The following is a 60,948-nucleotide window of genomic DNA, read 5'->3' as shown; positions in this document are numbered from 1 at the left end:
TATTATCCCAACCATGACTGATGCAACAAAAATAGGGGGTTCATTAAATTACAATTTAAAATATTGTTTGTTAGCAAAAACAGATTACACATTTGGCCCTAAAGTAAAACAAACAGTAAAATAGATTTAAAAAGACTAATCTGGCCTTACAAGGTAAATTAATTGTACAAAGCATAAACAATATACAGTACACACAAATTGTAAAGCTTTCAGGGTTTTTTTTGGGTGATACATTTTTAGGTCTTAGAATAGGTTGGTTGTGTTGCCAGACTTGGTTTCTTTTTACAAACCATTGACATACTTTACAGATCATTTAAATCTGCTCCTTGTCACACTTCAAACCACTTCCATGTAACAGAATTCGTGCCACCTTTTTTTTGTCAGTAACTTCCTCATCTTTGGATATGAACTCAAGGTTAGTTTACTTTCGTCACTGCTTCCACTCATTATTTCTTTATTTTTGTCATCTTGTCGAGTTTGTTAGCAATGTGTGGTTGGAAATGGTTTTTTGACGTTATGCTGATTGGTTATTGTTGTCGCAGATTGCTGCTGTGTGATTGGCTCTAAAAATGGCCAGAGCTTCTCATCGTAATCAAAATAAATTTTATCGCAATTCTATATGAAATCTTTTATTGACCTAACCCTATAATGAAACCTTAAGTCAAACCCATGGAACCATTTCATTTTTAAAAGCACAATATAAGCTTCTTTTTCATTAAAAACACTGTTATATTTTTCTCCTGACTCGTACTTTTTATCCCAAATGATTCAAATAATGTTCAGAGAAATAAGCTATTTTAGCTAGTGACATACACCATGTCCTGTGTTGCAATGCTTATGACCTCATACACTCTCAATTACCCACTTGTCTTTATAGAAATCATTAAAGACGCTTTAACTAAAATGGATTCTTCAATGGATTTCAGACTTACTCTGCTTCTTACTGTACTAGCATGATGATAATTATTTACTATCATACTCCCATGACAATAAGTTTTGAATACTTTAGCTCATCTTTGAACATGATTTCTGCACAAAGCCTGTAGGATATTATGAAGATGACAGCTCCCATGATTTCACACTTCATCATCAAACTATACATTTGTTTGTTGTGAACATGCGCCCTCTAGTGGCAAAAATGACATATTTTGCCTTCAAAGGTTTCTTCAGGAAGAATAGTTGTGTAAGGAACCTTTAAAAGGTCTAATTTTATTCATTATTATCATTATTATTATTATTATTTTATTTGTAGAGATGCTTGTGTGTGAAAATTCTAGTAGATCAGTAGTTTTTGAAGTACTCAGACTTGCCCATCTGCATTAACACCCATGCAAAGTTCAATCACTCTTTTTCCCCATTCTGATGATCGAACTGAACTTCAGCAGATCATCTTGACCAATTTTACGTGTCTAAATGCTTTTAACTTTATTCCTAACAGCTTTGTGAAGCAACCAGAACATTTTTCAAACAGTACGTTTAAGAATTTTGCATAAAAAAAATCTTAACAGCAAAAAATCAGGCAAACTAAAAGGAATAAAAGAACACAATAAACATGTTTACCTAAGACACATCTGTAACATAAAATAGCCAAGATTCTGTCCTTTCATCAAAAAAACTCCACCCTTAAATAAAAAGTCTCCGAATATTTATAAGAAATAAACATTTATTGCTTAAAAAGACATAGGCAGCGTATAAAAATGTAATGGTTTTGAATACAGTGCCAGCATTCATTTATGAAACACACATTTAGATTATAATGAGACTAACAAACAGTTCACAGAGCTCTAGACGCCTTTGCTTGTGTTTAAACTTTGTAACTTTTAATAAAACAGTGCAATGGAGAGAAATGTTCTGAAACATAGGCACCACTTCTGATGAAGTCTGCATGGAAGCGCTTGCAGTTTTGTCCATACGATGAAAGTCAGTGGCATGCAGGACTACCCTGGATCCCAATTGCTGTATTTTTATAGAGTGGACAAAATGCATACAGTAACAGAATTTTCATTTTTGTGTGAACTATCCATTTAACCGTACCAAGAACATGATCTGCTGAATTGTAAGAGATGTGGTGAGATGATGGGCAGTGAGGCGTTTGTTAGAGAGCCACTAACCAATGTTTACTCCATGTGTAGTGTACTCCACTAGCATTGGCACCCTTGGTAAATATCAGTGAAGAAGGTTGAGGGGGGGAAAAGTATTGTTTTAACTTGTTTTAAGATTTCTTGCTCAAAATATAAACAAAGAAAAAATGAAGATGATTGAGTTATTTTGGGGGGATGAAAGTACTTTTTATTTTTTGAAACTCCTTTGTGGTCACCTCAAAATCAATTTGTGGTGATGTATTATATGTAGGCGATTGTAGTTTTGAAGACTTTTTGACCTCAAGACCCAACTAATGTCTGCAATTCTCTAGCTGCAGTCTCTATTCTTGGATTTTTATCACCCTGGGAGTGTGTTTGGACAAGATAAACACATAATTTTTCAGCATGATTCATAAGACTTCCAGTTGATTGGTATTTCTTAATGATTGCCCTGATGGTAGAAGGGGGCATTTTAAATGTTTGAGTAACACAAGATTTCTTTACAATCATGACATGACACGCCATGAATATGAAGGAGAATTTATGCTGTCATTAAGTGCTATTTAGTTTAGTTATGTCATTTTAAATGCAAAGATGACGTTGTTTGAGATGTTTTCACGACAACTTGACATAACCAAGACAACATAACTTGTCATAAATCTTTCATAAACATGACTTTCATTAAGCTATTATAATTGCATCATGAATATTTTTCTGATCACTTTTTAGTGGAACATCTGAATTTGTCATTAAAAGTGCCATTCAAATCAAATTCTATTTGTACCACTGTAGCTGAGTCCACAAAAAATATTAATGACACTGTTATACAATTCCAACACAATTTTAATGGCATCACATAATGGCTGTTATGTTTATGACAGATTTATGACAAGCTATATTGTCTTGATAATGTCACTTTGTCATGAAAAAGACATTAAAGGGCACATAGTTTACCTATTTTTTATGATTTAATAATAATATTATGGTTCTTCTGAGTGTGCCAGTTTAGGTTCAGTTTAGGTTCAGTTCAGCCGAGCTTGTACACAGAAACTAATAACCACGCACACTGAGTAACTTTGACTGAGGCACCGGATGCGCCGCTCGAAGCCGCGACACGGCACACCAGACACTCTCTGTGGCGCGGCAGAGACATGAAGTGTCCCGAATCGTCGCACGCATTTTTGAATTCTAAACATAGGTTTCTGCAGCGGTCTAAAACGCATGCTAGTTAAGATCACAGAGAGCTTCTGTGATCGCGAGAAATGAAAACGGCTGAAGTATAAGGTAGACTCAATGAGAAGTACGCATGTTTGCAAACCTACCTAAAGATACAACCAATAATTCCAATTAGAGCGATAATGTGGAGAATATTGCTCTTGTGTTGAGACCAATGAGCCTTGCATCTAAAAATAGAGCAAGGGTGTTCCTTTAATGATATCGCTTCGACTCACGCTGAAAATGGCGGACGTGAATCAACAAACTGAGGATATGATGACGTGCCTGTCAATTAATATTGGTGGGCGGGGGGACCGCTCTCCTACGTAAAGTTGCGGTCGGTTTGAAAACAGCTCCAATTGGTCCACCATTTTTTATGTTGTTAAATTGAAAAAAAAGCACTGGGTGTGTTTATATCACCCTAATATGACGGTCTATACACCATACATGCACATATGTCTGTCTAAACAGCTTGAAAAGTAGATTTTTTACCATAGGTGCCCTTTAAAACAACATCATCATTGTATTTAAAATTACATAATTATGTGTTTGACACTTGTCATAAAAATGCATAAAAGCTCATTCATATTCATGCCATATCATGATTATAAAGACCCCATTAAATGATCGTAACACCCCATTTAGTGTTATTTAATGTCATCTTCATAGTCACTAAAGTGTACTAAAAATGTAAAATATAAATGAAAATCTACTATAATAAATATTTACAAAAATATTTTGCTCATATTAATTTTTAGGGGTGCCAATAATTGTTATTAACTCTATTTGTTACCTTTACATCATTTGCAATTTGTTTTGTTTTCATCTAAAAAGACGAAAAGGTCAACCATTAAGATTTTCTTACGGCCTTCTTTGCCCTTATTACCAAGGGTGTCAATATTAACGTAGGACACTTTATAATGCCAGCATGAAAACAAGTGTAATGATAAACTTGAATTAGGTGGGTATGAGTGAATCACACGTTACTCTGCAGTGTCTACAAGGTGTAAATCTTGAGCTTTCACGGTTGCTGGGGAGCACCAGGCCTGATGGGAATTTGTTGTTTGCATGTTTATGAGTGTGGGATGAGCTGCCAGCAGACATTAGAGGTGTAAACAGGTCTGTAGTATGAGCAAGAGACACGCGGTGAGCAGAAGAGCGAGGGAATGTTCACATTGAATGGCTGAATCTTTCCTACATGCCACGACAGCAGCGGACGGTTGTTCTGACCTCAGCTCTGGAGGAGACACGATCATCCCTTGAATCTAACAGACACACAGAGAACAACTTGAATCAAACTGTCAAAAAACAAACACACATTCTGATATAGATAAGTTACATTAATCTACGACTTCAGACATTTGTGGTTAGTAAGTTTTATTTTTGTCTCTTCTGTTCACCAAGGATTAATTTATTAATGCTGACAAGTTACATTTTAGGGGATTAACCAAGTGTGATGACTAAACAGAGGGTTTTTATTAGAGTTTCTATTCCATGCTGTTTTTATAAGCAATATTTTTTCTTTACACAGTTGAAACACTTTGAAATGATTAAAAAAATAAGCATTTCAGAAAGTTATTTTATATATTTCAGCATATATTTAATCAAATTTATTTTGTGCTTCAACTAGTAGTAAAGAAAGAGGCAGAGATGATCAGATTTTGTATGCTTGCTCAGTGTCGCTCCTTTAACTGATGCAGCTATGAATTACATTTTAGTAAGATTAACACTTACTAAATTTGATGAAATCTGATAAACATCACCAAATTTTTAAAGCTGACACTTCAGTTTCATATTATAAGTAACAAAGCACAAATCTTATTGGAGTTATTAATTGATTTATTTGGCTTTTTAGAACACATTTGGCCTGAAAACTTAATGATCTCCTCCTTATCAGACAATTTTACTCGCACAATAAATCCCCACTGACTGCAAACTGTATGTTCAACATGCCTTCAGTATCTAAAAAAATTACTTATTTTGTATTACGCTTCATCCACGTCAGAAGATGTCAGTACTCAGTCCAAGATGCCTCATCATAGCCCGCATATACAGTAGTATACAAAGCAAGTGGTAACACTTTAGTTTAACTAACAATTCACACCATTAATTACAGGCTTATTACCCACATATTATTAAGAAATTAACTGTTTATTAGCACTTACATGTATGATCTTATTTTACATATCTAATCCTACCCAATACCTGAACCCGAATATTATCTCAAAGCCTATTGAAGGCAAGCCTGAAATCATTAACCTAAAAAGTATGGCAGTGTGCAGAAAAAAGCCGTCATTTGTTTAGCTAAGACATACTTCACATGACCAAGTAAGCATTACGGATTTTCCAATGTTAAGTACTGTAATACAGACGTTTGCATCTCCGCCATAGTAAAAAAATACTATTACTGAATTACTGACTATTAATAATAGCTAATTAGTAGTTTATTGAGCTAAAAGTTTAAGTTAATAGTTTGTTAATCGCGTGAACAAAAAATTTAAGAAAAAGTGTGAGGTTGAGGCATAAATCAAAATCACTCACCGACCACTCATCATGTCCAATCTTAGAGCAGCGGACGTTCATAGGGAGTTTCCGTACAATGTCATTGAATGACTTTCCTTTCTTCCTTGTCCACTTGTATTTGTCCATGGCCTCCGTGAAGGACAGGTTGCTGTATTTCTTTGGACTCTTAATCACAAATGGCCAGGTTCTTCAAAAAGCAAAAGAGAAGGTTTAGTACATTTGCTTGTAAATCACAACCTTGCATACAAAGTAATAATAATAGAAATGCACCAATGTATCAGCTGATAATCAATAGGTCAAAACCAACCCAGGCTCATTCTGAAAGTGTACCTCTATATACATTTCTGGAGAGCGCCAAATACATCCCAGCAGCTACGTTTCTTTTCTTTTTTGCCATTTTTGTTTTGCGAATCCACCAGAGGCTGCTGTGTACGCTTTTTCAATCTCAAATTTCTTTTGTGAGGGCCATTCGCGCCTTCTATTCTCATGTAAATCCACCAGAGGCCACTGTCGACTGCGTGTTTAACTGACTGACTGACTGACTGACCGATCGACTGACCCACCCTTCTCCTTCCCTAAACCCAACCAATAGTGTTTTCAAAAGCACAGATTGACCCGCCCACCCACTTCCCTAAACCCAACCGACAGTTTTAAAAGGCAGTCCTGAAAAAGAAAAGCCCTCACCCAATTTTTATCACGTTTTTAGATTTTACCAGGTTCTCACCCTGTTATTCTGCTTTTGCTTACCTGCTTTCTGGAATCGTTTTTCACCTGGCTCAAACCCCATCGTCATGTTCAACTCCTCTCTGTGCCAGAAATTCCGCCGACGTACAAAGTGAGCTAACTGGAAAAACTGGTAACAGTGGGAAAGCTATCCATATGGAGGTAAGCGGTCAGCTGGTAAGCGCAAAAAGTAACAGCGTCATACTATTCTGTCTACATAAGTCACGATCTCCAAAAATATGTATATAGGGCTACGTTTTCAGAATGAGCCTATGTTGGTCAAAACAGCTGATGGTCAGGAGCGACTGTTATTGGCTGAGATATTTACTATTAGTGCATCTCAATCTAAATTTGCCAGATTTAATTCAGTCATTTGTTCACCACTAGTGTCACACGAGTTTCCACATGATATTACATGGAATCATAATTTATGTATTTTCAGAAAATTAGCCAAGTTGTACAAAAACGTGATTTTTAAAAGGAGTCATGCCCCCAAATCCCACCCCTAAACCCAACAGTCATTGAGGGGTAATCAAATTTTACTAAAATCTACTGTATGAATGAAATTGTACCAATTCATACTGTAGAAATTAGCCATTAAAATATAAAGTTACAAATTGCAGTGAGATTGTGTTAGTCTCTCTGATACAGTTTTCCACACAGTAACAAGAAACGCCATTAAGGCTTCATAAAGGACAGAAAAGCACCTTTAAAGTATTACAAAATATCACGCCATTCCACATCGGCATCATTTCCTAAAAAAACAAACAACATTTTTAATAATTTTACTGGATGTTTGAGGTCACGTCCTTTTAAATTAATACAGATGTACAAGCTAAGTAGCATCTGTGAAAGGTTCAGTTTAAGAAAGTTCTATTCTCTTATAAAATAAATGTGTCTTGGTCTGACATTTTGCTTTTATTAACTAAGTTATTAAATCTATGCATATAAAAGAAATAAATTTTCTTTTAATTATACATATTCCAATTCATATCAGTACATTTTAAAACTGACTAAATTAATTTCCGGGATTTTGTTTCTGTATTCTTTGCTATTTACTAGACAAGAACGTAATTTGTTAATTTGAAGGTAATTTGAAATAATTTTATACGTGATATAATTACAATACTGTTATACCCCATATGACATACAGTATTTATTTAATATATATTCTCTCCCTGATTTGCGATACTCCTGCAGGACGCTTTATAGATGTGTGTGCGATCGAAAGACAGAGGGCGCTTGGGGCAGAGCTTTGAAAAGAAATCTGCTTAGAGTTGCCAGGTCTATCCCCTTTCAATCCCCCCTAATTCTAGCATCTGAGCACAATACTGCTCCGAGCCTCAGGGGGTTGAATAAACACACTACACCAGCAGGGTCCTTCAGATGTTCCTCATTCTAGACACACACATACATACACACGCACCCAGGTCCATCCAAAACACACATTCACTCGCTCACACGCGAAATCACAAACAAACATGTGCGGACATAACAAACCACACAGCTCTCGTTCTCTATACAAACCAGTGAAAGGAATTTATACAAATCATCAGTGCCCACATAATCTAAAGTCGAGAACAAGCAGCTGCTTTTGAGACGTACAACTCTTTTTAAAAAGTCTATCACTGCTGTGATAATATCTTGAAAAGCTACTTCCACTTAAAGCTAGCCAATAGGTTTTGTTGGAGAAAGGAATAATAAAAAAAAAAATGTTGTGTTATTTCTTTTCATTAGATAATTGTATTTATATTACTTAAAGGTGATATATATTAACCAAACTTCTTCTCGAGTGTGATATGCCTTGCATCGATGGATTTGCTCTTCAGTGTTTCAGTGAAATTAAACCACACTAAACTAACTGAACTTGAACTCTGAAAACTGGACTGATACTGTTTCAATTTGTTATAATCTTCTATGTTGTCCTCCTAGGGCTTGAGTGTCCACATACATGGACAGCACATTTTAGCTCTTAAGTGGCTATTTAAAATACTTTGAATGTTTTATATTTTGTTACAGACATACAGTGTCATCCTGCAACTGTTTTTCAGCATATGAAATGTCCTAAACCCTATTTTTAACTGTCCAAAATGGAGAAAAAATGTTTTTACTCTCTGATAGTCAAAGCAAGTAAAAAAAAATCTATGTTAAATATGCAATAAAAAAAAACAGGCAAAAGTGTTTTATGTTAATTCGGAGCACGATTCCACATATATGGACATCATTTTTCTCTAAAAGAACATCATATCAAAAGATGATACTTAGGTTTTTATTCTAATTAGATTTTAATAAGCCCAATAGCAAAGAGAATAAAAAATGCATGTAAAAAACACCTTGGGCCTTAAGAGGTTATGCTGCTTTGACACAATCTACATTGTAAAAGTGCTATAGAAATAAAAATTTATTGAATTGCATACTAGTGAAGAATTTTTGCAAAAGTAGATGAAACTGATAGAAATGCAAAGGCCTGATTGTCTAAAATTAACTAGAGCTCTGCAGCGAAACTTCCTGTTAGCAGAGATGGGTTGAAACTAAACACAGAATATATGCAGTTGAGAAAGTCTTATGCTTTTAATGTTGTGTAGAGAATTTGTAGAAAAAGAGGACGTATGTATGGGTGCGGCCAATGGAGAGCTGGTGAATGATTGACAAGTGATGAAATTTCACTAAACTCCACCTGTTAATATCAGCTGCGTATAAAAGCTTGAATCAGGAAATGAAAGTTGTTGCGCACCTCCTGAATGCTTCCTCCAGGTGCTCCGGTTTCCCTCGCAGTCCAAAGACATGCGCTATAGGTGAATTGAATAAGCTTAATTGGCCGTAGTGTATGTATGTGAATGCAAGAGTGTGTAAAGATGCTTTCTAGTGCTGGGTTGCGGTTGGAAGGGCATCTGCTGCATAAAACATATGTTGGATAAGTTGGTGGTTCATTAATAAAGGGACAAATAAATAATAACGTGATAATAAAGGAACTAAGCCGAAGAAAAATGAATGATTGTAAATTTTAGTTTGTTTCATTAATGGTTTTGTCAGTTTTAGTTTACTTTTGATTTTGTGAACACATTTCTTTTTAGCTTTTATGAATTGTTTCAGTTTTCGTAATTAAAGAGTTAACAGAACACATCAAGTATCCACCAAAGCAAAGTGTAGTGTTTGCACAGCTTAAAATAAAATAATTGTTAGAACAAACACTGAACCCAAAACTATACAAGGAATGCAAGTGAAATTCACTGTATGAAGAATTATGACCAACTTCTTCACGTCAAAGATAATTGATGTAGTTAAACATGCCTAGCGTACATTTTTTGGCAAATGAGAAAAAGTTAGAACACATGTTTTGGTTTAAAAAGAAGTTTAATCTTGTGCTTTACTGATGTCTTTGGCTGTGAAAGAGTCATCTACTGTTATTTCTCTAAACAATCATGGGGAAGATTTTCCACTACAGAACGAGTGCTTATGAATATTTTGCATATTATTATTATATTCAGTTAGTTTCAGTTTGTTTTAGTTTTCATTTATTGTGAATTATTTATCTTATCTCAGGTAATTAAAATGTTATTTAACCAGTAGTTTTAATCTTAGTTTTAATTTACTAAAATAACCTTGTTAGAAAGCCACCATGTTTGAACACGTCACTAAATCAAAGAGTGATGCTATGATGCCCATAAATGATGTTTACACCCATAAGCTTTAGCATGATTAAAATCCCTGAAACTGGATTCACTGGATATGATAGCATCTGTTAGACTTCCTCGTGGCTTGATGTTTCAGAGTGTCAGCGTTTCATTTTTTAGCTCTCTCTCTCTTTTTCAGCTCTGAACTGAGACAAACAATTTTTACAATGACCATTCCAGATGTTCTAGTGGATCGGACAAACAATTTGTACTCTGTGATGGAAGCAAGATGGCGTGTCTTCTTGTAAAGTGCTTGTGGTAACATGACAGCCAGAACATTTGGATGTGAAATGTGTTGCTCACACTTTATTTTGAGGTACAATTCTTGCTATTAAGAAACCATTAACTATGAATTTTGCCTCAAACTCCTAATTTGCTGCTTATTATTAGTTATTTATGGTAGTAGTTGGGTTCAGGTATTAGGTAGGATTAGGGATGTAGATTAAGATCATGGAAAATATGTATTAATAAGTACTAATATAGAATTAATATCTTAATAATATGTAGGTAATAATAAACCACTAGTTAACAGTGAAAATTGGTACTTAAACAATACCAAACATTTATCCTCATTTGATCATGTAATCATGAGGCAGGCCATCAGTCAATTGCTGTTAAGTTATTATGGGTCTGTTAAAGTGACGCCAGTCTTACTGAACTAAGAAGGTCTCTTTTTTATACTGTATGTCTCCTATTTCAAAGTTGTTCAGTTTAAATGGACTTTTTGCCCTTGAGCTTTCTTACATTGTTTCCCTCTCTATTATCTGGTTCTGCTTTTTAAACTACTGTAATGTACGTCTTAATTTTTTATTTTATATATGAGTTGCCTTTTGCTTATAACCTGACGTTTTACAGCTCAAACATTTACTTTTACTCACAATTTTTTTAAAACCTATTATACATTTTATTCTTGACCTGAACACTGACCTGTGCCATTTGCTTTGATACTCCATAAGTTATGAAAAATACCTTTGAGCTCTAAAGTATAATGTGTAAAATATGTACAGTTTTAATTAGCCCTCCTGTGACTTTTAACTATTTTTTAAAATATTTCCCAAGTAATATTTAACAGAGCAAGGACATTTGCACTGTATGTCCTCTAGTATTTGTACTTCCGCAGAAGGTTTTTATTATTTTTTATTATTATTATTATTTTATTGCATATTCATTGATTTTGATTGGATACAGAACATGTTAAACTAATTAACCTGGTTAAACATTTAAATTGTAATTTGAGCTAATCATTTACTCATCGTCCACTTGCTCCAAAACAGTTTCTTTCTTCTGTTATACACTAACCAGCCACTTTTTTTTAGGTACACCAGTCCAACTGCTTGTTAATGCAAATGTCTAATCAGCCAATTCCATGGCAGCAACTCAATGCTGAGACGATCAAGACGATCTGCTGCAGTTCAAACCTAGCATCAGAATGGGGAAGAAAGGGGATTGAAGTGACTTTGAATGTGGTATGGAGTATTTCAGAAACTGCTGATCTACTGGGGTTTGCACACACAACCATCTCTAGGGTCTACAGAGAATGGTCTGAAAAAGAGGAAATATCCAGTGAGTGGGAGTTCTGTGGGCGCAAATGCTTTGTTGATGTCAGAAGAAAATGGAGAATTTGTGCCGCAACAAGCCAGATCCGGATCCAGCACCTCTGAAATCTGATCCGGCACCTCAACGCCACAGCATACCTGAGTATTGTTGCTGACCATGTCCATCCCTTTATTACCACAGTTTACCTATCCTCTGATGGTTACTTCCAGCAGGATAATGCGCCATGTCATAACATGTTTCTTAAACATGACAATGAGCTCGCTGCACTCAAATGGCCTCACCAGATCTCAATCCAATAGAGCACCTTTGGGATGTGGTGAAATGGGAGATTCGCATCATGGATGTGCAACCCAAAAATCTGCAGCAACTGCGTGACGCTATCATGTCAATATGGAGCAAAATCTCTGTGGAATGTTTACAGTACCTTGTTGAATCTATGCCACGAAGGATTAAGGCAGCTCTGAAGGCAAAAGGGGGCCCAACCTGGTACTAATAAGGTGTACCTAATAAAGTGGCCGGTTTGAAAGCCATTAACTTCCATAGTATATTTTTGTTCCTACTATGAATATCAATGGCTGCTTTCCCCCCCCATCACTCATCAAAATATCTTCTCTTGTGTTCAACAGAAGAAAGAAAGTCTTAGAGTATTTTAGAGAGTATTTTTAGAATGGGTAAATTATCCCTTTGGGTGAACTATCTCTTTAAGAAAGTGAACTTTTTTTGGGGTCAAAGACATGCACAATGACAGACAGAAAAGCAGATCAAACTTTCAGGCTTTCACTCAGATGTATAACATTTCAGGATGTTTACTGTAGGTGACTGCATTATTGCATCATAAATCACTTCAAGTTGCAGCTCGTTTCAGATGAATAAAAAACACACAACTTTGTATCCAATATGGCAAGCATTAAGTCATGCTTCAGTGCCATTTTTGATAAATGTACTTCTTCATCATTATGAGGTTAATATGTGTATAAAAGCCACTAACAAAGCAGCTGAACTAGTTTTTCAGACTTACGTAACAGGCTCCTGGATCTCTTTAACCCCAATGAATTTGAGCTGGCCGGTGATTTCTGGTAAACTCTCGCACCTGGCGAGGTTAACCCTGGGATAGTACAGCAGATACGACAAACACATCTCATCCCGTGTACTGAGACCTCCCTGTAGAAACATTACTTGGGTCAAGACCTTGAAATACTACACTGACATAATCCATCCAAAGCACCATTACAGCCAGAGGCATGTGACAAATTATGCCCAATAGTGAGCAAAGCTGGGCTGACACGACACGCACGGAGCAGCAAATATATCTTGATCTCTTTAATATGAATCCAAAACACCAGTGAATTGGCCTCGATGTTTATGGATTGTGGACGGTCTACAGAGAAAAAAGGCAGCCTATCAGCTCACTGGCTGCATGTGTACAGGCAAACGTCAGCAGCTGGATCCTTCTTCATAGACCTGCAGCTGTTTGCAGACACATTGTTTAGCCAAGAGCACACAGACTTTCACAGACTGGCTGGAAAAAAAAAACTGTTGTTCAGATTTAAAGCAGAGTATCTAATAGAGATGTTAAATTTATAGTCCTAAATCCAGTGCTGTTGTCTAGTTTTAGAAATTTGGTCCAAGTGAAGATCCAATTAGATACATTAGGACTATAATTGTGTGATTTATCAAGTATGTAAATGCACATGCTTGTGGCAGTCCTTACTCATAAAACATACATTTTTGTGGTAACACTTTATTTTGATGGTCCATTTGAGTATTAGTAGACTGTCTGCTTAATATCTGTTGATACTGCTCCTTCAACAGACATTTAACTGACTATAAGAAACTTTGCAAGTATATGTCACTAACCCTAATCGTAACCCCAACCTAACAGTCTACTTAAAATCTAATGAGAATTAGTTGACATGTAACTTAAATTCAGTGTTGGGCAAGCTACTTGAAAAATGTAGTGAGCTAAGCTATTAGCTACACTACTTAAAATGTAGCTTAACTACACTTAAAACTCCTCTCCCTCAGTTATCTTTCCATCAAGCAAGTTTCTCGTGTCAGCCCAATGATTGATTTGCGACGTCACCGACCAGAGCGAGAGGTGGCAGTAATGCACCAAAAAGTTTGTTGTCAACCATCGTAAAACGGGTAGAAGAAGAAATCGTTATTCTCGCCATACTATGGATTTACCTTCATCGGCTAGACACCGGCCTCACAGCTCCATGAATGTTGGTGCTGTCACTTATTGATCTGCGATCGGTAAATGTAGCTTGTGTGGACGCTACTGCGCTACTTAACTAAAAAAATAGCTTCGCCCAACACTGCTTAAATTCATCAAACGGACCATCAAAATAAAGTCTGACTATTTTTTAAAACACAGCAAACAGTTTCAAACATACATAGTTAATAGTAAGAGTGTTGTGGAATAGTTTTGATCAATCAATCAATCAATCAATCAATCAATCAATCAATCAATCAAAATTATTTGACTGCTCTAAAATGTAAATTCAATCAATCAACCAATCAATTAATCAATCAATCAATCTAAATTATTTGACTGCTCTAAAATGTAAATTCAATCAATCAACCAATCAATTAATCAGTCAACCTTTTATATAGCGTTAAAGCACTGTAAAAAGTAAGAATATAATCAAAACAAGAATGTCAATAAAACATTAAAACAATGCAGTCCTTTCTCAGACAAAACATTTTCAAACAGTTTAAACATACTTGTTTAAGATGCTTTGTCATTTAGATTAGATTAGATTAGATTAGATTCAACTTTATTGTCATTACACATGTACAAGTACAAGGCAACGAAATGCAGTTTCGGTCTAACCAGCAGTGCAATAGCAGCAAGTGCAGGATACAGGTATAAGTTATAAATACAGGTATAAGTTATTTATAAGGACTGTTTACAGAAAAATTAATTCTGTCTTTATATTCTCACCCTCATCCAGCTATTTTCTATTTAATAATTAATTATATTTGTAAAATTTATTTCACTAACATAAAATAGAAATATCCTCGAACTGTTTTTCTGGCAATTGAAATGTTTGCGATTAATTTTATACTGTGAAATTTAATGGAATTTTTGCCTTTAGGAATAAGAGAGAATATTGCAATTTCAATGTTTCATTGCATGTTTTTTGAAAGCAGTTTGGTTTTAGTACAGTATGTAGGTCATCAAACTGTGAATTTGCAAAAACATTACAATAATTACATAACATTATATAGCAATATGATAATATAACATAATAAGCACATGGGAGATCAAGACTTACGAAAGCCTACAAATCATGATTGAACAGCTCTATAACATTTAACTAAACATTTGGCAACGCCAGGATTTGTCATCACTATTTTGTCAATTTTATTTTGACAATTTAATTTATCATGAGGTTAAACCAACAAGCAGTTTGTTGGTTTAATCTCATGATAAAATAAATTGTCAGAATAAAATTAAGGCGAAAAAGGCAAAAAAGAAGAAAATAAATAAAATAAATAAAATAGTTATCTTACCCAAGTCATGTTCATTCTGCCTTTAGTGTTGTATTTACATTCAGTGATTAAGGAATCCCCCTGGTGACAGAAAAACATATCTGTTATTAAGATTTATATAAAAAAAGACTTGTCTATTATGTTTACTGTTGGCAGGCCAAACAAAATAAGCCATTGACAATCACTTGAGTATAAACCGTTAAAACCCCACTGATTGTTATCAGAGAACAGAACAGGAAAACAAGTCAGAACTCACACGAGGCACACCTCTCGCCTCTGGGCCTTGTTAAATAGACACCAGTCTCACACATACACAATATTGTGCTTCTCAATGTTGAATTTATTACACCACTCTTAGGTGGAGAAAGACAAATCAATAAACATTATTTGTTTGCTTCAAATGAATTAGATTTTGATCATGAATTTATGATTTTGGTTAGCTTAAAAAACTGCTTCACAATATATCTAAATATTGAATTAATTTGAATCTATGAAAAAAATGCTTGAATTACTTATTTATTGACCCATAAAGACTTTAGGCTACTAAAATATTTGTTCTTGTGTTTGTTGACTGTGGTTGTCACTCATGTGAATAACTGAACTGTGTTTACAGATCATCATTAAGCACTAAAAGGACAATTAAAAGATGAAACCAAATTAAGCTGCATTGTCAACAAGGCTTATCTAAATCATTTGGTGATTTGCTCTACCATAAAGATCACTGTTTAAATTTGATCCCATCACTTCTGGTGGAATATTTTGGTTGAAAAACTAAAAACTAAATCCATTTCATAACTATACATCAGCTGCTCTTACTGGATCAAAAACAGATTTGAATATACTGCTGCAATCGTACATGCCAAAGATTTAAAAGACATGGCTGAATCGTTTTCATTTAGGAATGAGACTGAGTGGGTGTTTGAATCGAGATGGCAATCTTTTAACGGTTAATCATGCAGCTCTACCCTCAGGTAATGCAAAGTGCTCTTATATGGCTGAGACACTGGAGCAGATAATGATAATTGCTCTATTATTTACTCCTAAAACACTACCAATCCCTCAGCTATAAACTCTGAGCCAGTGTAACAGTTTAAATACTTTAGTTGAAGTAAACGGCATATTTAATTTGACCCAAATGGGATAAAAGCACAGTCTGTTCAATATATTGCGCTGTCATGTCTAAAAGCAATAATCCATGTTTTCATTGATTGGAAATTTGTAGCAACACATTTTGTTTAACCACAACTGACACCCAGGTACAAGCCATAGAACAGCCTGTACTTCATCCCTCAGTTTCATTCCACTTCCTTGATTTTTCCATGAAGTTTCCAGACCTGGAATTGAATTTCCCTGGTATTCACACTGGTTTGCTTGAATCACTCTATCATCTTGTATCTGATGATTAATGCAACACATCAATTTCACCCTCAGATGGAGCAACGCAGACTGAAATGGACACTGACAGGCAAGATGAGTCTCTCCTGGCTGAGCGGCTGGAACTCCTGGAAGTTGAAATCAAACTGATCATCTGAGGCCAGTGGCTGGAGCTCGAGCTGCTGCCGGAAGTGTCTGGCTCTGATAGCCCGTCCTGCCAGGTGAGCATGGAGTAGAACTGCAAACACATGAACTCCGCTGGGCATCTCGCTGTCTAATGACTTACGGGAAGAGAGATACACATGCTTTTTTTATAAGTTGAGAAAACTTGCACAATCTTTTCAATGTTGGCAAAAATTTTATATTTCTGAAAAAGAAAACCATAACCTTTAAAAAGGATATATTTTAGGAAATTAATACTAATTTAGGATGCATTAAACCCTTCACTTTATGGTACAATAAATCTGTTAATTTACTGTTTGCCTTATTTGTGATTTGTTAATTACACTTTTAAATGCATGATGGAACATTGATTTCTACTCTGTCAACTTGAAGTCCTTGAAATCAACTGTTACCCTTTTAGAGCAAAAGCAGGGGTGTCCAAACTCAGTCCTGGAGGGCCGGTGTCCTGCATAATTTAGTTCCTACCCCAATTAAACACACCTGAACCAGCCAATCAAGCCCTTTTTAGGTATACCAGAAAATTCCAGGCAGGTGTGTTGAAGGATGTTGGAGCTAAACTATGCAGGACACCGGCCCTCCAGGACCGAGTTTGGACACCCCTACTCTAAAGCATAGGCAAAATAATTTGTTGTATGTGTAGCAGAGGCCAGCTAGTGAAGTGATGTGCAGGTAAACTTCACTCCTCTGACCTCTAAAATGTGTTCTAGTGACAGATGCTAGAGTACATGGTCTTTAGCCTCCTTGTTAAATATTTGTACACTGATCTGTGCTATAAATGCAATTTCTGTATGATCCAAATGATTTCAATCATTTTTATGATCAAAAGCGCTGCACTTTGCTTATCTCCTGTTCAATTTCAACGTAGGAAGCGAGCTGAGGCAGTACCGAGCTGTGCTTCACATCAGATTGCGCAATCCCTTGCAAACTGGCTTGAGCCCGGCCCTTTTGCTCACTCAGTGTATGCTACCAATGTAATGCTTTATTAAAATGTTTTAAACATTCTAGACATTTTTATTATATGTTTTAACTTTCTATATGATAGGTATTTCACAATTATATATCTCTTATTAAGGCCCAATCCCAATTCTACCCCTTACCCCTACCCCTCGTTTTGCGCGTGCACACAAGGGGTAGGGGTGTCCCAATTCTCATTAGCTTGAAGGCGTAAATCATTTTCGATTAAAAATGTGTGAAGGTCATGTGACCAGCATCTCATTTCTCACAGGACGCGTTCTCGTTGTCTCCCGAGTTCGTTCTTCCTAGGTAACTTTGCAAGACCGGTCTCCAAAAGGACGCAAGTCCATTCTCAGCGTTCTTTGAATTGAGAAACAGGCTTTGTTTTGCTCTGACTGATTGCAAAAATTGCAGATATTAGCTAAAAGAATTCTCAAAATTGGACTTTGAATCAAAGTGTGAATAAATAATAAACGACCAATGCCAGAGCTAAAGGACTTGCTTCAAAGGACGGGACAGAAGATAACTCGATTAAGGCTTTATTTACAAGTACTGCAAAGGTAAGACCAGTGTGCAAATGCTGTGTGTGTGTGTGTGTGTGTGAATGAGAGAGAGTGCATCCGCCGTGGTGCTGTGAGTTGCTTGTTATAGTTGTCTGTAGCAATAAGCTTGGTGTTTTTGAGAGGCATATTTAATCTTCCTTGCCACGTGTATAGAAAAAATCCTGATATGATATATGAAACACAATCAGTAGTTGGCAAATATATCGGGTGGCCACTCGCCATGACCCGGATAGGAGTGAGGTTTAGATAGGTGAGTGTAGCGGAGGCCAGCTAGTGAAGTGCTGTGCAGGTAAACCTCACTCCTCTGACCTCTAAAATGTGCTCTAGCGACAGATACTAGAGGCCATGGTCTTTAGTCCCTTGCTAGAGCAACCAATTTCCATGCGGGAGAGTCACCGGTTCAATCCCAGCTTAGAGCAGGTTGGGTGGTGTAGGATTAAGCAAAGATCTTGCTTTTTCTTTAATGCGTCCTTTCTGCAAGTTATTCACAATTACTTTAAAAAGTGAATCCCTGCAATGTGAAACTACCGTATATGAGTCCGTAAAACAAATTGGTTGTAAACTCATGATGGTTGTAAGTCATGATTTCGAGAAAACAACTTTTGATATGTCGAGTGCATGAGAAAATTAAATCATGATCACAAGAAAACAAGAAAGAAAAATATAATAATGCATGGCCTCTAAGGGCGTCCATACCCATAATGTAAATAAAAAATAAATAAAATAAATGAAAAACCCATAAATCAGAAACTATGGGGGACTGTTGACTGTTGGTCTATCAGTATAAGTCTATTTAAATCTATTGGTAACTTTATTAATAAGTTTAGCTGTAAAATACTGAAAAGATATCATTATAATAAAACAATATTTTCAAAATTTAAAGGAAGATACATTATATAAATGGCACAGAGAATCAACATCATTGGAATCACTTTCAGAATAATTTAGTCTAACCAGACTAACCTGATAACAATTAACCAGAATCTATTTGTCTTCAATGAACTCAAGCATCAACAGCAACAAACAATAAACAGAATGGTATCGCCAATTGTTCTGCATACTATTATATTTTTCAACATTTTAGTTATCAATCTTAATGTTAAGAGTATTTCTATCAAAAGTACACTTTCATAATGGTAAAGGAGCTACCAGATCTGATCTTATAAATTGAGTGGACCCACAATACACAATCCCACCTCCTGAAGACACTCCTGTGTGCAGTGTCCTTCTGTAATGTAATCCGTCATGCCTGGAGGCAGCATGTGGTAGAGACTGACCCAAACTCCTGTCTCGATGACTCCAGCATCGTAGCGCCTCAGGCTGGGGCTGTAGTACAATCGCAGACCTGAGCTGTCCACCATCCCTGTGGAAAGACCAAAACTCAGAGCAGCTCAAGCTCATTACTGACTGGCTGACTATAACTGTAATATATACCACTGAGACTATGCTGATTATTTCATGAGCCGATACATAAAATATAATAACCAACACAAAAAAAGCCACAGAAAATAACCGTCATGTTCTGTAGTTGTGTTTTATATCACTTGGCTTTATGCTGCCATCATGTGTTACTGAAATTATTGTGCTGTAAATATAGGTTTCTGAAGTTGTACGATATTTACAACTAGGAAACTCTGAGATAATTCTCACATCTGAGCTTTTACTTTGGGTGGGCCATAAAATTAAACATGAAAGACAAAACTAAAAAGGAGACATTTTGCTGTAGTGATTGTTTTTATTTTATTTATTTATTTATTTTTTTTAACCATAACAGCAATGTTGCCTTTTAACTAAAGTATTGCATATTTACACTCCAAAATTAGTTTTCAGTTTAATGGTGGCTAAAATGTGGACAAACCCAACAGTTGGGTTAGTTTTTTAAATGAAATTATTAACACAACAAATTTTGGTTGAAACAACCCATCATTGTTTAGATCTTTGTATGGGTCAGGGTAGCACTGTCCAACTCAATGAGACACACAAGTTTTGTTTGGGGAAAAAAGAACGTTCTGCATATATTACAAGAAGTACTGAACATACAGAAGTAATATAATTTCCTGAAGGATCTTTACTCCTTGTCATAACCAACTACCCAGCACCCAATAGTACTACCCAGCACCTAATACACTGAAAAAAGTGTTGCATGCTAAACTGTTGCAAACAATTTATTTGTGTTGAATTTAAACAAAAAAATGAAATTGAGTAATGTTCAACTTAATTTGTTTGTTTAAATTCAGCCCAAATAAATTGTTTACAACCACTTAACGTTAAAAAAATGAGTAAATGCAAGGAATCGCCTTTGAATAATTTTTTTTCAGTGTAGTTTAAATGATGTTGAAAAACACTGCATCATCATCACCATCATATTAGGTCTCGGTTTTAGACATTTTGGCAAAATTCCTTAAGTGCTTCACCTCTCAGGAAATCACTGCCATTAAGAAGTTCCACTTAATGAACTGGATGAGGTAAACATTTAAATGGGAAGACCATACAGTATGTACATTTACTGTAAGTCTGCTCACTATGCGAAATCCATTTGTGACCCTGTCAGATATTGAATTGAAAGTTGAATAAACAAGATTTTCGTTAATGTATGGCTTGTTAATATAGGGCTATATTTGGGCCGCGATAAAACTATTTGAAAATTTGGAGGTTGAGGGTTCAAACAAAAAATAGAAAACAACCGTTAAAGTTGTCCAAAATAAGTTCTTAGCAATGTGCATAACAAGTCAAAAAGATTTGATCTGTTTACGGAGGAAATTTACAAAACCGTCTTGGATAATCTTTACTTAATAGTTTAATGATTTTTGGCATAAGAAAAATAGATCACTTTAACTTATACAGTACATTAGCCTGGTTTTCATTTCCCCCCACATAGAGGCATAAATTACAAAGTAAAATGGAGCCCCAGATGTCCTTTAGCTTTAGCTTTATTAGAGCAGCATGTAATGCCACTGTGAAGATTATCTCCACCATGTGTTGTGTTAGAATATGTTCAGTTTGAGCTCATTTGAATTAAGAATAGCTGCTCAAATTAAATATGTGTGATGTACCATAATTGCTAATGTTCGATGAAGTTACAAAAGCAAGCTGCCTATCATGATAGTGAGGAAAAATATTTACTAGAGGATGTACAGTATATGATAACAGACTTGTGGTATAAATTTTAGTCACAATCCATTGACAGACAATTTTGGTGTAATTCATTTGACATAGAGTGATTTGATGATTCAACACTGGCCATTTGGATGCAGGAATCAGTTGGTTTTTGTTTTATAGTTTGTCATAGTGAATGACAACCAACACCGTGTCTGGCATGCTTCACAATGCCTTGATGGAATGACTAGAATGTTAAGTGTTTTTTTCTCAGTTCTCCAACATGTGTTCTGTCAAATCTGTGATGGAGCACAGAATCTCTTCTATACGTGGCTTTCAAACATGGCAAAGTTAAATGATACTTAGACAAAGATATTGATGTAGCCGGGTGAATATGCAATGGAATGTCCACTTTTTGTTTCTTGGAGGATTTTATGATGACCAGACACCCAAATCGCACCATGTAGTGTTTGTTTATGCTCTTGTTTACAGTTATTAGTTCATGTTATTGACGCAATCACACAAAGAGTTTGAAATAATGACTGGTTAAGAATAAATGTGCAATTTAACATATTTTTTGTCCACACTAACAATTTGCATAATCACACAATGACACATTGAATATCTCAAAGAGGTAGTATCATGTACTGTAAACCAAACTCATTCATTCATTCATCCATCCATTCATTCATTCATTTTCTTTTCGGCTCAGTCCCTTTTATTAATCAGGGGTCGCCACAGCGGAATGAACCAATTTATCCAGCACATGTTTTACACAGCAGATGCCCTTCCAGCTGCAACCCAACACTGGGGAACACCCATACACACTTTCACACACATACACTGCTGCTCATTTAGCTTATTCAATTCACGTATAGCGCATGTCTTTGGATTGTGAGGGAAACTGAAGCACCCGGAGGAAACCCACGCGAACACAGGAAGAACATGCAAACTCCACACAGAAATGCCAACTGATCCATCAGGGGCTCGAACCAGCGACCTTTTTGCTGTGAGGGGATTGTGCTACCCTCTGCGCCACCGTGACGCCCTAAACCGAACTTGACGCAAGTTATTTTATTAAAGTTTATGAGGGCACGTGTTGCTTGGCATTGACTACGATCAACATGTGAGCAAAACACTTTTTTTCAGTAAATTGCTTCATGTTACTTGTGTCCTTTTGATTTTTTAAAAAGCGTGAAACCCTTTTTAGTTGCTTTATCCATCATAAATACATTCATAAGTCATAATTAATTCCATTAAAAATGTAGCACTGTATTTACAGTCCTTTTTTATATGTACTTATCATAGCCATTGCCAAACTGTTTAACAACTATATGCCATCCTTAAAGCTAAACCTAGACCTACTGAAACCTTAACCCATGTAGGTACCTTTTATAACTTACTGCTTATAACTTACACAGTAAGTACACCCACTGTAAAATAATGTGCAACCAATATAAGAATGGTCCATTTTGATTTCATTGTGACTTTAAACTGATCAAGTGCTATTATATTAATTCTAACAAATCTAAAGTATGTGGTGTAAAAATCTAAGTTCAAACTTAAAAAGTGTAAGTGGATTGAACATAAAACAAAAGTTGTCCCCAAAAATCTCAAGAATTATGTTAAGCTCATTTTACATAAGTAGTTTGAACAGACAGCAAACAATTTTTTAAATGTGGTACCTCCTTGTAAAGATGGGTTATCAAAGTGAATCTCCAGCTGCACATAGACTGGGTCTATCGACGTTCCTATTGACATCCCAACATGTGAAGGATAGGTGAAGCCCTGCAATGGATAAACATATTTTCATTTTAATATGCAAATCTCTCATTATTGAGAATAAATTTAAACGCACCTCTCCTCCAATAGCCCAGGCGAACAGGACAGTTTCACAAGTGAAGAAAGAGTCTGGCATATTTGGATGGTAGCATTCATGACCTCTGTTGACCTCACTCTTGTTCAGATTACTGTCACACTGGTAGAGCAAAATATGATGAACCAGATTCTCATGACCTTTCTGAATCAGCGGCTCAATCTGAAAACAGCACACAAACAGAGGAATGTGAATGGCAGGGTTTTTGCACCACTTAGAATTGAATTGAAAATGCCTTTTCAGTTCTAATTTTGCTTCTAAATTTGAACTGAGGCTAATGTGTTGTTTGGATTTGAATTTAAAGTATTAATAGGTAAAATAGTAAAAAAAAATGCCAGTTACACATAGCAATAAAGAAAAAAGATAATTATGAAAGACTCGTGTAGTGGTTATAGACTGAATAAGAAAATTATATCATAAATGTCAGTATATAACCACACAAAAATTACTTTTGCTTCTTGTTCAAACTTTTTTTTTTTAAATGGGCTGAATCAACAGAACTATTGAGTTTTTTTGGGGGGACAACTTGATTGTTTTATGTTCAGTCCATTTAGATTTGTAAAAACAATTAAGTTAACTTAATTTGTGTTGGGACAGCATGAAGGAATTGTGTGGAACCAACACAATCTCACGGCAATTCGTAAATTTTTTATTTAGTGGCTAATTTATATAAATTTGTGCGATCTATTTCATACAATTTAGTACGATTTGCTCATCCCCCAATGACGGTTGGGTTTAGGGGTGGGGTTAGGTGCCACGCCTCCTTTTTAAAATCATACAATTTTGTACGACTGAACTTACGTACGAGTTAGCCACTAAACTGACAAAACGTAAAATACTTACATTTTCTAATGAGATCAGGCTGGTGGAACCCAGCATGTTTTACAGTATATGTCCCAAATTTGGTGGACTAAAATTATTAAAAATGAAATTGAGCTATTTCTTTTGATGGCCAGTAAATATTTTGATCATGCTAAACTAAACGTGCTTAACAGAAAATGAAAAGACATGATTATCTTATATAGTTATTGTTGTTAAACTGTGTATACCTTGTCACAAAATTAGGTAAATTCTTTTGTTTACACCAGTTTATTATTAATTATTACATATTCTCAATTTATCCACACGCCTATTTATATTATTATATTAACTACCATCCAGATTGTGCAAAATGTACTAATTTTAAAATCTGAAATATTTAATGAAGTGTCTTATGCTTCACAGTGCTGCAGTTATGAAAACACAGTACTATAGTGAAATACTACTGCAATTTTAATAAAGAAGCCATTTTAATTTCAGTGAAACTGATGCAAAAGGTTACAAAAGCGTTTTTCTATAACCTAAAAAACATTTCCACTAGATACAGTATACAGTTCTGAGCTTTGATAAATGGATCAGTCATAATGATTTGCTAAAAGTAGGTTCTTTTTTAAATGCGCTATTTTAATCCCCTATGTGTGGGGGGAATATCTTTGGAGTAGGATGTTGGAAATTTGAGCGTTACTTTCCTCCTCACAGTAGGCTTCTTCTGTCGGATCTGAAATTCTAAATAAAAGCATTTCCAGCAGAGTGAACTGTGTCCTGTTCTTCCAGAGGCCTCGGCCTGAAGCAGTGGGACCCCGGGCTAAACAGTGGCTAAATAAATACATTCCTTTATTTCCCTTTCACCTCCTCTTTTCCACCTCTCCCTTCCATCTTCCACCATGTTTTGAGGCCTCAAAATCTAATGACCATGTAGCTTTACTGTATAGTATAAACACTAGCCCTTAGCATGTTTGATCCATTACAGATTCATATTGAATGAAGCATATTGCGAAGCAAGCAAATGTTAACAGTATCTCCTATTATATTTTTAGGTTCGGGGGAAAGTCATTTTTCTTTTAGTTTGGCTGGAATAAAAGAAGATTTCATTATTTTTGGAGTAAAACAATGTTATAAGCTACCTTCTTTTTTACAGAACAATCCACCGTTGTCCAATGACTTGCCTAATTAAGCTAACTTATAGTTAACCTAATTAACCTAGTTAAGCCTTTAAACTACACTTTAATACGTATACTATTATCTTGCAAAATAACTAGTAAAATATTATGTACTGTCACCATGGTAAAGACAAGGGAAATTTAAAATGAACTATTAATTATATTGATTAATTAAATTTTACATTTATAAATGCTATTATGGCAAATCTGTAAGTCTAATATGGCAAATATATTGAAGAATTTGGTTTTATGAACATGGAATAAATTCGATTTGCTATAAAAGATTAATTTTATTTAGGCAAGTGTTTTGTCTTTGATAAGTCAACGATACCACTTGCAGTTGTTCAAAAATGTCTCAATGGTGTAATCTGATACATTTTTTTGTCGTAGATCCTATAAAATCAATTTTTTTTAGCTTTTACAGTTAAAATTGCATCATTTTTGCAGTGTTTTGGGATCTCGGTAGCCCCATATTGTATGTAGCACACTAGTCGCATACAGTACAGTAGCAGTGTCTTCTGCCATCACATAGCGTGAGGTTTCAACTGAATAAGGACAGTGACAATAAAGGCTGAATATAGACAGTGAGAGCACAGTGTCTGGAAAATCTGCTGCTCTTTGACAGCTCCACATCTGCTTTGTGAAACATTCAGACACAGCTGTGGTTGTAGGGCAGCTGCTGGCATCTGACGGACACAAATACCAGACCACTGTACTGCATGTTGGAGAGGACAGGAAAAGAGGCTGCACAGGGGTCACAACAGTTATTCACATGCTTTTTTCCCTCTGTGTTCAGTTGATATTAGTATTAGTAAAAGCTTAAAAGGAGCTTATTAAGTCAAACATGATCCATTTAGTATCCAAGCAATTTGTATTAATATATATATATATATATATATATATATATATATATATATATATATATATATATATATATATTGGCATTTTGTTAGACTGCACTAGCAAGTTACATTGGCTGTAAATTTAACTGGAAAAAACTACAAAAATGCTACAGTAAAAAATCTTAGTTTAGTTAAGTTTTTTTTTTAATATATATATATATATATATATATATATATATATATATATATATATATATATATATATATATATATATATATATATATATATATATGATAAGTAACTGTAAATTGACTTTCCCAAAATTCCCTGCATGGCATTTTTTATGTATTTTGTTTGACATTACTATGGTTCCTTTTGGTTTTTCTCATCAGTTAAGTACATTTTTGTTACATCTTGCATTAATTGCATTACGTTTGTGTCATGAATGTTACCATCATGGAATTTAGTAGTTGCGTGAAGGAAACTGAGTGCCTTCTATTTATCAGTATGCTTCTCTAATTGTGGAAAAGATGTTAGAGATGAGGTTTGGATGTTCTCATCATCACAGCTTTTGGTGGATTTTTTATCTGTGTATTACAAGATCCCACACACATTTGCATGATGTGTTTTTGATCTGCTGCATTTAAAGGTCTGATGATCATCTTAAAATGGTCTGCTGAATGAACATTCAAATATTTTTTAAAGACATTATAAAGACATATTCTAATTGTCTATTTAATGTCTGAAAATGCCTGAAGACGTCTGATAGATGTCTGATAGACGATTTTGCAATTAAATACTTATTCCAGATGTACACACAAACATCAACTAAATGTCTCCATGATGTATGAGTGCTATAATAGAAATAAAATCATTTGTGTATTAACATTACATTAATAAACAAAATACAGTAATTTACTGTAAATTTTGAAATGATTCACCCATATTTTTAATAGTACATTTCTGGCAAATACAGCTGTCCATGTAAACTACCTGACAAAAGTCTTGTCGCCTATCCAAGTTTTAGGAATAACAAATAATAACTTGACTTCTAGTTGATCATTTGTTATCAGAAGTGGAGAATATGAAAGGCAAAGGCTTATTTTACCAAAATAAAATATGATCATGCCTTAATTTTTAATTATTTAATTAGGACAGTAAGGTCTGACTTTACTTAGCCAAAAGTCTTGTCACTTAACAAAAATAATGAACAGTATAGAATATAAAGTCATGATGCAGTGGGAAAAGAGTTAATATAGTGTATGACTCCCATGAGCTTGGACGACGGCATCCATGCATCTCTGCAATCACTCAAATAACATTAATGAAGTCATCTGGAATGCCAAAGAAAGCATTGTTGCAGGACGTCAAGAGTTCATCAAGATTCTTTGAATACATTTTTAATGCCTTCTCCTTTTCTTACCCCACACATGCTCGATAATGTACATGTCTGGTGACTGGGCTGGCCAATCCTGGAGCACCTTCAATTCAATTCAATTCACCTTTATTTGTATAGCGCTTATACAATGTAGATTGTGTCAAAGCAGCTTCACATAAAAGGTCACAGTAAATAGAAACAGTGTAGTTCAACCTTGACCTTCATTGCTTTCAGGAACTTTGATGTGAAGGCTGAAGTATGAGGAGCGCTATCCTGCTGAAGAGTTTGCCCTCTCCTGTGGTTTGTGGTTACCTCAGGCTGTTGATGTTGCCATCCACTCTGCAGATCTCTCGCACGCCCCCATACTGACTCCAAACCATGATTTTTCCGTCCCCAATCGTGACTGATTTCTGTGAGAACCTTGCGCCCATGCAGGTTCCAATAGGTCTTCTGCAGTGTGATGATTGGGATGCAGTTCAACAGATGATTCATGGGAAAGATCTACCTTCTGACTTTTTCTATATGTTCAACTAGAAGTCAAATTATTATTTGTAGCACTTACAATTGTGATCCACTAATACAAAATGTGATTACCGTACATTTTATTTTTTATTTTTTTTTAACAATAAAGATAGATTTTTAAGCTTTCAGAATACAAACAATTATTTTTTGGATTACACATGTTTTATTTCAGCAAGCTGTATATTTCTAATTAACTTAAATTACATTAACTACAATTAAAACAAACAAAAGATTTGATAGAACTTGAAATGAACTGTAATGAACTGAAATTAAATAAAAACACTAAACCTACAATTCTAACTTTTTAATAATTCTGATCTAATATCAAAATCTAATCAAGATACATTTTACAGTAAATAAAAATAAATAAATAAATGAGTAGGCTGATGTTTAAAACAAGAAAAACAAGATTTAAAGGTGCATTAAGTATGATTTGAAAAACACCTTTGACCACAGTGTCAGTTCCAAAACACACTTGCAGCCAATCAGCAGTAAAAGGCGGGTCGAGTAATGAAAGCTGAGTTATCAAAAAGGGGTGTGGTCTTGTTGTGTTATGGGTGTGTCTGTTTTGGTGCTTTCAAATGTCATTTAGAAAAAAAAATTCCCTAATGCAGTTTTGTCTAATGCCTTCTGACATTATAATCTAAAATATGCTCAGATGTGTACTAAAAAGTATATAAAATACTAAGAAAGCCCTTTTTTTTGCAGTAAAAGCCTTTGTTAAAATTCCAGACTAAGCCTCTGACTAGTGAAAGTGAGCATGTGTATGTCTGTATGTTTCATCATCCTCTAAATCGCAGACCTCGCACAAATCCATTCACTGTGGAGTCTTTGTATCCGCTACACTACCGTACATGCCCAACACTGCAGCAGAATAAATAGGCCACATTCATAACGTGAGCTGCTCACTCCTGCATGTGCGCCGCTTATGTTTTCGCTAAAAATGTGGAGCTGTAGCCATAGTGATGAATTCATGGAGATGAAATGCGTGCCTGTCTTTCCACAGCTGAATTTTACATAGGCACGAACTGGTGACTGCAACAATTACATTAAATTAAAGGTTAGTGCATCTGAAAAAATTAGCCTGAAAGGAGGAAGCTTAATTGTAGCATTTTATCATATGATTAAAGTACCTATTCTGCCTCTAATTAAGAAAACTTGAAAAGCTTAGTTACGGGAAGACTCTTTCATCTGGGTCAGAGAGTGTAATTTCAGTAACGTGTCTGATCTACAAAAATAGCAGCTGCAAAAGACAATAATAAGCAGGTGAGGGATGAAATAGAAGCAGAGGAAGACAAAGAGACAGAATACAGAGATAAAAACAGATGCATAAGACAAGACAGCAAAAATAACCAATGTAAAAACAACAGATGTGAGCCTTTTATCAAAAACAGCATTGTATGTGGATCCTAATTTATGTTTTAAACTGTAGCGAAAAACTAGTTAAAATGTAAGTAAGTAAGTAATGTGGGTTATATAGCGCATTTATCGTATATGGCCATACACTCAAAGTGCTTCAAAATCATGAGGGGGGTCTCTCCACACCACCACCAGTGTGCAGCATCCACTTGGATGATGCGACGGCAGCCACAGGACAACGGCACCAGTGTGCTCACCACACACCAGTTATTGGTGGAGCTGAGAGACCGTGATCAAGCCAGTTCGGTGGATGGGGATGATTGGCAGGTCATGACTGTAAGGGCCAATGGAGGGAATTTGGCCAGGACACCGGGGTTACAACCCTACTCTCTTACGAGAAGTGCCATGGGATTTTTAATGACCACAGATAGTCAGGACCTCAGTTTAATGTCTCATCCGAAAAACGGTGCCCACTGGCAGTATAGTGTCCCCTTCACTTTACTGGGGCATTAGGACTTACTCAGACCGCAGGTTGAGCACCCTCTGCTGGCCTCACTAACACCACTTCCAACAGCAACCTAGTTTTCCCATGTGGTCTCCCATACAGGTACTGACTAGGCTCAGCCCTGCTTCGCTTCAGTGAGTAACCGGTCTTGGGCTGCAGGGTGATATGGCTGTATATAGCTACTGTATCATCACAAACATAGAACCAAATCTGCGTTCAACGTTCACTGTGATAAAGATTAAAGGGATTGTTCACACAAAACAATTTATTCGCTTTTAATTCACTCACCCTTAAAGGCCATCCAAAATGTAGGCAACTTTTCTTTTTTAGAAGAACAACTTTAAATATATTTAGTTGAACCTGTGGTCCTTGGTGACTCATAAAATACATATCAACATTCTTTTATTGTCAATAAAACAAAATGAATACCTCTTGATTATACTTATGTCTAACAAGACACTGAGCAATGCATTTAAAATGATCCCATTTAAACCACAGCTTCAGCAAGTACAATGAAAGTGTGGATTAATAATAATAATAATAATAATAATAATAATAATAATAATAATAATAATAATAGTTCCCTACATTTATGTAGCGCTTTTCTGGACACTCAAAGTGCTTTTTGGGGGGAATCTCCTCATCCACCACCAGTGTGCAGCATCCAGCTGGATGATGCGACGGCAGCGATATTGCACCAGACCGCACACCAGCTGATTGGTGGAGAGGAGACAGAGTGAGGAAGCCAATTATGATATGGGGATGTTAGGAGGCCATGATGGACAGTCCAGTGGGCAAATTTGGCCAGAAGGCCTGGGTTAAACCCCTACTCTTTTTCAAAAGACATCCTGGGATTTTTAGAGAGTCAGGACCTCCTTTTTAATGTCTCATCTGAAAGACGGCACTCACTGAGCTGCACTCAAAAAATATTATTTTTCAAAATAAGCTGAAACAACACAATTCTTGAGATTTCATTGGGACAACTTCATTTTTTTATGTTCAATCCACATAAATTTGTGAGAAGTGCTAAGTGTTAAGCAACATGAATGAATTGTGTGGAACCCTGCATTTTTTTACAGAGTGTATAGAGTCCCCTTCAATATACGTTAGGACCCACACAGACAGCAGGTTGAGCGCCTCCTGGTCCCACTAACACCACTTCCGGCAGCAACCTAGCTTTCCCATGTGGTCTCCCATCCAGATACTGACAGGGCGCTGCCCTGCTTAGCTACAGTGAGCGACCATGTGAGAGTTGCAGAGAGCTAGCTGCCGGCAATAACTGTTAATAGATCATCATTAGCCATTAAAACACCTTAACCATTTCATCTGTGTCTTTAGTAGTCTATACACAGAGCAGATTATCATCAGCACTGCTTGTTTGTGCCTCAATTTGTGCTACGTTGTGTGATACGTTTAATTTGCTCATTGTCAGTTGATCGCTTGGAAAAGAATACAATCTGCACTTTTATGGGATTGAGGACTCTAATTTGCCCTGCTATTGAATCTAGCCCTAAGCATCTACAGCACATTGGTGCAAGCGTCAGATTTTATTAAACCTAATTTTACTTCTCTGTTTGATAAACTCCAGCAAAACCATTAGTCTAATAAACAATTAGGATTCTGTCAGACTGGACTACTTTTACAAATGAAATGGTTTGTTACTCACTCTGATTACATGATGCTTTTTCTTCATCTCTGGAAATCGAAAGATCTGACACCAGTACGTTGTGTCCTTATGAGGAACAGGAACCTGCAATATTTGAATACGGTAAGAATCAAACATCACACAGCAGACAGACCACAACCAGCAGCAGTAATTCATTGTGGACTGCATAGTGTAGACTTCCAGCTTCTCATTAATCCCATTTCCTGTTTTTTTTCCCATTCATTGTTGAGCATTTGTTATGAGGTTGTAAATATGTACTCTTATAAAACCTAGTGTTTGGCAGTGCCCCACAGGCATAAAAGAGGCCTTGTTTTCATTGAAAATATCCAATCGGGAGGCAACGGAGTCTGCATTTACAATGATTTATATGTAAGAAAACACCCAAAAGCTTGACATTAAGGACCTTGATTTTTAAGCATGGAAGAAAATAGACAAAACAGTAGGTACAAGACTGCCTAAAGCTAAGCTGTTCTCTGGCAGTCTTCGCTCCAGCAGTCTGCCGCATGCTCTTTCCTTACCTCCTTGTTTTGAAGGTCAAAGAAAGCTGTTCCTGCTGGGATGCTGGAACTGGTTCCAGGGTTGAGCAATCGCAGACTCTTTCTGCCTCTGTTCATCCCATGGTAGACCGGTCCTGACTCTCCCACATCCTCCGCATGGAACGCCCAGATCACTCTCACTGTACTGCCCTGAGCAGTGACCAATTATGGGTAATTGTACACTTAAGTAATCATCTGACAACATGTTGGGAAACTGAGTTTATATAAAGGAGACATGAAACGGAAGCTTCAATAGTCTTTCTGATTGCGGCAAATACAGTTGAAGACAAAAAGATATGCTCTCCTGTGAAACTGAAATCTTTTTAAACATATCCCACATACTAACATTTAACTTATTTCTTTTGTCTTTGCCATGATCCTAGTACTGTACATAATATTTTACCAGTTATTTTGCAAGATACTAGTATTCAGCTTAAAGTACTGTTAAAGGGCTTAACAAATTAAATTAGGTTACAAGTTAGGTCATTTAGGCAAGTCATTGGACAACATTGGTTTGTTCAGCAGCCAATCAAAAAAAAAAAACAAAACCTTAAGGGTGCTAATAATGTTGACCTTAAAATTATTTATTTAAAATAAATAAAGAAACAAAACAGTTTTTATTCCAACTAATGTAAAGAAATAAAACTTTCTACTGAAGAAAAAGAATATAAAAAGAAACACTGTGAAATTTATCTTGCTCTTTTAAACATAGCTTGGGAAAAATATACACTCAAAACTAAATTAATTCATGTGTCTCTTGGCAACACGCTGAGGTCCTGAGCAAAATGATTAGCCTGTGCAACTTTAGTTGTTACCTTTAATCCACAGCCATGACAAACAGTCCTGAACACTTGCATAAAATGCGCAAGTGAATATTTTTTTAGATTTGCAGGGTTTGAATTTGTCATTATGTGACATGAAGCTCGTGCTCCAGAATGTCATGAAAGTAGGATTGTTTGCTGAGACTGTGGATTAAAGGCAATAATGTTACAAAACTCTTTGCTTTCCTTCATTACACCTCAATGTATCATAAGGAACCAGAGACATTAATGTTGTTTTGCCTGTAAGTTTTTTATAACTCTCAAGTTCATTAAGCTCCATGTAGCCATGCTTTACAGCAAATTTATAACAGCTAAGGAGCATGTCTGAATGAACTGTCCCTTTATAATATTAACACAAGCATAAAGTTTTACCGAGTACAGAAATTTGCTGCGCATAACCTCTATTTTGATTTCATGGTCACTTTAACTTGTCAATAAAACTGCACTGTACAATTGTTTCCCCCTGGATGAACTGCAGTGTGCTGAAATTTTAAATACGTCTAAGAGTCCAGTTAAAAAAATAAAATAAATCTTTGGTTTAGTGCAAAATCCAAAAATTGGATAAAGAGACCCTGCCACTGAAAGCTGTTTATATTAGTGTTTTGGAGCCAGATGCAATGATGCATGTAGTCAAACCTACCGTGATGACTTTGTCATTGTCATCGCAGGTCTGGAGGTTTCTGCTGAAAGCCAGGACTGTATGTGTGTCATTCTCTCTGCCGTACAGCAGCTCATAGCTCTGAAGTGGATCTTTATGGACCTTTCTGTTCGAATCTGTAAAGTAGTCCTGAGCAAAGTGAGAAGAAGCAAAGTTTGGTGTGATCTACTGTAGGGTGTAGTTCTCAGGTTTGAATCCTTTGAGTGTGTTTTGATGGATCATGTGAATAAATCATATTGGTTTTTGTATGCATATGGTCACATTTAATATTCAAAATGTTTAGTCAGCTGCATTGACAAATGCCCTATTTTTCCAACACAAATTTGTAGTGGATATGTTTTAGAACAAAATGTGTCATCATTTATGCTTACAAAACTAAAACAGCAACAAAGAGCTTTTATTAAACATTGCTGATGAACAGTACAGTGCTGAATACTAACTGTAAACATCTATGACTGCTGTATATTTCCTGCAGCTGGATGGGGATTATAATGAGCAGAGAATGTGGCCAGAAGGTGTGTGTGGATGGGTTTAAACATTGCCTTGCTTTCTTCTGAAACAGTGGTGTGTGTTTGAGTGCTGTCTGAATATAATCCAGGTCACAACAGGTCAGCCGAATGCAGTCAGGTCAGTGGGCCATTGTCCATTACAACATTGCAACAGATTTCAGGACTCAAAAAAACTATATTTAAATGTTTAGACAGGGGTCTTTAGTTGCTCATAGTTTTGAAACATAATTATATAAGGTTCTGATACATTTAGATTGCACAGATGCACTACACTATGCACTGTAGTATTACATGCACTGAAATATTATTACTTGCTTATTTTTTTATCTCTATTATGTAATGTGATTTATGGGAGACAAAACTATGCATATATAAAAATAAAAGCTTTGAACTAGATGATACTTGACTCATATGTATACAATTCCCATTTGAAGTAATGAATTAGTAAGTAAATATTATTTAAAGTATAGGCTATGATGCCTTATTATGTTATATATTATGATGCAATAATACATTATGCAAGTTTTTTGTGTTTATTTTTTTTTTTGTTTTAATTAATTATATTTCTCAAACCAAAGTATTGCAAACTGTCTGCAGTTTTAGGTTGTATTTAGCTGGTATGTTTAAAATAAAAATAACCACATATTATGCTAACAATATGTTTAAAAAAGTTAAATAAGTTATTGCTAATGTTCGGCCCACTCCCCTCTTTAAAAATAAAGTTTACTTTTAATTGTCATTTATTTGTAATATCCACTACACTGTAAAAAAAATCCTGGTTGCCTTAATTTTTTAAGCGAAATCAAATTAACCTTATGAGTCCATTGGACTTTATTATGTTATTATGTTAAACTGACTTAAAACAGCTCGCACAGCTTAAAAAATAAGTTAGAACATGATTAACTTAGTTTAATAAGTTGCAATGAACTAAAACCCTATGTTGTCATGACTAATTGATCATATAATTTTTAACAGTGTAGATATTGTTTTAGATGGAAACAAAGACGTCATTTCAACCTTTATTTTGATTTTTTTCTAAGGCTGTTAAATTAAACTTTGGAATGTGTCCATCACAGATCCATTAACTCATTTTATTACATTTATTTATTTAATTATTTGCAATAAATTTAAGACAACAAATATTTAAAAACGACAATTGTATACTGAGACAGTCAAAACTGTACACAGCCCACTTACGCTACTATTAAACGAGAGATGCGTTGGCAAGCAAAGGTGTGTGCGCACACTTACCAGCAGATATGGGCTTCCGTTAAGCACACCGCCTATAACGATATCAGACGAAGACATCGCACCGGTGGGTGACAAACCGAATCCCACATACCCCCTCGTTTCCACTTCTACCTCAAAAGTTATCGTGGACTCGTCAAATCCCCACTTAATGTTGTATCTCCTCTCCGCATCCAGAGCAGCTGAATGAACAAACCGTGTCCCCTGTGAGCATGTCGAGCAGAAAAGTGAAGTTAAGAAAACTATTGCGCAAAACAGCTGATTTTCAGACATATCGAGCTCAATCGCAAACAGCACCGACTGCACTCAGGCGCGCTTTTTATCCATAGAGCAGTTTATGGAAATATGCAACTTCCGAGGGCAAGAGTGTTTGTTTGCTTTGGTGCATTGGAGGCGAATGAGCCTTTCAAGCTCTGGCAGCCTCCCACCGCTGAACTGTTGGAACTTGTGCGTTTTCCCTTTGATGTGGAGAGACATTTAGAGCTGAACACCGTGTCGACGAGCGCGCGACGCGACACAAGTTCAACGACCACGTTATTATAAAACCGCTGCCTTCCAGACATTATAACCGACGGCGTTTTACAACTCACCGTTAAAACTGCTTATTTGTATTTCAAGTCCTATAGTGAGATAAAGAACCGCTTCAATGTTGGATATTTTGACCAAATTCAGGGTTCAAATACCGTTCATTAATTTTATTTTGGCTGTTTACGCAAATCATAAACTTAAATTATTATAGTTAATAGCATATTTAATTTATTTATTTATTAGCAATTAAAATGTAGCCTTGGACCCATATTGTATTGATCTAGACATTCAATACACAACAACAACAGCAACAATAACAACAACAGGCCTTCTAACTATACAGTACAATATATATATATATATATATATATATATATATATATATATATATATATATATATATATATATATATATATATATATATATATATATATAAACATTTTAATTATATTTTCTATACAAATATTATAAATACAATACACAAGGCCAATATTTTGTATTTACAGTATGTTTGTCAGAGTAAAATAGTTTTAAACTGTATGCCACTGTGGTGCAACATGCATTCAGCGCATGTAAAGACAAGACATGAGAAGTGCACACTTATGAAAAACTGTTTAACATTCATAATATCAGCATTTTTGAACTGAGCAAACATAATATTTGTACAGTTATCTCTTTCTGTGAAAAACAACAACAAAACAATTTAATGATTTAATTAATGTACCAGTTGTGCTGTAAGAGGTTCACAAGTAAATCAAGTTAGGCAACTTGTCCATATGAATTTTGGCAATTTGACAACCTTTTTGTGTGAGAAAGGAGAGAGAAGATAAGGCAGAAGTTCGTAAATATGAATGTATATATAAATCAACTTCACTTGAATCAAGCAAAGACATCAGCAACTTAGATATTTATCCCTAGATCTAGATCCTTAGACCTAGCTCAACATAACTCAAGTAATTTCAATAAAATTGAGAACTATGGTGAGAAATAAATGGAAATATAATGGAGGAAATGTGAATGTTACTTGCCCCTCTTCTATCAATACATGCTTCTATTCTATTCTATTCTATTCTATTCTATTCTATTCTATTCTATTCTAGCTGTAATTCTGTGGCATTGTATTTGTGAATAATGTCTGCCATCTAGTGGGGATGAAGCATGGGCTTGTAAAATGAGAGTCCATTCGTTCATTGAATCATATTCAGAGTGAAGGCACCATGATGCTGATTTTCAGATCTTTAATAGTTGTACCGGTTCTGCGGGTATATCATTGAAAAGCTAGTTCATTTAGATTGAACATGGACAAACACATAGATTATATGATTTTATATGAATCAGTGCCATTGACACCAGTTATTAGACAATTGAAAAGTGCATTTGCTCAGTGGCTTATGGATCTGCTCTTCAGTGTTTGGACTTTGAGCACTGAAAATTAAACCACTCTGAACTGAAATGCATTGAACTTGAATTGAATTGAAAATGTCAGTTATGTTAATGAATTGAATAGATGCTGTCTTGAAAGCAGATCGAGTCTGTCAACATTTTTTCTTTAGCCTTGACATTAGACATCATATACTGTACGTTCTTTCACATTTTTGAAACACCTGAGGCCCCTACGTTTGTTATGCCACTCTGATCAATGCATCAAATCATGAACACTGATGATTTGTTTTCCCTCGGACCACGTTTTGTAGGTTTATCTGAATACACTAGAGGGCAGCAGAGTACAGCGATTAACTATTCAGCGATAATACCCTTTTCCCAATGGCTTGAGTTCAAGCTCCAACAGATGAACGCGAACAGGATCCGACACGATTTTACCTCCTGCTGGGAAACCTCTTCCTCTAAAATTGCCTACAGAGAGTTGCTCTTACCAGAATCTGAGATCTAATTTATGTCAAGTATTAATGCTAAGTAGCATATACCATACTGAAATCCATAACAGTTGGGATTTGATATTTACTCTATGAAATACCAGAATATTAACTCTGTAATGTCTGTACAAGGTCTTCCAGATTTCTCAGGATTCCAAATACCCCTAGATATTTACCCTTGTTTTTAAATTAAATAGACTACTTGTTGAATAAATGTTGTTTCTGTGGGCAATTTAGGGTGTTAGGTGAAACTGTTGACGATATTATCATGGGAGGTTTGTTAACATGGTGTGTTATCAAACTGATAATTAAGGAGTTTTAATGCACTAACGAAGTTTTCAAGTCTTGATGTGCAATAGTGTTAATTCCAATAAGGTGGTGTTTGGATCTTGGAATGAAGCGTGAAATTGCTTTTCTTTTGGAAATGTAGAGCACTCCTCAGCCAAAGTTTTAAAGTTGTTAAGAAACAACTTCCCTTAATTTCTTCACCAAGAAGCCTTAATGCAGAGCTAGAAATCGCTTTTAAAAAAGTGACTTGTCTCTTCAGGTGATGCAGTTTTTCTCTCTGGAGGCCTCCAACAGTGTTTTGAGAGCTTCTTCATGGCGATTGACCCATATTCTCACAGTATATTAGGCCAATAGACATTACTGTATTTGCACAGTTCTTTCATAGACACTGTAAGTACTTAAAGCTGAATGGGTGCTTTCAGTTGCATATAATATGCAGCATAATTGACTTCACAAGCCTGTGTGGAGTTAAACTGCTGATAATGGCTTCTGACTATTCAGCTGAACTTTCTATATGCATCACATTGAAGACAGTTAGCCTTTATTAGATGTGGCTTCTCAGATGGAGATTAGCACACTGTCGTAGTAAAGCACATGAACACAAGCTGAACCTTCATTGTGAAATGGATTTCAAACTGCAGAGGACAATAATTACAGTAAACTTCTCATTTTAATTGGGGTGTGGGGAGGATAAGATGTACAGTAACTGTCAGAAAATTTGTAATTATTTATATATATATATATATATGAGATATGTATGAGATCTGTATGAGATCATACGTTCATATAATTATTAATCAATTGTTTCTAAATGGTCTGTCTCTAAAAGTGAGGGGGACGGATCTCCCCGTCCCCCCCGGTTGCTACGCCCCTGATATAGATAGCTAAAGTCAGAATTAATAGCCCCCCTTTGAATTTTTTTTCCTTTTTTAAATATTTCGCAAATGATGTTTAACAGAGCAAGGAAATTTTCACAGTATGTCTCATTATTTTTTCTTCTGGAGAAAGTCTTATTTGTTTTATTTTGGCTAGAATAAAAGCAGTTTTTAATTTTTTAAAAACCATTTTAAGGTCAAAATTAATATCCCCTTTAAGATAGATATTTTTTTGATAGTCTACAGAACAAACCATCGTTATACAATAACTTGCCCAATTATCCTAACCTGCCTAGTTAACCTAATTAATCTAGGTAAGATCAAACGTGTAAAAATGTTCATAACTAACCTTTCTATGAACATGATTTGATTATAGCCGCAGACCAATGGCAGTAAAATAAATAATTGCAACATATGAACACATACAGCCCCTTACAGTCTCTGATATAATATCAATTACAGAAAAACTACACACAACATACATTTAGTCCTTATTTGGGTTCAAAACCAACACTCAACATATCACAGTCACATTGCAGTCAGTGCAAACCTCTCATATGTCTTTGATCTTCACAATGTAACCTCTTGTTAGAAAGTAATTCCGTCATTCAGAGTTCATAATAGTCCAAAAGGTGATCATAATAGTTAAACATGGCAGTTTGTTCATGTTTTAGGTTGCAGAAGCACCATTTGCTGCTGTTTTTCTGGCTTCTACTTTGTTTTTTTGCACTTCACTCTCGTGTTTGTCTGCTTCTGAAAGGACCGGATATCAGAGCACTTCAATGATCACGAGCACGTTATTAATATGAGCTCAAAAAGTTCATTATTTCAAACATATTCTCTTTGGAGCAATCTCTTTGGAGAAACCCACTCGCACTTTTAGATGGGCTCATAAAACAACAGGTCACAGATGATTTTGTTCTTCTTGGCTTTGTGGCTGTACATCAAGACGACGGCAAGGTTTGTTTGAGCTCGGGTCAACCATGGCTCGTTATTATGTGCCTATAGTATTATGATGTAATATCTCGGCTGTGTATATGAAACATGGCGGTTCCTTACTTTTCATTCTACTGCGAGTGACGTTTCTCTGTAAACCAATAGCATTCAGCTACCCTTTAGGCCTGCTTAGTACTCTTTGCAAAGGGTTACCAAAAAGTAGTAAGGTACGTTTTGCTTTTATGTACCTTTTGACAGTGAAAACGGCCATAAAAGCGTACCGAACTGAACCGTACCCTACCACATAGTGGAAACGGCTATTTTAAACTGATTTCACGTGGCCACCATTTTAAACAGCGAAATCGAGGCTGTGATGGGAAGAAACCCGGAAGTATCGCTTGGAGTAACAAAGGAATTTTTCGTTTGTTATCAACGAAGAGAAAGTGACACAAAATTGTACTTCCAAGTGTACCCGATGGTCCGTTCTGTATGAATAGTGAAACTAAAAAGGCATATCGGACCTCATTTTCAGCTAAGTCAAGGGAAATAGCACTAGTTAGCTAACTTTTCTTTCCCAAACACACGTTTTAGATGCCATTTATCATACTCAAGTTAATGAAGTTATTCTCTCACTATATTAGACTTGTTATGATACAAAATTTCGGTGCTGAAATTTAATTTAAATGTCCATTTCCCGTTAACATTTAAGGCACAGATGATGGCGTTCTTACACACCGATGATTTGCCATTGTTCACGTGCTCAACAGAAATGACTGTGATTGGTACACTGCATTTCACCAAGGTTTACCGAGTCCAAACACAGACGAGCGATCTGCTTGATGAATTGACTGATCTTCATGGCTTTAAAATGCTCCAATGTCCGTGTATCTGTGTTTGCAATCTGTGAAGAGCGGTGAACTGATGACCTTCATGGCCAATCACACTCATTTCTGTTAAGCACTGGTGAATACTATGGCAAATCAGCTGTTTAAGAACGCGCTCAGCGGCGCTTAAATGTTAGCGGGAAATGGATGTTTTTAAAACTTCAGTACCAGGACAACACTATTACAGACAACATGAGGGTGCATTGTTTTATCGCTCACCGGGTTACATAGGCTGAAGCAAGGAAGCGTCTATATGGTGTTTACCTGGTGCCATGAACTGAAGCCTAGGACACTTAAGCGTATTGCTCTTAAAGCGATTGTGATTTTGTTTGATGCCTAATATGCTTTTAATTGTTTAAATTAAACTGAACTGAATGATATTAAAGTGATGTTTACACCATATCTGCATTTTGAAATCATGCCAACAGCTGGAGGTTTGTAGTACACAGCATGTTGTTGCAATGTTTACACTGCTGGTGATCCTATACTTCTGGGTTTTTTCCCTCCGCAGCCTCGCTTTTGTTCTTTAAAATGGCGGCCGCGTGAAATAAGCGTATTGATCTGATCTGAACCAACACAGTCTTAGAGCAGCTTTAGATCAGATTCAGAATTTGACTTTTTCTCTATAAAAGAAGTGTATTTTGTATCTTAACACACATCAAATAAAGCCAAATAACTTCAAGTATACAGTCAAATTAGATTTCAGGTTAATTCAGGACTTTATGAGTTTCTATGGTCAGACTCCATAGAGACTGAGACCACAGAGAGTGAACTCGCACATCCTCACACCTGCTTTCTCACCCACAAACACACACACACAGCTCTGACTCACAGACAGACCAAGGTTCAAAAGGTTTCCGAGGGCAGTCGAGCCTCTCCAAACATGGCTCCTGTCCCCGTGTCTTTCCATCCTGATGAATCTTTCTGTCTGTTTTTGACTCGGTGTCTCACACTCGCTGCTCTCTTAGTCTCTTCTTTTGCTCCGTTTCTGCCTCTCTGATGCTTTCCAGTCTGTCTGCATTACTGTCGTTTTCCTAGTGTTTCTCTCTCTCTCTTTCTCTCTCTTTCTCACCCCCTCTGATTAACCCCAGGCCCCCGCTGAGCTGACTGCCAGACGGAGCCATTTAATTTTCACTCGGATCCTTTTCATTTCTCTCCTCCAGGCATATCCCTCCATCACCTCAGAGTGGATAAAATACGAGCAGCTTTCAGGGGACACTCTCTCCGCAAGAGGAGACTCGCTTCCGCTCACGAAATGTGAGTTATGTATGAAGTTGGTAATTTTTGTTGTCTTTTATAGCGAGTCACATGAGCTACCGTTGTTTTAATGTTCAATCATCTTCATTTGCCATCTGTTTCGCAATGCATAATTGGAAATACCTGTGCATGCATTTTTAGACTCCACCAACCCCCAATATACTCCCCTAAATGTGTGAACAAAATAAGAGGGATTATAGATATAACTCATTTTCTCAATAAAACACCCCCCCCCCCTCCAAAAAACCCCCAAGAGCAACTAATTCATTTTCCATCTCCACATTTTCACATCTGTCATTTGCTCACACTCTAAATCAGGGGTGCCCAAACTTTTCATTATGAAGGACCAAAAACCAAACTTGATTGAGGCTAATGGGCTGGATGTAAATGCAATTGTCATGGGTAATTTCCAAATGTTCATTCACTCATTCATTCTCTACCCCTTTTCTGGGGCCGAGTCATGGGGACAGCAGTCTTAGGAGAGAACCCCAGACTTCACTCTCCCCAGACACTTCCTCTAGCTCCTCCGGGGCATCCCGAGGTGTTCCCAGGCCAGTCGAGAGACATAGTCCCTCCAGCGTGTCCTGGGTCTTCCCCGAGGTCTCTTCCCGGTGGGACATGCCTGGAACACCTCCCTAGGTATGCCCCCATGAGGCATCCGAAACAGATGCCTGAGCCACCTCAGCTGACTTCTCTCAATGTGGAGGAGCAGCGGCTCTACTCAGAGCTCCTACCTGGTGACAGAGCTCCTCACCCTATCTATAAGGGTGCGCCCTGCCACCCTGTGAAGGAAACTTATTTTGGTCGCTTGTATCCAAGATCTTGTGCTTTCGGTCATGACCCAAAGCTCATGGCCATAGGTGAGAGTAGGAATGTAGATTGAACGGTAAATTGAGAGCATTGCCTTTCGGCTCAGCTCCTTCTTTACCACAACGGACCGCTACATAGACTGCATTACTGCTGCCGCTGCACCGATCCGCCTGTCAATCTCACGTTCCATTCTTCCCTCACTTGAGAACAAAACCCCAAGATACTTGAACTCCTCCACCTGGGGTAAGGATTTTTTTCCAATTTCCAAATGTATTTAATAATAAAAGATAACTAGAAAACATTGCTTTATGTCCACTACAGTATAATGTTTAGTTTTTTCCATTTTATAATGAACTTACTACAGTAAAAACAATCTCATTTATAACAGAATGGAGTTACACTAGTTTTTGCCTTGATTTGCCCTCTGATGTCTTGCATAGTCCTCTGTCTGAGCCATCATTCTCACTTTCTTCTAAGATGGGATGGTGGGCTAAATCAAAGCTTACAATGGGCCAACTTTGCCCCGCGGGCCCTACTTTAGGCATCTCTGCTCTAAATCATCTAAACAGTGGCTTATTGGGTCTTTAAATTGGGCTGCTCAGTGTGTGCGTGTGTGTAAATGTTCAGTATAGAACGTTCTATGACGTTTTATCACTGTGACCAGTCAGAAGGATTAGCCAGGCCTAAAATACGTAAAATAATGTGGTTTACATTTCACACAGCATTAAACTGACATGATTGTTGCACTTTTTTTTACACATGTCAGGGGTGTCCAAACTGGTCCAGTGTCCTGCTAAGTTTAGCTCCAACCTGCTTCAACACACCTGCCAGGGAATTTCTAGTATATCTAGTAAGAGCTTGATTAGCTGGTTCAGGTTTGTTTGATTTGATTGTTTGAACTCTCCAGGATACTGGCCCTCCAGGATCAAGTCTGGACACCGCTGGTTTATGTGAATGAGAAAATTAGATACAAAAATTTGACTGAAAGCATGAGGACAGCCCTGCATGTCCTTAAAGAAGTGTACACACACACACACACACACACACACACACACACACACACACACGCACACACACACACCACACACACACACACACGCAAACACACACAAAAACACACACTTGTACAGCTTTCAAGTTGTGTTTTCATGTTTCAAAGCCGTAATGATTTTTTATACTGTACAGACGGTAAATTATGTACTTTTACCCCAGTCCTCACAGAAAACAGTTTAATGTTTTTAAGATACTTCATTCTGTTTGATTTATGATTTGTTTTCTTCATTTGGACCAAAAAATGTCTCTATACGATAATAAATTACTGATTTTACTATACTCATGCATGGGGACATTTGGTCCTTACTACGTGATGGTTATCAGGACCAGTGTTGGGTAAGTTACATTAAAAAGTAATAAATTACAAATTACTGACTACTACTGGAAAATTGTAATCTGATTACTTTACTAATTCCTTCATGTAAAAAAATAATCAGATTACTAACTACTTGACTTTTAAAACATATAAAATATACCTTTTATATATATATATATATATATATATATATATATATATATATATATATATATATATATATATATATATACAAAATAAACTGCAGTGTCGGGGTGTTCTGTTTGTATGAGGTAATTGGTCTATGGAAATGTGTATATTCCATACCAAGTATGAAGCTGATCGCTCAGTTCTTGTTGCGTGACTCGCGGGTTTCAACTAGTGCGCCTGGAAAATTTGAGCGCGCAAAAAGACGCAATATTTCAACGGCCCCATAAGCAGCTATGCTTCACTTCATATTCAGAAGATACATAAACTCCTGATCCTGCACAAAAATTCAATTTAGCATGTTTAGGCTGAGTTGGACCACCATTTTTTTGGGTGCCGATGTCCTCCTTGCTTGCTTTCTGTTCTAGTGCTTGAACAAGTTGCTGGTCGAGTTAAAAGCAGTGGAAAGACTGGACATGAGCTGCATTACACAACTATATTTTTGGTTTTCCGCTCAATGAAATCAAAGTAAAGTCTGTATTTCCACTTGAAGAAGCAGTCACTCTCTTCAGCAGCCAATTCAGCTGCCGTTCTCCAGCAGTTTAATGCATATGCTAATTAACCAACGTTGCAGCGGAAAACGATTTTAAAAGAAGCATTTTTTTCTTCTAAAAACTATATTTGTAACGTAAGTAACGCAATTAAATTAACTTTAGTAACTGTAATCAAATTAAACAAATTTAAAATGTAATTTGTTACATAACTACTTTCCTCAAAAAACCTAATTAGAATACAGTAAGGCGTTACTGTGGAATGCATTACAGCCACCTCTGATCAGGACCAACACACAGACACACACATACTGTATACTCACACACACTTAGTTAGTTCCCATCACTCACTCTTCACCAGTCCTGGAAACCAAAGATTTTCTGTTGATTTTTTTTTTTTCACCTAGATTTTCACTTACCACCCAGTGCATCGACAGCTGACCTCATCTATCATACATCTATCAAAAATAATTTGAATCTTTTAAACAAATTGCACAGCGTATTGGTGGATGCATGATTGCTTCTGCATTTAGCCTAAGTGGCCATCACAACTTTGCTGATTGTAGAAATTGAAATCTTGAGAATATGTCACACAACAGGATAATGCGATATTGGCCACATGCATTTTAAAATGTCAGGAGTAAAAGACACATTTAAATATGTGAGTAATGCTGCATTCATGCCATGTCGTAATTACCATCATTTCGAGATGACAACACGTTTTAAATGTTTTGACGTCAAACTCAAAATGATGTGCTTCTCCCTTTCGAGATCTTAAAGATGCTGCTTGATACACAGTAACTATCAAAAATGTCCTAAATATGAAGCTGCATGAGTTATGGCTTTGACGATTCTGAAATTTTGGTCAAATACATGCTATTTTTATTGTGAAGTTATTGTGTAGTGCTTATACTGTATGTAAATATGCATGAACAGTTATCCAGAAATGTCAGTTCTGTTCTTTGCTCGCTCTTCACTTGTTCCACCAGCGCCACTTTAATCTGCAGTGATCATGTGGTTCAAGCTCTCAAAATTACGCAGTTTACAAGTTTTAATTACAAGTTCTATGACAACGTAAATGTCTTTTACTAGTTGGTATCTTGTAATTATGGTAATTCCGGCATGTCATGAACTCATCGTACATTGCCTAAATTATCATGCAGTGTGTACAGAACTTGACTCACTCCTGAAATTATCATGATTGACACTCTGGTAACCTCAGCAATGTTCAAGTGATTTGCATGTTTGGTCTGCTCTATTTTTGATCTTAAGTAAAATTACAGTGACCAGAGATTAGTTCAGAAATGTTAACCAAATCATTATTATTTTTCACAGAGTGCACTTTTACAGTGTTGCCATACTGTATCTATACTTACTATGAGCATCATTGAGCTTGTTATTTAGGTCTGGCTCATATAGCTTATTGCAATACAGCTTATGTTTTTTTGTTTCTAAGGAACGTCCTACTTTTTATATGATTCTTTTACAACTCCACTTGAGATAGACAGTTGAGTTTTACCATTTTTGAATCCAATCAGTCTCCGGGTCTGGCGGGAGGACTTTTAGCTTAGCTTAGCATAGCTTAGCATAAATCATTGAATAGGCGAATTACGGTTTGTAAACATTCAGGATGCATGTGCATCGAGGTTGCAGAAAAAAACAGCTCTAGTATTTACAGCGAGGAAATGACATCCGATGTGGTACTGAGATTGTTGTTGTATTAGAGATAAGTTATATTCATTCATTCGTTTTCTTTTTGGCTTACGTCCCTTTATTAATCTAGGGTCGCCACAGCAGAATCAATCGCCAACTTATCCAGCTGATTTCACCAAGTAGGACATGTTCCTGGATTTACATCTATGTTGATCCTGGAACAACATTCCAATCAGCCAATCAGAATTGAGTGTTACATTTCCCTACTAGAAAAAAAACAGCTTAAACCAGCCTAAGCTGGTCAGGCTGGTTTTAGCTGGTCACCCAAGCTGTGTTAGCTGGTTCTACCCAGGTGTGGTCAGAGCTGGTTTGTCAGGCTGGTTTAGAGAGGTTTTGGCCACTTTTTAGCTGGTCAGGTTGGTTTTAGCTGGTCAAGCTGGTCTTAGCTGGTTTTAGCTGGTCAGCTAGTCTTAGCTGGTCAGGCTGGTTTTAGAGGGGTTTTGGCCACTTTTAGCTGGTCAGGTTGGTTTTAGCTGGTCAAGCTGGTCTTAGCTGGTTTTAGCTGGTCAGGCTAGTCTTAGCTGGTTTTAGCTGTTCAGGCTGGTTTTAGAGGGGTTTTGGCCACTTTTAAGCTGGTCTAGTTGTCAGGTTGGTTTCAGCTGGTGTTAGCTGGTCACTAGCTGGTTAGAGAGGTTTTGGCCACTTTTTAGCCTGGTCTTAGTTGGTCAGGTTGGTCTTAGCTGGTTTTAGCAGGTCAGGCTGGTTTTTAGAGGGGTTTTGGCTATTTTTAGCTGGTCAGGCTGGTTTTAGATAATCAGGCTGGTTTTAGCTTGTCAGTCTGGTCTTGGCTGGTCAGGTGGCTGGTCAGGCTGGTTTTAGCTGTCAGGCTGGCTGGTCTTAGTTGGTTTTAGCTGGTCAGGCTGGCCTTAGGTGGTCTGGCTGGCTGGTCTTAGTTGTTTTTTTCAGCAGGGTTACCATTTATGTTAAGTTTACGCTTACGGTTAGGGTTATGCACTTCTACATGATTGTTATACAACTATTATTTCCTTCTGATTTTGGAAATATTTTAGTTTTGGTTGGGTTTAGGGGTAGGGAACAGGATTACATTTTCAAACAAAAAATGGTGTTCCAGGATCAACACAGATGTTAATCCAGGATTGCATTGTACTTGGCAGAATCATGATGTGCTTAATAAACTGGCCATATTACTTCAAGATTTTTGTGCGAAACAAATGCACAGTGAAAAACATGAGCTACTGAGATCTTATGTGAGTGTGCATCATTTGCCACTACTTCATTGTTGAAAGAGTTAGGTTTGCAACCAATGTATAACTATTCTTTAATACAGAAAAAAAAAACTATCAAGGAAAGGCCCAGTGCACATTTAAACATTTTACATTCAAATGAGCTTAATATTGAGTGTACTTACTATAGTGTTCTTTAGATTATGCAGATGCTTTTATTTGTATTTTGCAAGTTCTTGTAGGCTAAAGATGTTCACTTAAAACAAACCTAATTTGTACTATAAACAGTCTGTCTCTGTCGCCCTCTGCAGGCAGATTGTAACACTTCACACCACACAATAGTGAGAGAACACAACAGCTGCAGAAGGAAACAACATTAACACCAAAACGCAAAGCTGCTACGAGGTGTTCCCAGCGTTCTCACTTTAGATATAATTATGTAATTGCTGTTAAAATTGAGACAACATCAGCACATTTTCATTCCCTTCTTCTTGACACTTTCATTCAGAATTCTTTAGCTTTTCTTTGACTGACAATGACATTTACAGGATACTGCACAAACATGCATGACAGAAACGTGCAGGAGTCTAATCTCAGTGCTTTCCAATGAACGGTCACTGTGACCCAGTAAGACCACCATGCTGTTGGCTTAATGGAAAAATAAATTCCGGGTGAGAATTAGCCTTCAGGTGCTAATTACAGTCCTTCATCTGCCCGCTGTGTCCGACGAGGAGCTGTGAGTGAAAAAATAAATGCTTTATAGTCTGCATTTTGTTCCTAAAGCAGAGTACAGACACAGCACAACTGCTGGCTTTCACATTAGGGTGCTTGACTGTGTTGAGTTAGACTTATTTTGTACATTCACTTGACAAAATCACCTAAAATACAGAATTTTTTTCATTAGCCTATTCATTCAAGCCAAACCAACTTGGTCATTTCTTTTCATTTTTTCAAGTATTTTTATTAGCTTATTGTTGTCATCAAACAATTGAACCCTTTCTCATTATGACATAACTAGGCCTACACTAAATTTGCACAAATGTTTGATGCCCATCGTTCAATCTATTCATTTTTTTGGGTAAATGCATGTATGTATGTGTGTATACATACATACATACATACATGCATGCATGCATGCATGCATATATATATATATATATATATATATATATATATATATATATATATATATATATATATATATATATATATATATATATATATATATATATTATAATCAATATTTATAATCACTGGCCACATTATTAGGTACACCTTTCTAGTAGCAGGTTGGACCCCTTTTGCCTTCAGAACTGCCTTAACCCTTCATGGCATAGATTCAACAAGGTACTGGAAATATTCCTCAAAGATTTTGGTCCATACTGACATGATAGTTTCACACAGTTGCTGCAGATTTGTCGGCTGCACATTCATGATGTGAATCTCCCGTACCACTACGTTCCAAATGTACTCTTTTGGATTGAAATCTGGTTACTGTGGAGGCCATTTGAGTACAGTGAACTCATTGTTATGTTCAAGAAACCAGTCTGAGATGATTCACACTTCTTGACATGGCGCGTCATCCTGCTGAAAGTAGCCATCAGAAGAAAGGGGTGGTCATGGTCAGCATCAATACTCAGGTAGGCTGTGGCGTTGACATGATGCTCAATTGGAACTAATGGGCCCAATGTATGCCAAGAAAATCACATCATTACACCACCACTATAAGCCTAAACCGTTGATAAAAGGCAGGATGGATCCATGCTTTCATGTTGTTGTCTCCAAATTCTGACACTACCATCTGAATGTCGCAGCAGAAATACACTCTTTACACCAGGCAATCCAATCCACTTCAATCTTTTATTGTCCAATTTTGGTGAACCTGTGCAAATATATGTATAATATGCAAAGTTTAGATTATCGATGTAAAATACAATTTGTATATGTATGTAGCTGCTCCCCCTTTTGTAAAGAGTACAATCTCAGTTGAATTAAAAGCAGCAGTCACCAAAACGGCACCATCAAAGTCTAAAAGAGGCAGTTTCAAAGAGTCATAGAAATTATTTGTATGATATTTTGAGCTAAAACTTCACATACAGACTCTAGGGACATCAAAGACTTGGGATGTACTCACGCTATCTGAACCATAGCCAGGGACGTTTGACCCCCATTTTCCGGTTCGTTTGACAAGTGTGAGTGCTTCGAATAGGGCCCAGGTGCGGTTCAGTTGGTTGGCCCTGGCCTGGTTAGAAGAGGTGTGCCAGAATGCGGTTCAGTTGGTCTTAAGCACGGTACACTTGAATTTTGAGTGCAAAGCGCACCTGTGTGCGAAACTGAAGACCTTACGTCACTTTTAAGGGACTATTTCATATGAATTTATTAATCATTCTTACTTTTCAATGAACGCAAACTGTCATTGTTTATTAAATATACAACTCCCTCAATGTCCGTCAGCTTCTGCCTTCAGCAAACCTCCTAGTACATGCAGCACAATGATTTTCATGAAAATTTTTTAGCATTAAAAGTGGTGGATCTTTTCACCAACAAAGATTTTACTGTGTCACTGCATATCGAATGACTTAAAATGTTACAAAACAATATAACTAAAGCAGTCTCCATATGGAGCAAGAAAGCTTCTCTTCTGTTAAACTGAACAGTCGCATCATCGATGACGTTAGCGTGCTCAGTCTCGGAAGGTAAAAAAATGCAATGTGAGTGCGGCTCAAGGGGGAGAGGGGAGGGGTGACAATCATGCTCAGGTATGGTTCAAGACAATCGTTTTGGCAACTCACTTATTCTGTCAAATAATAATAAAAAAAACGTTGCTATTCAGAAACAATAGATTTCTAGACTGAGAAAACAACACGTTATTACTTTAAATATTTAAGGGAGCTCTGTGCAACAGCTTTAAAGTGAGAAACATTTGTCTCAGGGCGATTTATCTGCATGATCCTTTTTCTAATCCTGGAGGCTGATATGAAATATTAATCACTGTCTTTGACTATATGTCCTAACATTTGCTAATGCCTGTGTTTTGCTGCGGATCAATTGTCTGAATGCCTCAAAAGCATTAAGTCAGATTAGGAATAAATAAGAAAGCGAACTGATAAGGCGTCATTGCGCTAAAGGAGGGGCAAGAGTTCATGTGTCTAATTCTAGACTTCAAAGCCGCTGTGCCTTTTTCATGTGTAGACATTCTTTCAAGAAATTAGGTCGAGTTTTCTCAGTGATTTGGAAATTAAGAGGGAGCCTCTTTGAAAAATAATCACAGAGGGGCGCATGTAGAAACACATAACTTTCATTGGTTTTTGCACTTTCATTTGCATTTTAGACCTAGTTATACTTTATTTCTGAGCTACAGAGCATATTAAAATAGTGTAAAAAAGAAATGTGCCCAATAATAATAATAATTAGGAATAATGTATGTCTTGTTTAATTTGTTATTTAAGGTTATTTAATAAAAAAAATCTGTTATTTTCCTTTTTTCCCAACAGTTGGGGTGCCGGAAAAAAAAGTATAATGTTAAATTACAGAAATTTACCATTAAATAACGGATGTTAAATTACGACAATTTTCCTTAAAGTTGACTTTCCAGTAAATTTCTATAATTTAACGTCTGTTATTTTATTGTAAATTTCTGTAATTTAACGTCTGTAATTTTACTGTAAATTTCTGTAATTTAACGTCTGTTATTTTATTGTAAATTTCTGTAATTTAACGTCTGTAATTTTACTGTAAATTTCTGTAATTTAATGGCTGTTGTTTTATGGTAAATTTCAGTAATTTAACGGCCGTTATTTTACATTTTTTATGGCACCCCAGCTGCTGGAAAACAAAGTAAAATAACAGAGTTTTTTAACATTCTTATATTCAAGTGTAAGAAAAACTTAAATAAAAATATTAATGTATAATCTCAGTAAAGTAATCTGGACTACCATTTTTTTTGATCTTCTATAATATCATTTGAAAAAATATACAAGAGCTTGCACATAACTGTAACTGGGTGCTTAGCCAAACTGAAAAAAGGGCAAAATATATATTCAAAAAGGCAAATTATTATTCTTGTTGTTGTTATATGTGTTATTATATATTCAAAAAGGCATCAACAACAAAGCTCCAAAAATGAAAATGAATTAAATGAAAAAAGGCTGACACAAAGTGTGTAACACTTTAAGCACACTGTAAATAATAAGTTCATAAAATTACGATAAAAACGGCAGCTTTGGTTGCCAGTATTTTACCGTTAAAAATACGATACAAACCATAAAAGTAATTTCTCATTTTTACAGTAAACTACCGTATTTCATCAATTTATAGATGTAATATGTCTGTATTTTGAATTACCAACATCTACACATCTTTTGTTTGACAAGTTAGACAGGTTAACACAGTCATATGAAGGTGGTGATGAGAAAGTTACATAATGAACCATTGCTCATCACAAACAACTTTTCCCACAAGCAGAAAAGTGTATCAGTGTGTAGAAGGTGCTCAGTGTCATTCACACAGCTACTAAACACCAGTATGGTAACACGCATAAAACTAAAGTCATGAAATAAACATTGTTTATCAACATTAGATGTAACATAAATCTCTAATGTACATAACTGATGAGGAAACAACTAAAAAGATCCATAGTAAAGTCAACAAAAAGCATAAAAAGTGATGTGCCATGCAGGGAATTCTGGCAAAGTCAATTTACGGTTATTCGCCGTATATATTAAGGAGACATACTGTTAACCAGGTTACGAATTTGTACTGTAGCATTTTTACAGTTATTTACTGTTGAAATCACAGCCATTTTTACAATGCACGGCTTTTCATCAGTGTCAGTATGTTATATAATAACATATATAACAACAACAAAAATAAAAATTTGTAATTACTAAATTGTTAAAATATTAATATAATATAAAAATTTTGTCATTACAATACTTTATGAATTTATTATTAAAATATTACTTAATTAAAGAGTTAATCAAATGTCTTACAAAGTAAACGAATATTGGCTATAATATTCCCGATGATGATGATAATAATAATAATAATAATAATAATAATTTATTTATTTATTTATTTATTTATTTATTTATTTATTTATTTATTTATTTATTTATTTATTTATTTATTTATAATAATAATAATAATAATAATAATAATTATTATTATTATTAAATTGTTATTATTAAATTATTAAATTAATATTATTTATTATAATTAATAATAATAAATATGAAAATATGATATATATATATATAATATGGAATATATAATAAGAATGAAATAATAAATAAAAGTAATAATAATAATAAATATTAATACAATTATAAATTTAAATAAATGAATGCATTTAATAATTATAAATAATTATTACTCTTAAGTAGCTGTTTTTTATTTAATAAAATAATACATTAGAATTACATATACATATTACATATAATTACAATAATACAATACATTATTACATATACAGTATATATATATATAATCATTGAACATGATATTTTTTTGGGAGAAAAACACATTTACAGAGAAGTCAAGCCTTCTGACTTTTATGGCTCATCATGGCTGTAGATCTGATACTGACAGTATGCACTGAGCTGTAGAAATGTGCTATGTGTGTGTGCGTGAGTGTGTATGTGTGTGGGAGGCAGATAAGTTATGCAGGAGAAGTGGTTGTTTAGCACGGTGAGGCTCCGCTGAGATCTATAGCTGCATGATGAGGAGATGAAATTAAGGTCAGCAACACCACAACTTTTCCTGTCACTGGAAAGACGCAGTGAATGAATGGGTGGAGGAGAAAATGACTTAAACTCTCCCTGGTTGTTTGATTTCTGGAGTCATTAATTTTCTTCCGTAGCTATTAACATCTCTCAGTTATGAAGGCTTGAAGCTGAGGCATTATGGTGATTATACCTGGAATTCTTTTCAATGACATAGAAGAAATTAACTGGATTTTATTTTGCATTAATGCTCTTCATACCTTTCAAGCTGCTCTGATTTACATTTTCTAAACTTATGAATAACCTTTCATTAATTAACACTCTCCACTTGACCATGGATGTCTGTTGATATCTGGTCTGGCATTTCTTTTATGTCTGTTTTTTCTTTTGTAAAATGTACACCAGGCAAATCAAAAGGACTCAAATGCATGCCCATTTATTGACACCAAACATAGATGAGAGTTTAACAAATTCAAATTTATCTGCAGCCTTTGTACTGTATGAGAGAAGTCAAGTAAAGAAATAGACATCAATCTGACATCCACATAAAACCCTTACTTTATTTTATAAAGCATCTGGATACTAATAAGTCAGTAAATACAAAATAGTTGAAGTCTTGTTGGCAGAACCTAAATAAATTGAGTTACATCAGATTTTAAGTTAAGATCAAAAATTAAGTTGACCTAAAATTAAAGATCTTTTTGAAAGGAAATGTTTGCTGGGGTTATTAGAATACAGAAATACACAAACAATTAATTTTTATTTAATTATGTATTTATTTTTTAAATATATATTTTATTAATATTAACAAAACATACAGGCTGAAATAAGTATATATTGACATATCAATTCAACAATTCCCTTGTCTGCAGTCTCTTTAAACTGGGGTATCCAATAAATTGATGTTAATAGAAAAAATAAATAAATAAACAGCAACAAAAATACAGTATCAAGAATGAGATCAATAGAGTACAATTATACAAATAAGGCAATCATTCTGGGTCCTGATCATTGCTTTGTGCAGTAAACATGGAGATTTTGTCAGTAGCTGAAGTCCAGATCTTTAATGTACACATGATAAAAGTACCAGAATTAATACAGTACTATGAAAATCAGAAAATATGAAGTGTAAGACCAAGAAATATTTAAAATAAAACATTTTTGAATATTAAATCATCTTTATTTTTTGAAGTATGCTATAAAATATTTCAGATTCTCAGTTATCATTTTTATTTTTTTCGCAATAAAACCAAAATCACGTGTGGTGGTGCAACAGGATTACGTTTCTTAGATTTTTTTGTAAACCAACAATGCGTCTGGAAAGAAACTAACAATGTGAGTGTTAGCCATTATTAAAAACAGTCATTCTTTAAATGACTTTAACAGTCATTAATTAAAATACAGTAAAAGTATGGTCAACCATTTGGTAGAGGGGCAGTCAAAGGGTTAATCACATTTGTTTTGCGATTTAATCCCAATAAATCACATTCGATGATCAACAACAACAAAAGTAGTTTGTGGCATGCTTTTATTTAAAAGTTCTGGTGTATGAAAAAGAAATGCAAATAACACATTAAACGTTTGAGATATTTTTTAAAGCAGTAATCCCTTTACCATTTAAAGGGTAGAAGAAATTGAATAGTTGTTGGCGTTAATAAATAAATATGTTAACATTATAATAGTAGATAAACTTGCCCAGCCCTAGTAAACACATTCTAAAAAGAAACTTAATCAAGCACAATTTATTACATGGATGACACAAGATCACAGTGTGAAAATAACACCGAGAAATTAGTGTTAGCTAGATACCCATTTACGTACTAAGCAGAAAAAGGTTCAGGTCTGCAGACAGAGGGTTATGAACACGAACACAAGTCTTATGCACTTGCTGATTTCTGTCACTTTTAAAATCAATTATTTTTCCAGATAACTTGCATGTACTAATGCAATATCTAACAAAAATACTTTTGGTATAACCTGTATTTGCTTGCTTTGTCGCTTAGTCTATCAAATTCAAATGTGTTTTGTTGCCGTAACTCTTATCTTACCTATCTCTGCTCAAAGAAAGGAGAAAATAAGAGTAGATAACACATATCACAGCATTCACACCATCTATTGTACAACAACACTTAAATAGTCAGTAAACAAATATTCCCTGAATATAGCATGGTCAAAAGTCAGCTGGATTCTCAGAAAGTAAGCGCAAAACATTCACAGTCATAAACAATATAGGCTGCTGGACGGAGCTGAAATCAAAGGCCTGTTCAGAATTCTTCACATCACGCTACAATGCAATGAAAAATAAAATGGCGTGTCAAAAGTTGCAGTAGCTGCACTTTGATGAAAATCAACATCAATTGGTCACACTAGCTGCGATGAGAAAGCACTAACTACAGGTTGTACAGAATGACTGCCTCAAAAATTCTTCTATTTTATGATAAATACCCACTTTTTGGAGACATTTTAACAAGCATCTGCACTTATCGGCAAGCAGAAAAGCAAACGGTTTGGACAGAAACACTTTAAGAGAATGGTTTGTATATATATATATATATATATATATATATATATATATATATATATATATATATATATATATATATATATATATATATATATATATATGTATATATATACTGTATATACATGCATACAGTATATTTACAGTTGAAGTCAGAACTATTAGTCCCCTAGAATTATTAGCCCCCTGTTTATTTTTTCCCCAAGTTTTAATAACTCATTTCTAATAACTGATTTATTTTATCTTTGCCATGATGACAGTAAATAATATTTTACTAGATATTTTTCAAGACACTTCTATACAGCTTAAAGTAAGATTTAAAGGCTTAACTAGGTTAATTAGGTTAACTAGGCAGGTTAGGGTAATTAGGCAAGTTATTGTATAATGATGGTTTGTTCTGTAGACTATCGGAAAAAATATATAGCTTAAAGGGGCTAATAATTTTGACCTTAAAATGTTTTTAAAAAATTTAAGAACTGCTTTTATTCTAGCCAAAATAAAACAAATAAGATATTTTTCCAGAAGAAAAAATATTATCAGACATACTGTGAAAATTTCCGTGCTCTGTTAAACATCATTTGAGAAACTTCAATATTTTGAACAGGAGAAATTACCATCCTCTCCAATATCTGATTTGATTCAACAGCAGATTTTTTTTTTACCTGTAAAATCTGCTTGAAAATCACACTTATTAATTTGCTAAGGGGACTGACCTGACTGCATCTGTTCTGTATTTAACAAACTACTGATTCAAATGATCCAGTTAGAGCAAGTCCGCAATTACTGATTCACTGATTCAAATGAAGCAGTCAGAGCGAATCTCCAGTTATTGATTCACTGATTCAAATTATTCAGTCAGAGTGAGTCTTCAGTTAACAATTCACTGATCAAAATGATCCAGCCAAAATGATCACTCACTCAACTAAATTTGTGCTTTAGCTATTAATTTAGCAATTGTTTTAAATTTTTTCTAATAACGCATCAGCTGAAAAGTACCACAGCTCCTCTCTTACGCAGGTAAACTGAACACAAGACTGCAGAAAACAGTTGTTTGAGGTGCTGTGAGATAAAAATATCAGGTCTCTGAGGTGGTTTTTCTGAAAACCTTTCGAGAATCAACACATCAAGTTGAAGTGAACACAAGACAGTCAGTACAGCATCCAGCACGGCAGTAGCTGGAGAGAGCTGTGTTCTCCTTCAGCAGCTTTTCTATAGGGACCGGCTATAGTCAGGTTTATGACAGGGCTCTCAAGTTCAGCAAAACCGATGTGTCTGGCAAGAGTACATTTTTTCCCCTTCTTTTATTTAAGCTCATTTCATCTCTCTCCCTTTCCTTTCCCCTGAAACTGTCAAGCCGGTGTGGTCCAACAGTGTTCAGAGAAGCCACTCAGGGTTTGATTGCCCTCAGCAGGGACAGCGTGCCGTAGCTTATCTGGCCGTTAACTGACAGCGAGAGAAGCCCAAGGTAACAGATATCAGCTCCGTTACACCAAAGGAGCCCCATGGGGACACTGGCCGGTCACTTCCACACATACTGTAGATCAGCCTCTCTGACACTATCCTGCGGAGACATGTTTTCGCATTAGGCCTGTATGGAGAATGGCGGATTTGACTTAATTTGGCTAATTTGTTGCAAAATTACACCAGTTCTAAGTTTACTTCAACAGCATGTGAAGAAAAACACATCAAAATGCAATTTTGTAAGATTAAAGCACATCTGTCAAACTTCTGTGACAGGAACATAGAGGCAAAAAAGGCTAAAACATAATATGCTACGGCTGTAATTTTTCTTCCTATGACTTTTCTTCCTCTACAACGTGTCAAAAAGTTTGCCTTTTCTTTTTTATTTCCTTAAGGCAATTTATCAAGAACAGGAGTTTCTTTTGTGTTTTGGTGGCATCAAAGCATTGGTGAGGGTTGATTCATAGTGATGTCCCAGCATGCATCTGTCAGTCTGAGGGCTTCTCTGCTGCGAGATCCCCATGACTGGCCATCTGAATCCACGGGAACATGTGCTGCCCGCTCTCGCCAACTTGACAGATAGCTGGGGTTTTCCATGCTAGAAGTCCTAATGTCTGGAGATGAGGTTAAACCTTCCACTGCCATGAAGATGCTTTAAATATTTATTTATTATACTTATTTGACTACATACAGTGTAATGCCACATGAGGGAAATGATTTATGTGAACAGATGTTGTGGAAGGCCTACAGCTCTATTAATAATGCTGTGAACATATAACATGCTTATTTTAACTTTATTATGACATTATTTTCTATTATTTTTAGCATTGGTAGATGCCACCATTTAATATAGGTTGTTTTGAATCAAAACTTTAGGGGGGAGTGGGGATAGTTGCAACACTTTTTGCATTTCCTTCAGTTTCTCAGAGACAGTTTTTTTTTTGTAGAAATCCGAAATGTTCATATAAAAAAACCCACATCTATTGGACAGCCACCCACATTGCTATAATATGTGTAAATATGATAATATATGCAGAATTTAAACTTGAACAGACAAAGTTAAACGTTGCAACTGACTCAGAGCAGGGGGACGGTTGCAACAACCCACAAATGTAGTAATAAAAAAAATCTAAAACATCAGGTTGAATTTAATTTAATTATTTTTAGTAAACAGACCAATTATAAATTGGTTAAAGTGTTAACTGTGTTAAAATCTAGACTGAACCTTTACTAAACTACTTCTTTGAGCTTTGAAATGAATGAATTAATCAAAGAATTCATTTGTTTCAAATGAAATTACATTGAAACTGTAATAAAATTTTAATTGTACATTGTTAATGTGGTGCTTTTAAAGGAATTTTGTAATTGGGTACAGTTGAAGTTACAGTAATACTACTACTGCTACTAATAATAATAATAATAATTCCTTACATAATAGTTCCTTACATTTATATAGCGATTTTCTGGACACTCAAAGCACTTTACACATTGGGGAGAATCTCTTCATCCACCACCAGTGTGCAGCATCCACCTGGATGACGTGACAGCAGCCATATTGCACCAGACTGCAAACCACACACCAGCTGATTGGTGGAGTGGAGCTGGTGATGAACCCAATTATGATATGGGGATAGTAAGGAGGCCATGATGGACAGAGGCCAGTAGGCAAATTTGGCCTTTATACTGGGGTTAAACCCCTACTCTTTTTCAAAGGACAGCCTGGGAATTTAACCAGAGTCAGGACCTCGGTTTAGCATCTCATCCAAAAGACGGTGCTTACTGAGCAGTATAGAGTCTTCATCACTATACTGGGGCATTAGGACCCAAACAGACCTCAGGTTGGGCACCCCCTGCTGACCTCACCAACACCACTTCCGGCAGCAACCTAGCTTTCCCATGTGGTCTCCCATCCAGGTACTGACCGGGCGCAGCCCTGCTTAGCTTCAGTGGGCAACCATGTAAGAGTTGCAGAGAGCTAGCTTGTTGCAACTATCCCAACTCTGTCAACCCTGATTAAACTGTCTATGCTAGGGAGATGTAATAGCTTTAACGCTTGATATCTTTACCAATTTAAAGCTAAGAAAGCAATTTTTTTAATAATATGAATGAATAATGTTTCATGAAAACAGATTAGACGGCATAAGATTTTCTGAACATTAAATTTTATTACTTTTTTTACCTAAAAATGAGTTTTATACTGAAGGAATGGTCACATGTGGCAGATTTCTCTCAGACTGAAGAAGGGTCTAACTGAGAGTATAATTATCATGTTGAATACCGTGTTGCAACCGTCCCCACTCTTCTCTACTGTGAAGCAAATCTTGGCTCGCTTGCAAGCATGATGTTGTTATATTGAGATATCATCATATATTAACAGTAAACTACAGTAAACATTTGAAGCTAATCAAAAGTTTTCATCAAAATCAAAATGTGTATTGAACAATACCTATTCTTGCCTAATAGGAACATTTTCATGATTTCTTTTAATACTGACAACTATGATTCGCAGTAAATAATACGTTTTATCCAACTGTCAGCCTACTGCATTGATATGGAGACAAAAATGTAATTTCTGTGATTATGTACTAGTTTCAAACCTATACAGTTTTAGTTTATTTTCTAATTGCAGGTTTCTGCAGATGTTAGCATGTAAGTTTGCCTCAAAAGCATGGAAATAGTTTGTCATTTGTATCTATTCGTTTGTTGTGAATTGAGGGATTTTGAATGAATTAGCTGGGTAAATGATTCAAATGACTAGCTCACGTGTTTTTTTTTCAAAGAATAATTTTAGGAGAACTATTTAAATGGCTCACTCATAAACGATAAATTTGTCCTATTCTTTGTCACAAATTGTGTATAACCTGCTAAAAGAAGCTGCATCTCAGTATGAGATTCACAAACATAGCTTTGATTCTTGCTCCTGAAAACCCATTTGGAAAGGTTTTCAGTTTTAACTTCAAATTGCAATTCTACACAGACCAATGCCATACTCAATTTTGTTCCTCGAGCATCTGAATTTAAAAAAAATTAAGTGGTGTACAAAAGTAAATCAGAGAGTGAAAGAAAGTATTAGAGAGACATCAAAACCAAAAAAAAAAAAAAAATGTCCAAAGATGGCATTTATTTTAAGAGTCATTTACTTTCTGTTTCCACTCAGGTCTATGAGATGAAAATTAACTCCAACACTGAATTAATAAGACTGGAGTTAAGTCTGAGTGATGGTCTCTAGTGCCATGCAGTGTTTAGGATCTGTTTTATGTCCATGGCTGGACACCTTTATCAGCCCTTATGCAGGCCAAACGTGCACCTCAGAAGGGCAGAGGGCTTGATGTACTGTATGCTGTTTCAGTTGCTTTCTGTGGGAAAATAAGAAAACACAGTGAATGAGATAAAGTGACTGCATTATAGCTTTAAAGTAGTTCATGACAATTGCAAGGTCACTGACGATTTAACACAATGCGTTTATTGAAAAATGGGCCTCTACTTGCATTCTTGCAAAATTCCAA

At 35.8% G+C, this 60,948-nt stretch overlaps 1 protein-coding gene across 1 annotated transcript; it reads right to left on the bottom strand.

Annotated features, from left to right (window-relative positions):
• Nucleotides 1-1,643: 1,643 nt before the first annotated feature.
• Nucleotides 1,644-35,786, bottom strand: moxd1 (monooxygenase, DBH-like 1). Its single transcript, XM_056481171.1, has 12 exons — nucleotides 35,345-35,786; nucleotides 33,567-33,713; nucleotides 32,088-32,255; nucleotides 31,570-31,653; nucleotides 23,300-23,479; nucleotides 23,127-23,229; nucleotides 19,542-19,708; nucleotides 16,735-16,926; nucleotides 15,293-15,352; nucleotides 12,792-12,934; nucleotides 5,838-6,006; nucleotides 1,644-4,561 (listed from the first exon to the last, which is right to left on the bottom strand). The coding sequence occupies exons 1-12, from the start codon at nucleotides 35,612-35,614 to the stop codon at nucleotides 4,400-4,402; spliced, it is 1,845 nt and encodes a 614-aa protein (XP_056337146.1). The 5' UTR covers nucleotides 35,615-35,786; the 3' UTR covers nucleotides 1,644-4,399.
• Nucleotides 35,787-60,948: the final 25,162 nt, after the last annotated feature.

Source organism: Danio aesculapii, chromosome 20 (genome assembly GCF_903798145.1).
Source record: "Danio aesculapii chromosome 20, fDanAes4.1, whole genome shotgun sequence".
Lineage (NCBI taxonomy): Eukaryota > Metazoa > Chordata > Actinopteri > Cypriniformes > Danionidae > Danio > Danio aesculapii.
The sequence above is the reverse complement of the archived record's forward strand: the minus strand, read 5'-3'. Positions and strand labels throughout refer to the sequence as shown.

Coding starts and splice junctions, on each gene's coding strand:
- moxd1 (XM_056481171.1), bottom strand. CDS start 35,614: ATGTCTGAAAATCAGCTGTTTTGCGCAATAGTTTTCTTAACTTCACTT. Junction 19,709..23,126: donor TAACCCATCTTTACAAGGAG/GTACCACATTTA, acceptor GTCTTTCCACAG/GGATGGTGGACAGCTCAGGT. Junction 4,562..5,837: donor TTGGACATGATGAGTGGTCG/GTGAGTGATTTT, acceptor TGTGTCTGTTAG/ATTCAAGGGATGATCGTGTC.